This window comes from Haliotis rufescens, unplaced genomic scaffold (genome assembly GCF_023055435.1).
Source record: "Haliotis rufescens isolate VD_foot unplaced genomic scaffold, xgHalRufe1.0.p SCAF_6, whole genome shotgun sequence".
Classification (NCBI taxonomy): Eukaryota; Metazoa; Mollusca; class Gastropoda; order Lepetellida; family Haliotidae; genus Haliotis; species Haliotis rufescens.
In genome coordinates, this window is record NW_025964334.1 from 34,921,559 (window position 1) to 34,993,647 (window position 72,089).

Consider the following 72,089-nt stretch of genomic DNA (forward strand, 5'->3'; position numbering starts at 1 on the left):
GGATGCTAGTCTGTCATACAGGCCGTGATGTAGCCTGTGTCACAATCCTTGAATCAAATTATTTCCTCTTTCGCCCTTACTGTAACACTTTTGTCCTAAATGAAGTCTAGATTATCCACATGGTTAGACTGAAACTTCAATCTCACCGGGGCTCCTATTCAATTTAAATTCAGTTGATTGTTTCTATCAAAATAATATTATTTTCAGGGACCAAGCATTAGTCTTTCCATGAAGGATAGTATCCAAATGATCCATGCAAGTCTATAATTGTTTTGCAAGTCTAGATTTCTTCAAAAAGACTATCCATGTTCTTTTCGATCGTATATCGAAAGACTATTAAGCTTTTTATGAAATCTAGAAAGTCTATGTTAGTATAGCGGCTTGCTAGACATATCACTTTCAAATGCTTATCGAATTTATTTTTCAACATGTCAGTGTAGATCTTTTAATATCCTTTCACGCTAAACACATGTACTGATTAATTAAAGTGGTAATACCATGCAGAAAATAACACTTTTTGTAACAAGAGGTTGGGCTTTATTTATTGTAACAAATACATAACTTTTTCCATTCACATGTCCAAATGTATACTTAATATTTTTTCATATATTAAGGTTCTACTTGTGATCTTTATTCGTGCTTTGTAATCTATTTTTCTACAGGAACCTTTTTTGGTGGACCCCAATCGTTACGTAACTCTAGACAGCAATATTCAAGTCATGATTTCATGACCCGTCTAAGATGTGTCAAACCAATGCAGTAAAATGTCTGAATATTGCTGAACGTTGTATGATCGAAGCAGATTAGAAACACACTTAATCATCTACGATCAGTATATATGTAACGCTTTGAGCATAATTTAGGGCGTAGATTTGGCGCATTATAAATATGCACATTATTTGGGTCAACAAAAGAAATGTTTGGCCGAGACGCTAAAACTGCCTTAACCTGTGTTGCAAAACGAACACATTTCTTGAAAGTTTTTTTAACATAAATAAGTAGAAGAATCTCAGCACTTGTACACAGCAGACTTAATTCAAACTTAACTATTGTTTTTAGTTTCAACAAAATCAGTAAATGTGCAATCGTGTCACTGGATTTCTGGTCCATCACTTCATGCTTCATGATATGTTGAATGACTTTCCTGGTGACACGAATGTCTTGCTACAAACAGGTATGTGATATACTGAAAGCCCTTTCCTTTTGACGCGACCTTGTTGCTACATATATGATTCACTGAAAGCCCTTTACTGTTGACACGACCTTGTTGCTACATATATGATATACTGAAATGCCCTTACTGTTGACACGACCTTATAGCTTCATATATGATATACTGAAATGCCCTTACTTTTGACACGACCTTATTGCTACATATATGATATACTGAAATGCCCTTTACTTTTGATACGACCTTGTTGCTACATATATGATATACTGAAATGCCCTTTACTGTTGACACGACCATGTTGCTACATATATGATTCACTGAATGTCCTTCATTGTTGACACGACCTTGTCACATATATGATTCACTGAATGTCTTTTTTTGTTGACACGACCTTATTGTCACATATATGATTCACTGAATGTCTTTTTTTTGTTGACACGAAGTTATTGCTACATATACGATATACTGAAATGCCCTTTACTTTTGATACGACCTTTTTGCTACATATATGATATACTGAAATTTCCTTTACTGTTGACACGACCTTATTGTCGGCAAAACAGTTGAATGCGAACCATACAGGAGCCATAGGGACACTTATCTATCCTTGTGATGATCTACAGCAGATGCAGTACACAACAATCTACATGACACCTATCTGACCTTGTGGTAATCTACAACAGATGCAGTACACAACAATCTACATGACACCTATCTAGCCTTGTGGTGATCTACAACAGATGCAGTACACGACAGTCTACATGGCACCTATCTTGCCTTGTGATTATCTACAACAGATGCAGTACACAACAGTCTACATGACACCTTTCTAGCCTTGTGGTAATCTACAACAGATGCAGTACACAACAGTCTACATGGCACCTATCTTGCCTTGTGGTAATCTACAACTGATGCAGTACAAGACAGTCTACATGATACCTATCTAGCCTTGTGGTGATCTACAACAGATGCAGTACACAGCGGTCTACATGACACCTATCAAGCCTTGTTGTGTTCTACTACAGATGCGGTACACACCGGTCTACATGGCACCTATCTAGCCTTGTGGTAATCTACAACGGATGGAGTACACAACAGGCAACATGGCACCTATCTAGCCTTGTGATATTGATGATGATTAATACATGTTGTATGTATAATTGTAACAATGATTTTAAAAATTCATGAAATTATAGACGTAGATTTGCATGCCATCCAAGCATGTCACAACAAATTAATACCGGTTCAGTCCTATGATGCTTTCAGTGAGGTTTTTGTAATGATATACCTGACAGATGTCCGCGGCAAGCTAGTACATAATGACTTTCGCCAGTTAATGACGCATAGTGGTAACGAAATTCACACATATTAATGTAATAAAAATGGCTAGGCATGTAACATATGGCAATTATTTGACATATTAGGTTTCAGACTTTTATGTCAAACAACCTATTATATTCCCAACTGTATCAAGCAAATTATTTATTTGCTGTGCATCATCAAACATACTATCAATTTTTACTACTAACACAAGAAATGTTGACGTTTGTGTATATTCAACAAAACAAATCATTCATTTCTTCACCATTGCCAACAGACTATTCATTTGGGGCATGTGTCTGAACAGTCTATTCATTTAAATAGTCTTGTCCCCGTCCAACAGAATTGATGCTGCTTTACTGCTGTGTTTCACTAATGTTGTCGGGGGCACGGGTGGCCCAGTCGTCTAAGGCGCCGCGATTCGCTGTGCAGGGTTGCGTCCCTTGGGCACGCCAGAAACCTATGATTGTGGGTTCGAATCCCGGTTCGCCCCGATTATGTTTCTAGGTTTGTCAGCACCATACCCGTGCTCGTGGGTTTCACCGAAGTGGTAAACGTCTGAGACCTGCATCACTTCGGGCTTTCCTCCCGCCGCGATATAACTGGAATAATGTTAAAAGCGGCGTTAAACCCAACTCACTCACTCACTAATGTTGTCATTCATGATCACTATAATTTCAACGATGTCAAATTAAATGTACAAAGAACGCATCTCCTATTCCAGATGAAGAATACTCACAGTGATACCATAACTATTAAAGTTCTAGCAAATAAAGTCCATCTGAAATTCAATATGCACAGTCTTACGATTAATTTGTGTAATTTCATTCTGATTTCTTGGTTGTCCATTACCAAGCCGCACGTTGGTTTCACCAAAATGGTCTAAAACTGCATTCCCTTCGGCCGCAGGCTTTCCTTCCACATGAAGCTTACATATTGGTCAAAAACCCAATTCAATCTTACACTCATTTAGTTCTAGGTTCAATGCCATCGGTATATCTGTCATTACTTGTACTTCTTCTATGCAACTGTTAGTAGCAAAATGTACACAGAGTGGTGTTTTGGCGTATGGGTTGATTTGAAATCATGAAAAAAATTTCTTGAATTAAATGGTGTTTCAAAGAGCGCCATACGACCTCAGTAAAGCTTTAACAAAAAGGGTTATGGCAGACATGTGGAGGACATTTCCAAATTTGACGCATCAATGACCAAAATGATGTCCGATGCAATTCCCTATTTTGACTTGTACCATACGTTCCCGTGTTTATTTTTCAGGTAAACAATTGACTTGCCTTTGCATGTGTTTGTGACGGTGCCACTGGTGGGGCAGGAAACGCTCACCTTTTCGCGAACACCTGGTAGCATTACTATTTGGTAGTGATTCATAAACACATGCTCATGATATAGTCGGAATCGTACAATCGACAATCGACTCGAGATTCCTATTGGATATGAAAAGGGTTTTGTCGTTTTATTTAAAAACTGAAGCAGGATCCTGAACCTCTTTCGTGATCAACGTTGGAGTTGTCACTTCCTGCTGTGATTCTAACGCTTGTAAACATGGGTGTACACATCTATCAGGTAAGGTAAAATAGATTGAGTCATCCTGCTTTACAGTCATCAATCATAAACTGTCAAAATAACATACATATGGATGTGTTGTAAGATACAAGGAACCTTAGAAGACCCCAATGATTCAAGTTTAACATTTATGTTAGGATTATATTATCATGCATCGTGGATATTTCAATGATCTAAGTTGAACATCAGCGTCAGTAAAACAAACATTGTAAGGAACTGTCGATATTTCAATGATCTGAACATTAGTTTATTGGAAAACAAATATTTGAAAGCACTGTGGATATTCCCATGATCTATGTTAAACATTAGTTTTATGGGAAAATACATATTGTAAGTCACTGTGGATATCCCATGATCTATGTTAAACATCAGTTACAGAGGAAAATGAATATTGTAAGGCACTGTGGATATCTCATGATCTATGTTAGTCATCAGTTACAGAGGAAAACAAATATTGTAAGGCACTGTGGATATCCCACGATCTATGTTAAACATCAGTTACAGAGGAAAACGAATATTGTAAGGCACTGTGGATATCTCATGATCTATGTTAAACATCAGTTACAGAGGAAAACAAATATTGTAAGGCACTGTGGATATCTCATGATCTATGTTAAACATCAGTTACAGAGGAAAACAAATATTGTAAGGCACTAAGGATATTTCCCAGTTGAACATCAGCGTAAGGAAAATATTTTCATGATCGTTGACCATTAGTGTTAGTGTCACACGTGGAAAGATACCAATTGCAAACAGTCGAAGCTGTTTATCGCCACAGGTGTTAATGTTAAATGCCTATCACGGCTTGATCAGAGTTCTTGACGAGTATGGCGCAGGTTTGAAACATAGTATCAAACGATTTCGAAAACACTTCGCGGGTTAAATAACCACGCAGTTGGAAAGCATCATTTGTGTTCCTTCTGACAAAACCTTGGTGTTACGGGATATGTCAGCTGATGTCATCGCAAGATAGCTACCAAGTGTTCAAGGAGCCGAGATATGTCATGACGTTCAGTGTGTTTTTGATGGGTCAGCATCTTTCTTGGCTCTCTTTACATGGCAGTGACGACAGAATTCTCAGTGACGGGATGCGCCTGAGTGACGCTGCCGTTGCTGGCGTGGTTGTTTTTGGCACGTTGTGTATAGTAGGAGGCGGCGGGGCTGAGAAAGTGTCCAGGTGGGGCCTTGGTCTGACGATGTGCGTTGTTTAAAAAGCCCTCCTTGGAATGCTGCTCAACCTTGAGGCCACGGCCATCGTTCATGACTTGCACTTCCAGGCTGTCGTAGCCGACCGCGTGGTTCTCGCTTTCAAAGCCTCTGTTGAGGAGTCCGGGAACGACTGGAAGAGATGGAAAGTGAAGATAGGTTACTTGAGTATGTGATGAAGCAAATAAATGAGGTTTCAGACGTAGGCAGCAACATGATCGAAGTTCGGAGGAATGTTTTGACGTGAAACGGTGAGAGTACAAACACAAGGGATGGCTGTATAGTTAGTTAAACACATACATTGGCACTACCACAGTCACACATATATTATACACACATACATATGTACACACATAAATACTGTCACTTACACACATAGATATGTGCACACATAAATACTGTCACTTACACATATAGATATGTATACACATAAATACTGTCACTTACACACATAGATATGTGCACACATAAATAATGTCACTTACACATATAGATATGTGCACACATAAATACTGTCACTTACACACATAGATATGTGCACACATAAATACTGTCACTTACACATATAGATATGTACACACATAAATACTGTCACTTCCACACATACATATGTACACACATAAATACTGTCACTTACACATATAGATATGTACACACATAAATACTGTCACTTCCACACATACATATGTACACACATAAATACTGTCACTTCCACACATAGATATGTGCACACATAAATACTGTCACTTACACATATAGATATGTGCACACATAAATACTGTCACTTACACATATAGATATGTGCACACATAAATACTGTCACTTACACATATAGATATGAATTCACATATGAGCACTGTCACTGACACAAACATGTATACGTTACAGTAAAATGTGTACAATCCGCCAATGTGTAAAATGTGATTCACTCAAGCAATCTACAAAATGCCTGTCATTTTACAAATGGACTGAAACATAAGTCGATATATATTAAAAATTGACTAAAAATTGAGAATATCGTTTTCAGTCACTGGGTGTTGAAATTCATCATCAAAATGTTTGGGATTCGTTATCATAATAAAATAAATGAACAGATGTTTCAGGCCATTTGTAAAATAACTGAAACAGTTTGACATTGCCTCAGCGGACATGGTCAGTCATTTAACACATGGACTGTAACATGTATACAGTTGTGGAGGGGACAATATAAGCATCTTATTGTTTGGTTAAGACACATGTAACATATGCTGCAGATATCTTTTCATTGCTTTTGTGACAAATACGTTCAAAGATGAGTTCTGCATGGACATCAACTTAAATAAGTCATACATATTGATATATACATGTACAAGTCATGCTCTTTTCTTCTCAACATTATGTTTCAAAATTATAATCATTTAAATGCCACATTAATATGTATTAGTATTCCGTTCTTGTTATTCTCATCCCAACTCTGCAAACAGAAGCTGCTATTTAACAGCATACACGACGAAATGTTTGCACGAAATATGATAAAATCGAAATTTTCTTTCGGTATTTTGTTCCAAAACAATAAGCTGCTGAATCGAATAAATATGTTCTGAACGACCACGATTCTATTTTGTCTATTTTTATCTTAATCCGATATGTACTTGTCGTCTAAATTGAAAACTCTATTCTAAAGTGTCAGTTAAATTCATTACACAAATTCAAAAACGATACTGGAAGTAACATCAGTGTCAAGAATAAATTATACATTAACGTTCATAACCAACGTCCCCTCGATCGCGATCCGGTCGCGACAAGCGTGCGATCCCATGGCGGCTGGTCATAGCTATGATCGCGGTCGGACTGCGAACGGAACACGACAAAGGGGATGTTAGTTTAGAAGAACATAGATTTACTGAGATACTGGTACTTGTCAGTAAGAAACTTGAAATATATGGAGTGTAGGTATGTATCGCGGATACACACATAGGATAGGTGCAGTAGAAAAGCGACATGTAATTACTTGTGAGTCGCGCAGGATACACACAGCAACGAGAACACATTAACAAGCTTTTATTCAAAACACTGGAGATTCGAAAACGATTGCCAGCCAATGTGTACAAAACAGGGAATACATGTACACAGAGAACACAGCATGATACACATAACATAGGTACAATAAGATTTTAGTCTAAGTAATAAATACTTTGATGCATACGTTAAGGTATGTGTATACAAACAATCACATTTCGCCATTTTTCAGTTCCCACAGTGGCAATCACCCGTGTATCGTCACAACCATTAGGCCACATACAGAGTACTGTTTCTCGTCACTTATAAAAATATGTAAAATGAGTAGGTAGGTCGAATTTAAATTATGTTGTATTGACCCAAATCCATAACACAACACCCCAACCCATAAAACAGTAAGCTCCTAAATCGCAAAAATCCCGGACGACATTGGCGGACGTTATTGTGGATTTCGTAAAAAATGCAACCTCGGAATGTAAAATAAAAGCCTAAAAAGAAGAAAAGGAACCGAATTTAGTAAGCGTCCCCCCTCTCCAAACAACAACACAGAAACACAAAACTAAATAAAACACACACAATAACCTCTTTAAAGTAGGGTAGATATGTGTTGGTTAGTGATGCGGGCTTTGAAGTGTTTGTGTCTCTACTGACTGATATCTGTCTGTCCCAATAGGTTCAGTATTGCTGTAAAAGGTATTTAAAAGCAATTATCTTGATGACTAGCAGAGTTATATGTACATGTGAATTTCGTAGCAATATCTCTATGCTACAGTAGTCTTAATTTGCACAATGTTTCTCTAGCACAATCCACTCTCGATTTCTCCACCTTGGATGCATCCAGAGGTATAAACGTGCACGGGAATACGCAGCAATGCTCCGCTCTATCCATGTCTAAAGATGAGGGATGTTCATTGACTCTTAAAGTTGCATCAAACAATATAAGTCGTGACAGTCATGGAAGTTCCACCGGAAACGCTCCTTGGCATTGACGGTCCTGCGCAGATGCAATGTACACGTAATTTCGAAGTGAAGCCATTTAAGTCAAAATTGAACCTGAAGAGAAATATGTCTGAATAGAGTAAAATGTCACAACTTTAACACTTCCGAACATGTTCATTAACTACTAGGTCAGGTCTGAATTTCAATTTGCTTCATATGAAGATATTCGTTCATTGTGACATTTTAATGTGCGGCCATGCAGTGTAAGTGTAGAACATTGGACAGAAGGAAAAACAGTTTGAAGCCAAGTGTACACTGAAGCATTGTGAAAAGAGACAGCTATTGTTTAGTACAACAACCGAATAACATGGTTTGGAATGAAAGGGCAGACACAATGTTAGTGTAGGGGGATAAGTAGTCAACGCTTGATTTAGATATATTGACAAGTTAGTGTCTGAATTCCTATAATTGGGCCGGGTTGCAAGCCAAGAATCGCTTAGTTGAAGCAAATAAATCGCTCATCCCGGGGTCTGCAGCAGCTCGAAGCGCCTGCGTACGCTTCCAAAATGGCGGCGCAACTACCGCTTGGTTGCCTTGCCCTAATGAAGAACGTAATAGAAGAGGCTCGATGACGAACTGATGAAACTTATGACTACTTTGAAGATGTGGATCAGACTGAGAATGACGGGGTATTAGCTCCCTTTGCTCATTTCCCAGTTGATCCAGTCAAAAATTTCTTGTGCCGATGTCAAGCTCAGCCGCCATTTTTGTTTGAGAACGAAGCGACCTTAGTCAGCGATTAGTATCATTGCAAGGGGCTGAAAGTTGTAAGGCAAATCGCTGTACTTCGCTTGCAAGCGATTGGCGTTTGCAACGCACCACTGATCTTAAAACGTTTAAGTTGCGTCCCTTAGGCGTGTCAGGATCCAATAACCATATGTTCGAATCCGAGAGTAAACCTGGTTTTGATCCTTGGTTTGTCAGCACCATAATCGTGGTGTTTTACCAAAGAGTAAACGTAAAAAATTGCCTCACTTCAGGCTTCCATCACATATTATGAAGCGCCATGACATAACTAAATCTGAAATATTGTACAAAATGCCGTTAAAATCACTACTCACTTTGAAGCAACTACAAGCTGCAAACATGTTTAAATCTGAGTATAGGGGTTAACGAAGATTTATAGGAATATTATCTGAAAAATAAATATAGGAATGACATAAATATTATATAATTTTTGCGTTTTGATGTGTGAGCAAGCACATACACGTGCACAAATGTGTGCATGATGATTATAGCGTCATTTCCTACCTTGCTTTTCGGTCCCACCTTCCGCTACAAACAAATCATTATGGACGCATCAACCATATACCCCAGCATGCAATATACCAAAACTAAACTCTAAGTGCAAAAAAAGCAGGACGGTAAGAACTGAATACACTGAAACCCCGTTAATCCGTCCTCGAAAAATAGTCCAGATCAACAAATGTAAAAAAAATACAATATTCATTAAAAAAAGTTACCCAAACCAAAAATAACAATACCCGTGAAGATTCCGGGGTACATATAGGTCTTCAGCAACCCATGCTTGCCGTAAAAGGTGACTGTGCTTGTCGTAAAAGGCGACTAATTATAACGGGATCGGGTGGTCAGGCTCGCTGACTTGGTTGATGCATGTCATCGATCCCAATTGTGTGGATCGATGCTCATATCAATCACTGGATTGTCTGGTCCAGACTCGATTATTTTACAGACCGCCGTCATATAGCTGGAATATTGCTGAGTGCGGCGTTAAACAACAAACCAAACAACCAACCAACCAAAAATAACAATAGCCTGATTAACAAATGAAAACAAATAGCGAGCTATGTAATGCTTGTTTGTAACGCAAAACCGACAAAACTAACATCAGGAAAAAGTGTTGTTATACTTTGTATCGCTCAAAATAAACAGACATATCGCCAGATATAATGCATGCATATCGGGTATGGTACAAATTTGTACCACATATTTAGGTTGTCGTCTATTGGCTGAAACATTAAGCTCGCAGTAGAACCAGAGCCCACTTGTACAAAACGATCTTAGTGCTACGACTATTGTAAGGCTATGTTAAAGTATGGGAGTTACGATCATCTTAGCCCTAAGATCGCTTTGCGCAAGTGGGCCCAGATTTTGAAGTTAATTTGTTTTGTATGTACATTGATGTTCCGAAAAGATGCGGAATGTGGAGTTAACTGGGTTCGGATTAACGAGGTTTCATTGTAAATACTAGTACCCAAGATGCACAAAACATTAAATGAAACTAACATAGAAACATTCGATTCTCGAGTAAAATATCATGCAAGCCATTTTGGATGTAATGATAGAATTTTAACAATCATAGACATTAGAAACATGTCATACAATGGACCCCATAGGACACTAACCAAACGGGAGTACAAATCATATAAACATATCACAAAGAATAATATACCTTCAGAGTATACTTATGAAAAAGTTGAATTAAAAATGTCATTGATGATACATATATTATATTCCTTAACTTTATTCTATCTACGGATTGGTATCGGGAAAATTAGGAAATTAGAAGAATGACTTTAGTATCATTACCCATAATATTGATACATAGACATTCAAGGGAAACTACAATCATCTCAAAGTAATATTTGTATCCAACCATAAATACATGCACAGGTATGATTCAATTTATATAATACTTTGTCCAGAAGACAAAATATCAGAGTAGCTGCATCTTTTGTCATATAAGTACAAGTGCGTTAATACAATTCAATCTGCGATCTTTACCATATACATAAACATAAATTATATAAATATACATGTACATAAATTCGGTGCACACATAACTGGTCTTTAATAGACATTAAGTTGGAAGAACACCATGAAACGTCGTTACAAAAACAAAGAAGTTCTTATTCCTAAACATATCGGATTTAGTGATTCAATGAGTCTAAGCATTTATCTAGATACTACAGGGAAGGGCGACGAGCAAACAGGCAAGGAGGTTCTATCTAGGCCTAGTTGGTGTACAGAGTGTGTTTGAGGATACATACCTTGCTGGATCTCTGACAGTCTTCCGTCCTCCAACACCTGCAGGATGTGTTCCACCCAGCCATGACCGTAAGATTCCATGGGGTAAGCCGGCTCGCCGTGCTTGGGGATGTCCAGACCTGCAACACAACCGGGGCAACTTGCAACATTTGCAATAGTGTGTAGACACAGCTTGTAACATATGTAAGAATATGTAGGCACAACTTGTAACATGTGAAGGAGAGTGTAGGTACAACTTGTAACAGGTGTAAGAATATGTAGGCACAACTTGTAACATGTGAAGGAGAGCGTAGGTACAACTTGTAACAGGTGTAAGAGAGTGTAGGTACAACTTGTAGCATATGTAAGAGAGTGTAGGTACAACTTGTAACAGGTGTAAGAGAGTGTAGGTACAACTTGTAGCATATGTAAGAGAGTGTAGGTACAACTTGTAACAGGTGTAAGAGAGTGTAGGTACAACTTGTAGCATATGTAAGAGAGTGTAGGTACAACTTGTAACAGGTGTAAGAGAGTGTAGGTACGACTAGTAGCATATGTAAGAGAGTGAAGGTACAACTTGTAGCATATGTAAGAGAGTGTAGGTACAACTTGTAAGATATGCAAGAGAGTTTATGTATAACTTGTAAGATATGTAAGGGAGTGTAGGTACAACTTGTAACATATGTGAGAGAGTGTAGGTACAACTTGTAACATATGTGAGAGAGTGTAGGTACAACTTGTAACATATGTAAGACTATGTAGGCACAACTTGTAACATGTGAAAGAGGGTGTAGGTACAACGTGTAGCATATGTAAGAGAGTGTAGGTACAACTTGTAAGATGTGCAAGAGAGTGTATGTATAACTTGTAAGATAAGCAAGAGAGTGTAGGTACAACGTGTAGCATATGCAAGAGAGTGTAGATACAACTTGTAACATATGTAAGAGAGTGTAGGTACTACGTGTAGTTTATTTAAGAGAGTGTAGGTACAACGTGTAGCATATGTAAGAGAGTGTAGGTACAACTTGTAACATATGTAAGAGAGTGTAGGTACAACTTGTAAGATATGTAAGGGAGTGTAGGTACAACTTGTAACATATGTGAGAGAGCGTAGGTACAACTTGTAACATATGTAAGAGAGCGTAGGTACAACTTGTAACATATGTAAGAATATGTAGGCACAACTTGTAACATGTGAAAGAGGGTGTAGGTACAACGTGTAGCATATGTAAGAGAGTGAAGGTAAAATTTGTAAGATATGTAAGAGAGTGTATGTATAACTTGTAAGATAAGCAAGAGAGTGTAGGTACAACGTGTAGCATATGTAAGAGAGTGTAGGTACAACTTGTAACAGGTGTAAGAGAGTGTAGGTACAACTTGTAACATATGTAAGAGAGTGTAGGTACAACTTGTAGTTTATGTTAGACAGTGTAGGTACAACGTATAGCATATGTAAGAGAGTGTAGGTACAACTTGTAACATATGTAAGAGAGTGTAGGTACAACGTGTAGCATATGTAAGAGAGTGTAGGTACAACGTGTAGCATATGTAAGAGAGTGTAGGTGCAACGTGTAGCATATTGAAGAGAGTGTAGGTACAACGTGTAGCATATGTAAGAGAGTGTAGGTACAACATGTAGCATATGTAAGAGAGTGTAGGTGCAACGTGTAGCATATGTAAGAGAGTGTAGGTATACTTGTAACATATGTAAGAGAGTGTAGGTATAACTTGTAGCATATGTAAGAGAGTGTAGACACAACTTGTAAGATATGTAAGAGAGTGTAGGTCCAACTTGTAACATGTGTAAGAGAATGTGTAGGTACAATTTGTAAGCTATCTAAGAGTATGTAGGCTTTTTTACATTTGTAAGAGAATGTAGGTAAACTTGTAATACTTGTAAGCGTGTGTATGTTCAATTTGTAACATATGTTATAGTGCATAGGCTCAGCTTGTAACATATGTAACATTATGTAGGCATAACTTCTAACATTTAAAATAGTATATATAAAATGACCCACAGAACAAATATATATTACCAGTGTGCTCTGGTTATCGTTTACTCGACCTGACACGACACCATACGAGTGAGTGAGTGAGTGAGTGAGTGAGTGAGTGAGTGAGTGAGTGAGTGAGTGAGTGAGTGAGTGAGTGAGTGAGTGAGTGAGTGAGTGAGTGAGTGAGTGAGTGAGTGAGTGAGTGAGTGAGTGAGTGAGTGAGTGAGTGAGTGAGTGAGTGAGTGAGTGAGTGAGTGAGTGAGTGAGTGAGTGAGTGAGTGAGTGAGTGAGTGAGTGAGTGAGTGAGTGAGTGAGTGAGTGAGTGAGTGAGTGAGTGAGTGAGTGAGTGAGTGAGTGAGTGAGTGAGTGAGTGAGTGAGTGAGTGAGTGAGTGAGTGAGTGAGTGAGTGAGTGAGTGAGTGAGTGAGTGAGTGAGTGAGTGAGTGAGTGAGTGAGTGAGTGAGTGAGTGAGTGAGTGAGTGAGTGAGTGAGTGAGTGAGTGAGTGAGTGAGTGAGTGAGTGAGTGAGTGCGTGCGTGCGTGCGTGCGTGCGTGCGTGCGTGCGTGCGTGCGTGCGTGCGTGCGTGCGTGCGTGCGTGCGTGCGTGCGTGCGTGCGTGAGTGAGTGAGTGAGTGAGTGAGTGAGTGAGTGAGTGAGTGAGAGAGTGGGGTTTTGTCCATCACTTTTATCACGCTATGATAGGATTATGTCGGAAAAAAATGATGCAGGTCTTATACGTTTCCACAAGTGAAACCAACGAGCACGGGCATGATACTGACAAACGGAACCAGTGCGAAATCTGGGTTTTAAACCCATGGTAATAGGATTCTGGCATATCTAAGGGACACAACTTAACACAGTGAATTGCGTCGCCTTAGACCACTGTCCTCTATGTCCAATTGCACCTACCTTTCCTCTCCAGATCCTCGGGAACTCGGAGGATGCCTATTAGTCGGAGACATCCGAACATAAGTAGACACAGGGCTGCTGACCACCCAGCTATAGACACCACGCCCGTCAACTGCCATGCAAGACGCTGAAACAACAGTTGATGAGGATGAGGATCTTCTGGAATTGCAGTCAATTTCCAGTTTAATAGTTTCGAATAAAATGGGACATCTGACAAAGAACTGAGACGTTCCACAACACCCCGTATGTTTTATATCAACAGAGTTTGTTTGTATGTTTTTTAGAACACACTGAACCACTTCAAGTACAGTAACTTTGTGTTTAGGGATTACCTGATGAGGTAGGTTGAAACGATAGAACTTTAACATGTTTAAAAAACTATATTCTTAAAGTCAGCAAAGTAAAACGTTACTAAAGGTAGGGTCGCACAAACTAACGGCATCTGTATGCCTGTAAAACATCAGTTCAGCCTGAAAACTTCAAAATATTCTTTAATTCAATCATTTTCCAGTGTAAAAGAAACTTTCAGGTTGCATGCTTACAGCTGAAGTCAAAATTCAAATTGCTGCAAACACAATTACCGACGACACACACATATACTTATAGTAACTGATGACCATTATTCAACCTTAGCTGCAACTACATTCCTCATCTGCAACAAAGCATAACACATAGTTCCTATGCATACTACTTTCGGTTTCCCCATGGCAACAAAGCATAACACATAGTACCTATGCATACTACTTTCGGTTTCTCCATGGCAACAAAGCATAACACATAGTTCCTATGCATACTACTTTCGGTTTCCCCATGGCAACACAGCATACACATAGTTCCTATGCATACTACTTTCGGTTTCCCCATGGCAACAAAGCATAACGCATAGTTCCTATGCATACTACTTTCGGTTTCCCCATGGCAACACAGCATACACATAGTTCCTATGCATACTACTTTCGGTTTCCCCATGGCAACACAGCATAACACAGTTCCTATGCATACTACTTTCGGTTTCCCCATGGCAACAGTGTATAACAGACTGCCATATATGCACAAGAAGTAATTTTCCTTTGCAGCAACAAGACCATTTCCTTGTCAGCAACAAGACCAAACAAATCTGCTGTGCACGCAGAATATTTTTGTCATGTGGCACTATGTATTCCACAGCGACTGTATATGTACACAGTGTAAGTTTCAATATCTGCAACTAAGTATAACCCAGCTCATGCCACATGCCCCTCTTTGACTCTGTGTGACTCTCGTTAACTCTGTGAACGCTGTATGACTCTCTATATGACTCTGTATGAGACTCTTTAACGTCTATGACTCTCGATGATACCCCATGACTTTCTTTTATGCTCTCTACATGTCAATATGACTTTCGATGACGCTCTGTGACCCTCTATGATTCTCTTTGAAACCCCTATACTCTCTATGACGTTCTGTACTCCCTTGTGACACAATGACTCTCTTTAAATCCCTATACTCTCTATGACGCTCTGTACTCCCTTGTGACACAATGACTCTCTTTGAAACCCCTATACTCTCTATGACGCTCTGTACTCCCTTGTGACACAATAACTCTCTTTGAAACCCCTATACTCTCTATGACGCTCTGTACTCCCTTGTGACACAATGACTCTCTTTGAAACCCCTATACTCTCTATGACGCTCTGTACTCCCTTGTGACACAATGACTCTCTTTGAAACCCCTATACTCTCTATGACGCTCTGTAATCCCTTGTGACACAATAACTCTCTTTGACACCCCTATACTCTCTATGACGCTCTGTACTCCCTTGTGACACAATGACTCTCTTTAAATCCCTATACTCTCTATGACGCTCTGTAATCCCTTGTGACACAATAGCTCTCTTTGACACCCCTATACTCTCTATGACGCTCTGTACTCCCTTGTGACACAATGACTCTCTTTGAAACCCCTATACTCTCTATGACGCTCTGTAATCCCTTGTGACACAATAACTCTCTTTGACACCCCTATACTCTCTATGACGCTCTGTACTCCCTTGTGACACAATGACTCTCTTTGAAACCCCTATACTCTCTATGACGCTCTGTAATCCCTTGTGACACAATAACTCTCCTTGAAACCCCTATACTCTCTATGACGCTCTGTACTCCCTTGTGACACAATGACTCTCTTTGAAACCCCTATACTCTCTATGACGCTCTGTAATCCCTTGTGACACAATAACTCTCTTTGACACCCCTATACTCTCCATGACGCTCTGTACTCCCTTGTGACACAATGACTCTCTTTAAATCCCTATACTCTCTATGACGCTCTGTACTCCCTTGTGACACAATGACTCTCTTTGAAACCCCTATACTCTCTATGACGCTCTGTAATCCCTTGTGACACAATAACTCTCTTTGAAACCCCTATACTCTCTATGACGCTCTGTACTCCCTTGTGACACAATAACTCTCTTTGAAACCCCTATACTCTCTATGACGCTCTGTACTCCCTTGTGACACAATAACTCTCTTTGAAACCCCTATACTCTCTATGACGCTCTGTACTCCCTTGTGACACAATGACTCTCTTTGAAACCCCTATACTCTCTATGACGCTCTGTACTCCCTTGTGACACAATGACTCTCTTTGAAACCCCTATACTCTCTATGACGCTCTGTAATCCCTTGTGACACAATAACTCTCTTTGACACCCCTATACTCTCTTTGACGCTCTGTACTCCCTTGTGACACAATGACTCTCTTTAAATCCCTATACTCTCTATGACGCTCTGTAATCCCTTGTGACACAATAGCTCTCTTTGAAACCCCTATACTCTCTATGACGCTCTGTACTCCCTTGTGACACAATGACTCTCTTTGAAACCCCTATACTCTCTATGACGCTCTGTAATCCCTTGTGACACAATAACTCTCTTTGACACCCCTATACTCTCTATGACGCTCTGTACTCCCTTGTGACACAATAACTCTCTTTGAAACCCCTATACTCTCTATGACGCTCTGTACTCCCTTGTGACACAATAACTCTCCTTGAAACCCCTATACTCTCTATGACGCTCTGTACTCCCTTGTGACACAATGACTCTCCTTGAAACCCCTATACTCTCTATGACGCTCTGTACTCCCTTGTGACACAATAACTCTCTTTGACACCCCTATACTCTCCATGACGCTCTGTACTCCCTTGTGACACAATGACTCTCTTTAAATCCCTATACTCTCTATGACGCTCTGTACTCCCTTGTGACACAATGACTCTCTTTGAAACCCCTATACTCTCTATGACGCTCTGTACTCCCTTGTGACACAATGACTCTCTTTGAAACCCCTATACTCTCTATGACGCTCTGTACTCCCTTGTGACACAATAACTCTCTTTGAAACCCCTATACTCTCTATGACGCTCTGTACTCCCTTGTGACACAATAACTCTCTTTGAAACCCCTATACTCTCTATGACGCTCTGTACTCCCTTGTGACACAATAACTCTCTTTGAAACCCCTATACTCTCTATGACGCTCTGTACTCCCTTGTGACACAATGACTCTCTTTGAAACCCCTATACTCTCTATGACGCTCTGTACTCCCTTGTGACACAATGACTCTCTTTGAAACCCCTATACTCTCTATGACGCTCTGTACTCCCTTGTGACACAATGACTCTCTTTGAAACCCCTATACTCTCTATGACGCTCTGTACTCCCTTGTGACACAATAACTCTCTTTGAAACCCCTATACTCTCTATGACGCTCTGTACTCCCTTGTGACACAATGACTCTCTTTGAAACCCCTATACTCTCTATGACGCTCTGTACTCCCTTGTGACACAATGACTCTCTTTGAAACCCCTATACTCTCTATGACGCTCTGTACTCCCTTGTGACACAATGACTCTCTTTGACACCCCTTTACTCTCTATGACAGCTAATACGCACAAGTACGTTTCCTCATCTGCAGCAATGAATACCACAGCTAATATGCACAAGTAAGTTTCCTCATCTGCAGCAATGTATACCACAGCTAATATGCACAAGTACGTTTCCTCATCTGCAGCAATGTACACAACAGCTAATATACACAAGTACGTTTCCTCATCTGCAGCAATGTACACAACAGCTAATATACACAAGTACGTTTCCCCATCTGCAGCAATGTATACCACAGCTAATATACACAAGTACGTTTCCCCATCTGCAGCAATGTATACCACAGCTAATATGCACAAGCACGTTTCCTCATCTGCAGCAATGTATACCACAGCTAATATACACAAGTACGTTTCCTCATCTGCAGCAATGTATACCACAGCTAATATACACAAGTACGTTTCCACATCTGCAGCAATGTATACCACAGCTAATATGCACAAGCACGTTTCCTCATCTGCAGCAATGTATACCACAGCTAATATGCACAAGTACGTTTCCTCATCTGCAGCAATGTATACCACAGCTAATATACACAAGTACGTTTCCTCATCTGCAGCAATGTATACCACAGGTAGTATGCACAAGCACGTTTCCTCATCTGCAGCAATGTACACCACAGGTAGTATGCACAAGCACGTTTCCTCATCTGCAGCAATGTATACCACAGCTAATATACACAAGTACGTTTCCTCATCTGCAGCAATGTATACCACAGGTAGTATGCACAAGCACGTTTCCTCATCTGCAGCAATGTATACCACAGCTAATATACACAAGTACGTTTCCTCATCTGCAGCAATGTATACCACAGCTAATATACACAAGTACGTTTCCTCATCTGCAGCAATGTATACCACAGCTAATATGCACAAGTACGTTTCCTCATCTGCAGCAATGTATACCACAGCTAATATACACAAGTACGTTTCCTCATCTGCAGCAATGTATACCACAGCTAATATACACAAGTACGTTTCCTCATCTGCAGCAATGTATACCACAGCTAATATACACAAGTACGTTTCCTCATCTGCAGCAATGTATACCACAGGTAGTATGGACAAGTAAGTTTCCTAATCCGCAACAATGCATACCACAGCCAGTATGCACGGGTGAGTTGCCTTTATCCGCAACAATGTATTACATAGCTGAACCTTTGAAGTTTAAACATATGTATTATTTTCAGTATTGAAGTCACTCCAACCATACACCTTCTTACAATAATAATGTATATAATTCAAATGCCTCAGTGCAGACTGAGAGGAATCTGAAACAATTTAGCAACATGATGTATGTTTGCAACTGTCCTTCACACAATAATTTTCTGTCATGTTGTGTTTTGCGAAGAGAAACCTTTTAAATGTTTCATTTTTAGGATTTCAACATACTTTGGTGTCAATATTTATGACATAAGTCATCTAGGTGCATCACTGTGCTTTAAATAACTTGGATTTTCGAATTAGTTTTAGCAATAGTGATCTGAACCACGTGATAATGATATATCTGGTCGTTAATGATCTGACAAGGTATAGTTTGTTCAGATTCCCCGACACAGGATTTCACACTTCAAAACGTTTCAGGGCGCTGAAGGGAAACCTTAACTCAAAAGTGCACACGGATTTCAGTTCGGGCGAGCCAAACATATGAAAATGATCCAACTTACCAATCCTGATTGCGTATCCCATGCAAACAGGATCCCGTCATTTTTCTTCAAGAAGGAGACAGCGATAACGCCCCAAAGACCACCTCCAAAATGAACTGTGAACGGGCAAAGGTAGAAACCTATTATTTAAGAACGACTAAAGAGACGTAAATATAATAATTTATAGAATACTCGTTTCTAATAAGGCACTGAATAAAGTCTTACTTAGTGCGTGGTGAGAAACATACAGACTATGACGTTGTTACGGCTTTCTATGAAGCTCTGTGACTGAATGATGCCCTCTGATCATCTATGACTCTATGATACCACAAGACTCTATGACGCTCTGTGACTCTCTATGACACCATGGCGCTCTATGACTCTCCATGACGCTATGTGACGCTCCATGGCGCTCAGTGACCATCTATGACTCTCTGTGAGACTGTGACCCTCTCTGACTCTCTACGATACTCAAAGACTCTCTTTGACGCTCTGTACTCTCTATGACACTCTTTGACTCTCCTTGATGCTCTGTTAAGATTTATAATTGTATATTAATGATTATGAGACCCTACCACGCTGTATGACTATTCATGATTTGTTTTTACTCCCTTTGATTCAAAGTGACATCTTTGTGACGTTGCATGACTGTGCGTGACACTCAACGACTGAATGTGATGCTGAGCGTCGAAGCTTTATGATTGTGTGACAGAGCTACGATGTTTTCTCACCCGCTGTAGCGTCGAGCGGGTCATCTACCTTCAGCTTCAGCATGATGGTTGACCACACCTTAAAGGAGATGGCGGCAAAGAAGCCTACAACCGCGGCTCCCCAGGGGTAGTACACGTTGCATCCGGCACATGCTGCTACCTGCATAATAATAATAATAATAATAATAATAATAATAATAATAATAATAACTTTGATGTTTGATGTTGATTGTTCCATTCCACGGCTGATGTTGTAGGGAAAGATTCAAAACCAACAGATTAAGTTTTCATCTGGAAACACGAGGTAGGTTATTTCACAGGATCCGACATTACGGGATGGTTGATTGTATGAGCAGTACAATGTGGACAAAAACAGCATGTGATTGATCTCGCACCAATATGCAATTCATTGAATCAATACAATGTACGTTTCTGCTCATAGCTACTAACCTCTTTACAGAAAAATCACTTCTCCCCGAGTGCAGCAGTAGTTTCGCAAAAGCTTCGCGCTAATACCAATGTGCAGTTGTTGAGCTACAGCGGTGTGTTAACGTAAATACCGCGGTGTATTCGTACAGTTACCGCGCGTTGTATGCAGAATAACCGCAGTATGTTTGCGCAATTACCACGCCGTATAAATTTAGTATCTTTACTGGTAATAGTTGTGAACATTAGAGTCCCAGTACAGAGGCCACAAGACACTGATTTCATCTTAGCCCTGGTTGCATACTATTGTATATCATACTACTGTTGTGTAGACACTTACCATTCCGGTGAGAGCACCGTTCAGAGTGTTGAGGAGACTCCAGTGACGATTGCCGAAGTATCCGGTTTTGTTTATGAAGAGGGTGACGAAGGCGGACATTGAGCCAGAAATGATGGTGTTCACGACGGATAGACTGACGCTGGAGCCGCTGCCTTCACCGGAGATGGTGAGAGCTGATCCTCCATTGAAAGCGAGGAACCCAAACAGCAGGATGAAGCCACCGAGAGCTGCGAACTGACACCATATAAGACTTCTTTACATAATCGCAACACGTTTAATATCACTCTGATTGTTTCAGTGATGGAGTTTAAGTATGTTCAAGGAATAAGGCAGCGGGACTGCAACAATAGTTTTGACAGACAGTCTAACTCCGTTGTCTCGAACTCGGATGTATCGAGTTCCCGGTTGTCTGGAATTCAATTCATAGTCACAAGAGATACAAAAACGTTTGAAACTTGCCCTGATATGTCGAATTCAAAATTGTAAAAAAAAACACAACCCAGCACAAGTAAGAATGTGTAACAAGTATGAGTGCAATCATGCAATCGGGATAAGTCATGCAAAGGGTCTAATAACACGGGATAAGTCATGCATAGGGTCTAATAACACGAGATAAGTCATGCATGGCCTCTAAGAACACGGGCATTGTCATGCACAGGGTCTAATAACACGGGATACGTCATGCATGGCCTCTAAGAACACGGGATAGGTAATACACAGGGTCTAAGAAAACGGGATAGGTAATGCATAGGGTCTTATAACACGGGATACGTCATGCATGGCCTCTAAGAACTTGGGATACGTCATGCACAGGGTCTAATAACACGGGATACGTCATGCATAGGGTCTAATAACACGGGATACGTCATGCATGGCCTCTAAGAACACGGGATAGGTAATGTACAGGGTCTAATAATACGGGATACGTCATGCATAGGGTCTAATAACACGGGATACGTCATGCATGGCCTCTAAGAACACGGGATAGGTAATGTACAGGGTCTAATAATACGGGATAAGTCATGCATAGGCTCCAAGAAAACGGGATAGGTAATGTACAGGGTCTAATAACACGGGATACATCACGCATGAGGTCGTATAACACGGAATGCACAACGCATATCTTATTATAAGACGGGATGCATCATGCACAGGGCTTTAAGCATGACATAGTGTCAGTAGAAAAAAAGGAAACTTACCGGCACGGAGTGACCTCTCAGGTCTACTGGACCACGGGTATCCGGATGGAATCGTCCCAATCTGGGTCCAAGCAATAAAGCGCCACAGAAAGCAGCTACCCCGCCGAGGATGTGAACGGCTCCGCTACCAGCAAAGTCCTGCGCATAATAAAACACAAATAAAAAAACGCGTAATGTAATCAAACGGTTAAAAAATATGTAACAAAGCAGAATATGATTATCATACTGACAAGATCACGTCGCCGTGGTCATGTCTACAACGTCATGTCTACAAGGTTTTGTCTACAAGGTCATGTTACGAGGTCATGTTTACAAGGTCATTTCTACGAGGTTATGTCTACAAGGTCATTTCTACAAGATCATTTCTATGAGGTCATGTCTACAAGGTCATGTTACGAGGTCATGTTTACAAGGTCATTTCTACAAGGTCATGTCTACGAGGTCATGTCTACAAGGTCATTTCTATGAGGTTATGTCTACAAGGTCATGTCTTCAAGGTCTCAAATACAGGGTCATGCATACAAAGTCACGGCAACCCAATGATACTTTCCATCCTTGTGACGTCGATCTAATGACAACAATGCATGTGTTGTGATCTGCGTACGTACCTCGTATCCTATCGTGTAGGTTTCATTGCCCGTGCCGTACACGGAACCGACCACAAGCCACCCATCCGCAGCCCACACCCACCGGGTCACAACGGGGTATATCACAGCTGAAAATAAATGTTAGCAGGTCAGGGTTGGTAACAATATTTAATTTAAAAAAAATGTCTTTTCCACCGTCGACAGGACATGAACCATTTGTTTTAAATTACCCCTAACTGAGTGTGTGATTCAGTTTATTGCCACTGTTATCAGTATTTCAGTTACATCACGAGTGAGTGAGTGAGTTGAATTTAACGCCGCTTTGAACAATATTCCAGTTATATCGCGGCGTGTCAGCTTAATGTGGGAGGAAAGCCCGAAGTGATGCAGGTCTCAGACGTTTACAACTTCGGTGAAACCCACGAGCACGGGTATGGTGCTGACAAACCTAGAAACATAATCGGGGCGAACCGGGGTTCGAACCCACAATCATAGGTTTCTGGTGTGCCCAAGGGACGCAACTCTGCACAGCGAATCGCGGCGCCTCAGACGACTGGGCCACCCGTGCCCCCTAGTTACATCACGAAGTGCCAGCTTGATATGAGAGGAAAGCAGATGCAGAACTTAGAAAAAATACAACTTAGGTGGAAGCCACTGTTATGGAGCTCACACACCTAGGATCGTGATCAAGATGAATTTGGGATTCGAACCCACCAAGATAGAAATGCTGATAGAAATTAAGCGACACACCTCAGCACAGCGAATTGCAGCAGGTTTGACAATGACTATCGATATGACTTTAACTTTGGGAACTCACATGTGAGAAGAAAACTGTACACGAAATAGGCCACGAACTCGCACCTCTCGGCCATGGCGCCGGACACAATGGTGGCTGCGGTTGCGGCAAAGACATACTGGAAGAAAAAGGTGGCGAAATCCGTGTCCGGCAGGTCGTGGGAGGCCCAAAAAGAGTAGCCGATGAAACTGTTTCCTTTTCCGTATGCAAGTGGGTAGCCAATCACCCAGTACGCGATACCCGCAACAACTGAAACATGGATGGTGTTGTATTTATACATATTTAAACATATATTACGAACCAGATTCAGAATTATTGGGATTTGATCGTCCAATTAATCTGCCAGACAACTGCTGCATGACTCACGGGTGTTATCTATACCTTATTTTGTTGCCTTTCATACACATGGGACATCATGACTCATAGCATTGCAAAATATTACGGTGTAGGTGCAATCTCATTCAAATCAGATCTTAGTTCTCGCTCCGCTAAACAAAGATCTGAGGACATCCCATTAGGGGTCACCTTTTACTTTACTTTATTAAGATGTCGTGTTAGAGGAAGTGACGACATGACTATTTGCTGGTTCTCCAAATTAGGATATTTTACCTCAGGCAGTGTCTGACATGGAGTAATTAGTGTGAGAGTTGGGTTTATCAATCCAAAACCTGCTCCCACAGGAGATATGGCTTGGGTGAGCTCAAGCGATATCTGCATTGTAGATGTCGCTGGAATGAAATTGCATCACAATGCTATGCAGACCATTGTGACGTGTTTGGTTACCATGACGTCACAATCAAATGACATCATTCATGGCTCTGCTACTGAAGCTGTTAGCAGTATTTTCTACTCTAAAGAGACTACTTATTCCTGTCTACAAACTGAAAAAGTTGGAAGAATGATGTTAAATAATAAATAAAATCTCACCCTCGTATCTTTTGATATAAATGTTTCACAGCCTTATCTTAGTTAACTTCAATGTTGCATATCCTTATCTTAGATAACTTCACTGTTGCACAGCCTTATTTAAATTAACTTCAGTGTTGCACAGCCTTATCTTAGTTAACTTCAGTGTTGCACAGCCTTATCTTAGTTAACTTCAGTGTTGCATATCCTTATCTTAGTTAACTTCACTGTTGCATATCCTTATCTTAGTTAACTTCAGTGTTGCACAGCCTTATCTTAGTTAACTTCAGTGTTGCAAATCCTTATTTAAATTAACTTCAGTGTTGCATATCCTTATCTTAGATAACTTCACTGTTGCACAGCCTTATTTAAATTAACTTCAGTGTTGCACAGCCTTATCTTAGTTAACTTCAGTGTTGCACAGCCTTATCTTAGTTAACTTCAGTGTTGCATATCCTTATCTTAGTTAACTTCACTGTTGCATATCCTTATCTTAGTTAACTTCAGTGTTGCATATCCTTATCTTAGTTAACTTCAGTGTTGCACAGCCTTATCTTAGTTAACTTCAGTGTTGCAAATCCTTATTTTAGTTAACTTCAGTGTTGCAAAGCCTTATCTTAGTTAACTTCAGTGTTGCAAAGCCTTATCTTAGTTAACTTCAGTGTTGCACAGCCTTATCTTAGTTAACTTCAATGCTGCACAGCCTTATCTTAGTTAACTTCAATGCTGCACAGCCTTATCTTAGTTAACTTCAATGCTGCACAGCCTTATCTTAGTTAACTTCAGTGTTGCACATCCTTATCTTAGTTAATTTCAGTGTTGCACAGCCTTATCTTAGTTAATTTCAGTGTTGCACATCCTTATCTTAGTTAACTTCAGTGTTGCACATCCTTATCTTAGTTAATTTCAATGTTGCACATCCTTATCTTAGTTAACGTCAGTGTTGTACAACCGTATCTAAGTTAACGTCTTTGTTGTACAACCTTCAGTGTTGCACATCCTTATCTTAGTTAACTTCAATGCTGCACAGCCTTATCTTAGTTAATTGCAGTGTTGCACAGCCTTATCTTAGTTAATTTCAGTGTTGCACAGCCTTATCTTAGTTAATTTCAGTGTTGCATATCGTTTTCTTAGTTAACGTCAATGCTGCACAGCCTTATCTTAGTTAAATTCAATGCTGCACAGCCTTATCTTAGTTAACTTCAATGCTGCACAGCCTTATCTTAGTTAACTTCAGTGTTGCACATCCTTATCTTAGTTAATTTCAGTGTTGCACAGCCTTATCTTAGTTAATTTCAGTGTTGCACATCCTTATCTTAGTTAACTTCAGTGTTGCACATCCTTATCTTAGTTAATTTCAGTGTTGCACATCCTTATCTTAGTTAACGTCAGTGTTGTACAACCGTATCTAAGTTAACGTCTTTGTTGTACAACCTCATGTTAGTTAACGATTTATTTCTGAAACAGCGACATTAACACACCGCTGTATATGACTGACCAACTGTCATTGCAACACATTTGTTGCAAATATTTACTGTTGTTGTTGTTGTTGTGAATAAACAATTGAAAAAATGACCCCTGATGAACATATATATTCTTCATGCTGATGAAAAAGCGCCGCCAACAAATCTTGAGTGGATCAGTCAGATTATCATCTCGTGAAGTTAGGTCGAATATTCGACAGGTGTTGTACAGGTGGTCGTAAAAGCAGAGGAGATTAATCACATTGTTTAACTAGGGTGGTAGACTGGTCGTATTGCTGCGATAAGTATTTGCATTAGGCTTGTGGTTAGCCAAGTAACATTCTCGGGAATAGGTTGTAAGCCAAGTACAGTGAATATAAAGCTTTTTTTATACGTTGTATACGTGGTTGTAACAATGAGTGGGCTGTATACGTGGTTATAACAGTGTGTGGGTTGTATACATACTTCTAAGAGTGAGTGGGTTGTATACGTGGTTGTAACAGTGAGTGGGTTGTATACATGGTTGTAAGAGTGAGTCGGCTGTATACATGCAGGTTGTAACAGTGAGTCGGCTGTAAACGTGGTTGTAACAGTGAGTGGGCTGTATACATGGTTGTAACAGTGAGTGGGCTGTATACATTGTTGTAAGAGTGAGTGGGTTGTATACATGTTTGTAACAGTCAGTGGGTTGTATACATGGTTGTAACAGTGTGTGGGTTGTATATGTGGTTGTAACAGTGTGTGGGTTGTATACATGGTTGTAACAGTGAGTTGGCTGTATACATGGTTGTAAGAGTGAGTGGGCTGTATACATGGTTGTAAGAGTGAGTGGGTTGTATACATGGTTGTAAGAGTGAGTGGGCTGTATACATGGTTGTAAGAGTGAGTGGGCTGTATACATGGTTGTAACAGTGAGTGGGTTGTATACATGGTTGTAACAGTGAGTGGGCTGTATACATGGTTGTAACAGTGAGTGGGCTGTAAATGTGGTTGTAACAGTGAGTGGGCTGTATACATGGTTGTAAGAGTGAGTCGGCTGTATATGTGGTTGAAAGAGTGAGTCGGCTGTATGCATGCATGGTTGTAACAGTGAGTGGGCTGTAAACGTGGTTGTAACAGTGAGTGGGCTGTATACATGGTTGTAACAGTGAGTGGGCTGTATACATGGTTGTAAGAGTGAGTGGGTTGTATACATGTTTGTAACAGTCAGTGGGTTGTATACATGGTTGTAACAGTGTGTGGGTTGTATACGTGGTTGTAACAGTGTGTGGGTTGTATACATGGTTGTAACAGTGAGTTGGCTGTATACATGGTTGTAACAGTGAGTGGGCTGTATACATGGTTGTAACAGTGAGTGGGTTGTATACATGGTTGTAAGAGTGAGTGGGCTGCATACATGGTTGTAAGAGTGAGTGGGCTGTATACATGGTTGTAACAGTGAGTGGGTTGTATACATGGTTGTAACAGTGAGTGGGCTGTATACATCGTTGTAACAGTGAGTGGGCTGTATACATGGTTGTAAGAGTGAGTCGGCTGTATACATGGTTGTAAGAGTGAGTGGGCTGTATACATGGTTGTAACAGTGAGTGGGCTGTATACATGGTTGTAACAGTGAGTGGGTTGTATACATGGTTGTAAGAGAGAGTGGGCTGTATACATGGTTATAAGAGTGAATGGGCTGTATACATGGTTGTAAGAGCTAGTGGGCTGTATACATGGTTGTAAGAGTGAATGGGCTGTATACATGGTTGTAAGAGTGAGTGGGTTGTATACATGGTTGTAAGAGTGAGTCGGCTGTATACATGGTTGTAAGAGTGAATGGGCTGTATACATGGTTGTAAGAGTGAGTGGGCTGTATACATGAATGTAAGAGTGAGTGGGCTGTATACATGGTTGTAAGAGTGAGTGAGCTGTATACATGGTTGTAACAGTGAGTGGGTTGTATACATGGTTGTAACAGTGAGTGGGCTGTATACATGTTGTAACAGTGAGTGGGTTGTATACATGGTTGTAAGAGAGAGTGGGCTGTATACATGGTTGTAAGAGTGAGTCGGCTGTATGCATGCATGGTTGTAACAGTGAGTGGGCTGATAACGTGGTTGTAACAGTGAGTGGGCTGTATACATGGTTGTAAGAGTGAGTGGGTTGTATACATGTTTGTAACAGTCAGTTGGTTGTATACATGGTTGTAACAGTGTGTGGGTTGTATACATGGTTGTAACAGTGAGTTGGCTGTATATATGGTTGTAACAGTGAGTGGGCTGTATACATGGTTGTAACAGTGAGTGGACTGTATACATGGTTGTAAGAGTGAGTGGGTTGTATACATGGTTGTAACAGTGAGTGGGCTGTATACCTGGATGTAAAACTGAGTTGGTTGTATACATGGTTGTAAGAGTGAGTGGGCTGTATACATGGTTGTAAGAGTGAGTGGGCTGTATACATGGTTGTAAGAGTGAGTGGGTTGTATACATGGTTGTAACAGTGAGTGGGCTGTATACATGGTTGTGACAGTGAGTGGGCTGTAAATGTGGTTGTAACAGTGAGTGGGTTGTATACATGGTTGTAAGAGAGAGTGGGCTGTATACATGGTTGTAAGAGTGAGTGGGCTGTATACATGGTTATAACAGTGAGTGGGCTGTATATGTGGTTGAAACAGTGGCTGGGCTGTATACATGGTTGTAACAGTGAGTGGGTTGCATACATGATTATAACAGTGAGTGGGTTGTATACATGATTGTAACAGTGAGTGGGTTGTGTAAATGGTTGTTACAGTGAGTAGGCTGCATACATGGTTGTAACAGTGAGTGGGTTGTATACATGATTGTAACAGTGAGTGGGTTGTGTAAATGGTTGTAACAGTGAGTAGGCTGTATACATGGTTGTAACAGGTAGGTTGCATTTATGGTTAAAGGGAATGTTTCGCTACACATGCTAGTGTGCTCTGGAATATGCTTATTTTGATGTAACTCACATGAGTCCATGAGATTCTTGATGAGGATGTTAGTAGAGTTTTTGCTGCGTACGGCACCGGCTTCCAAAAAGGCGAAGCCCCCTTGCATCACTGAAATATAAATCATTACCATTAAAAACGAAACGTTGGAAATGCAAACAAAATATTCTGGAGAATATAAGATTAATTATTTTAATTTTAAATTCAGTATAAATGCATTTGGGTTGTGTGGGGCAAAGTGGGGTTAAACATATTTTCATTTCTTAAGTACGTTACAAATAAAAAAATGTATTCTTTATTATAATGTACTGTGTCACCTCTGTAATTTGGCCATGTCCTCTGTAATTAGGGTACAAATATTAATTTTTTAACACTTTTCGAAAATAAAAATGAAGTATTGGGGGAGAAGTCTCTCTTTTTGGGCGGGTAGATCATGAAAAAACATATTTTTATAACAACCTCATCTAAGATAAACATGTCGTCGGTACACGATACATGCCATAATAGGACCATGTCTGTGTCTCATATTTACACAGCAAATGATCACTGCGTACAACATCTTGTTGGATCATTAATGACCAAAGAGGAGTGACACGCCACGCATACATCAACCGCAGTATCTACAGATCGCATCTACAGAGGCAACACAAGCTGTTTCAGTGAGCCAGTTTTTTTATGAGCTAGCATTACCTACATCTACCAGAACATCTGCAACGTATTCATGTACCAGTTTTATCCAACGATGTATTTGCCAAATAATATTCATCCACTTGTTGAGCCGGTGTAGTGGGCTCAAACGACTCCTCCTAAATTTTGCTCTAGAGTCATATGGGCCTAGGCTCAAATGACTGCCCTAGCCAGGCTCAAAACACTCCCTCTAGGCTCATCTAACTCCCCTACTGGGCCCAAATGACTCCCCTTGTTTTGAAACAAAATAATTACAGAAAAGATCAAACCTATCTTGGGTGTGGGGTGGGGTGTGGGGTCGGCAGTCGTCTAAGGCGCCGCGATTCGCCCCGATTATGTTTCTAGGTTTGTCAGCACCATACCCGTGCTCGTGGGTTTCACCGAAGTGGTAAACGTCGGAGACCTGCATCACTTCGGGCTTTCCCCCCACATTAAGCTGACACGCCGCGATATAACTTGAATACTGTTAAACGCGGCGTTAAACCCAACTCACTCACTAGTATACAGAGACACCTTACTATACCCAGACACGCTATATACTCAAACATCTTAGTATGCCCAAAGACCTTAGTCTGACCCTGTATACTCAGACACCTTAGTATGTCCAAACACGTCGTATACTCATATACCCTATTATAACCAACCATCTTATTATATCAAGACATATTTCAAAATGATCTATACAAAGTGGGTGAGTGAGTCACACAGGTTTCATCAGTATTTTAAGTGAATTTCGAAGTGATAAAGGCTTTAGATATTTACCCACTAGTGTTGGCACGGTCCCTGACCGGGGTTTCCGGTGCCTACAACGATTGGCCACATGTGCCCAAATTGATTTATTGAACATACGAACAGACCCAAGCCTTACCCAACAAAAACACTGGAGTTGATTGAGATAAACATACAACTTTAACACGGAATAGGTCGATATTGTTTATATGTACATTATATTGAAACCATTGAATGCATGTTTATTCAGGGGGTGAGTGAGTAAGGTTTTACGCCGCTTTTAGCAATATTCCAGCAATATCACGGCGGGGGACACAAGAAATGGGCTTCAAAAATTGTACCCATGTCGGGAATCGAACCCGGGTCTTCGGCGTAACGAGCGAACGCTTTAACCACTAGGCTACCCGACCGCCCCTGTTTATTCAGGATATTAGTTAAGTGGTTAAATTTATGTATGTTCTGAGAAAATATTACAAGGAAACTGTTTACATATTCATGAACTACTTTAGGGGAGAGTGTATGAAAGGAATGCATTTAGTGATTCATGTGCATTAGGTAGGGAGTGTCTGGCATCTTTCATGTATTTCGGAGATACCAGAGGTTGTTTTGAATGATACAATTGTTGTACGAGACATGGTTGTAGTGCAAAACATGATGATGAAGCGATACATGACTGCCATGTGAGATAACACTATAGTGCCAGACATGATCACAGCGCGAGTCATTGTTGTAGCACGAGACATGGTTGTAGTGCAAAACATGATGATGAAGCGATACATGACTGCCATGTGAGATAACACTATAGTGCCAGACATGATCACAGCGCGAGTCATTGTTGTAGCACGAGACATGGTTGTAGTGCAAAACATGATGATGAAGCGATACATGACTGCCATGTGAGATAACACTATAGTGCCAGACATGATCACAGCGCGAGTCATTGTTGTTGTACGAGACATGGTTGTAGTGCAAAACATGATGATGAAGCGATACATGACTGCCATGTGAGATAACACTATAGTGCCAGACATGATCACAGCGCGTGTCATTGTTGTAGCACGAGACATGGTTGTAGTGCAAAACATGATGATGAAGCGATACATGACTGCCATGTGAGATAACACTATAGTGCCAGACATGATCACAGCGCGTGTCATTGTTGTAGCACGAGACATGGTTGTAGTGCAAAACATGATGATGAAGCGATACATGACTGCCATGTGAGATAACACTATAGTGCCAGACATGATCACAGCGCGAGTCATTGTTGTAGCACGAGACATGGTTGTAGTGCAAAACATGATGATGAAGCGATACATGACTGCCATGTGAGATAACACTATAGTGCCAGACATGATCACAGCGCGAGTCATTGTTGTAGCACGAGACATGGTTGTAGTGCAAAACATGATGATGAAGCGATACATGACTGCCATGTGAGATAACACTATAGTGCCAGACATGATCACAGCGCGAGTCATTGTTGTAGCACGAGACATGGTTGTAGTGCAAAACATGATGATGAAGCGATACATGACTGCCATGTGAGATAAAACTATAGTGCCAGACATGATCACAGCGCGAGTCATTGTTGTAGCACGAGACATGGTTGTAGTGCAAAACATGATGATGAAGCGATACATGACTGCCATGTGAGATAACACTATAATGCCAGACATGATCACAGCGCGAGTCATTGTTGTAGCACGAGACATGGTTGTAGTGCAAATCATGATGATGAAGCGATACATGACTGCCATGTGAGATAACACTATAGTGCCAGACATGATCACAGCGCGAGTCATTGTTGTAGCACGAGACATGGTTGTAGTGCAAAACATGATGATGAAGCGATACATGACTGCCATGTGAGATAACACTATAATGCCAGACATGATCACAGCGCGAGTCATTGTTGTAGCACGAGACATGGTTGTAGTGCAAAACATGATGATGAAGCGATACATGACTGCCATGTGAGATAACACTATAGTGCCAGACATGATCACAGCGCGAGTCATTGTTGTAGCACGAGACATGGTTGTAGTGCAAAACATGATGATGAAGCGATACATGACTGCCATGTGAGATAACACTATAATGCCAGACATGATCACAGCGCGAGTCATTGTTGTAGCACGAGACATGGTTGTAGTGCAAAACATGATGATGAAGCGATACATGACTGCCATGTGAGATAACACTATAATGCCAGACATGATCACAGCGCGTGTCATTGTTGTAGCACGAGACATGGTTGTAGTGCAAAACATGATGATGAAGCGATACATGACTGCCATGTGAGATAACACTATAGTGCCAGACATGATCACAGCGCGTGTCATTGTTGTAGCACGAGACATGGTTGTAGTGCAAAACATGATGATGAAGCGATACATGACTGCCATGTGAGATAACACTATAGTGCCAGACATGATCACAGCGCGTGTCATTGTTGTAGCACGAGACATGGTTGTAGTGCAAAACATGATGATGAAGCGATACATGACTGCCATGTGAGATAACACTATAGTGCCAGACATGATCACAGCGCGTGTCATTGTTGTAGCACGAGACATGGTTGTAGTGCAAAACATGATGATGAAGCGATACATGACTGCCATGTGAGATAACACTATAGTGCCAGACATGATCACAGCGCGAGTCATTGTTGTAGCACGAGACATGGTTGTAGTGCAAAACATGATGATGAAGCGATACATGACTGCCATGTGAGATAACACTATAATGCCAGACATGATCACAGCGCGAGTCATTGTTGTAGCACGAGACATGGTTGTAGTGCAAAACATGATGATGAAGCGATACATGACTGCCATGTGAGATAACACTATAGTGCCAGACATGATCACAGCGCGAGTCATTGTTGTAGCACGAGACATGGTTGTAGTGCAAAACATGATGATGAAGCGATACATGACTGCCATGTGAGATAACACTATAATGCCAGACATGATCACAGCGCGAGTCATTGTTGTAGCACGAGACATGGTTGTAGTGCAAAACATGATGATGAAGCGATACATGACTGCCATGTGAGATAACACTATAGTGCCAGACATGATCACAGCGCGAGTCATTGTTGTAGCACGAGACATGGTTGTAGTGCAAAACATGATGATGAAGCGATACATGACTGCCATGTGAGATAACACTATAATGCCAGACATGATCACAGCGCGAGTCATTGTTGTAGCACAAGACATGGTTGTAGTGCAAAACATGATGATGAAGCGATACATGACTGCCATGTGAGATAACACTATAATGCCAGACATGATCACAGCGCGTGTCATTGTTGTAGCACGAGACATGGTTGTAGTGCAAAACATGATGATGAAGCGATACATGACTGCCATGTGAGATAACACTATAATGCCAGACATGATCACAGCGCGTGTCATTGTTGTAGCACGAGACATGGTTGTAGTGCAAAACATGATGATGAAGCGATACATGACTGCCATGTGAGATAACACTATAATGCCAGACATGATCACAGCGCGTGTCATTGTTGTAGCACGAGACATGGTTGTAGTGCAAAACATGATGATGAAGCGATACATGACTGCCATGTGAGATAACACTATAATGCCAGACATGATCACAGCGCGTGTCATTGTTGTAGCACGAGACATGGTTGTAGTGCAAAACATGATGATGAAGCGATACATGACTGCCATGTGAGATAACACTATAGTGCCAGGCATGATCACAGCGCGTGTCATTGTTGTAGCACGAGACATGGTTGTAGTGCAAAACATGATGATGAAGCGATACATGACTGCCATGTGAGATAACACTATAATGCCAGACATGATCACAGCGCGTGTCATTGTTGTAGCACGAGACATGGTTGTAGTGCAAAACATGATGATGAAGCGATACATGACTGCCATGTGAGATAACACTATAGTGCCAGGCATGATCACAGCGCGTGTCATTGTTGTAGCACGAGACATGGTTGTAGTGCAAAACATGATGATGAAGCGATACATGACTGCCATGTGAGATAACACTATAATGCCAGACATGATCACAGCGCGTGTCATTGTTGTAGCACGAGACATGGTTGTAGTGCAAAACATGATGATGAAGCGATACATGACTGCCATGTGAGATAACACTATAGTGCCAGACATGATCACAGCGCGAGTCATTGTTGTAGCACGAGACATGGTTGTAGTGCAAAACATGATGATGAAGCGATACATGACTGCCATGTGAGATAACACTATAGTGCCAGACATGATCACAGCGCGTGTCATTGTTGTAGCACGAGACATGGTTGTAGTGCAAAACATGATGATGAAGCGATACATGACTGCCATGTGAGATAACACTATAGTGCCAGACATGATCACAGCGCGTGTCATTGTTGTAGCACGAGACATGGTTGTAGTGCAAAACATGATGATGAAGCGATACATGACTGCCATGTGAGATAACACTATAGTGCCAGACATGATCACAGCGCGAGTCATTGTTGTAGCACGAGACATGGTTGTAGTGCAAAACATGATGATGAAGCGATACATGACTGCCATGTGAGATAACACTATAATGCCAGACATGATCACAGCGCGTGTCATTGTTGTAGCACGAGACATGGTTGTAGTGCAAAACATAATGATGAAGCGATACATGACTGCCATGTGAGATAACACTATAATGCCAGACATGATCACAGCGCGAGTCATTGTTGTAGCACGAGACATGGTTGTAGTGCAAAACATGATGATGAAGCGATACATGACTGCCATGTGAGATAACACTATAATGCCAGACATGATCACAGCGCGTGTCATTGTTGTAGCACGAGACATGGTTGTAGTGCAAAACATAATGATGAAGCGATACATGACTGCCATGTGAGATAACACTATAATGCCAGACATGATCACAGCGCGAGTCATTGTTGTAGCACGAGACATGGTTGTAGTGCAAAACATGATGATGAAGCGATACATGACTGCCATGTGAGATAACACTATAATGCCAGACATGATCACAGCGCGTGTCATTGTTGTAGCACGAGACATGGTTGTAGTGCAAAACATAATGATGAAGCGATACATGACTGCCATGTGAGATAACACTATAATGCCAGACATGATCACAGCGCGAGTCATTGTTGTAGCACGAGACATGGTTGTAGTGCAAAACATGATGATGAAGCGATACATGACTGCCATGTGAGATAACACTATAATGCCAGACATGATCACAGCGCGAGTCATTGTTGTAGCACGAGACATGGTTGTAGTGCAAAACATGATGATGAAGCGATACATGACTGCCATGTGAGATAACACTATAATGCCAGACATGATCACAGCGCGAGTCATTGTTGTAGCACGAGACATGGTTGTAGTGCAAAACATGATGATGAAGCGATACATGACTGCCATGTGAGATAACACTATAATGCCAGACATGATCACAGCGCGAGTCATTGTTGTAGCACGAGGCAGGATTGCAATGCAAGACATGATTTTTGAGTGCGAAATATGATTGCAGCACGAGAGATGAGTTGAGAGAGAGACATGACTGTAGCACGAGAGATGATTGTAGCCACAGACATGATTGTAGCACGAGAGATGATTGTAGCCCGAGAGATGATTGTAGCACGAGAGATGAATGTAACGAGAGACGTGATTGTAGCACGAGAGATGAGTGTAGCCACAGACATGATTGTAGCGACAGACGTGATTGTAGCGCGGGAGATGAATGTAGCGACAGACATGATTGTAGCACGAGAGATGAGTGTAGCGACAGACATGATTGTAGCATGAGTGAGTGTGAGTTGGGTTTAATGCCGCTTTTAACAGTATTCAAGTTATATCGCGGCTTGTCAGCTTAATGTGGGAGGAAACCCTCAAGTGATGCAGGTCTCAGACGTTTACCACTTCGGTGAAACCCACGAGCACGGGAATGGTGCTGACAAACCTAGAAACATAATCGGGGCGAACCGGGATTCGAACCCACAATCATAGGTTTCTGGCGTGCCCAAGTGACGCAACTATGCACAGCGAATCGCGGCGCCTTAGACGACTGGGCCACCCGTGCCCCCGACTGTAGCATGAGAGATGATTGTAGCGACAGACATGATTGTAGCACGAGAGATGATTGTAGCGACAGACATGATTGTAGCACGAGACATGATTGTAGCGACAGACGTGATTGTAGCGCGAGAGATGAATGAAGCGACAGACATGATTGTAGCACGAGAGATGAATGTAGCGACAGACATGATTGTAGCACGAGACATGATTGTAGCGACAGACATGATTGTAGCACGAGACATGATTGTAGCGACAGACATGTTTGTAGCGCGGGAGATGAATGAAGCGACGGACGTGATTGTAGCACGAGAGATGAATGTAGCGACAGACATGATTGTAGCACGAGAGATGACTGTAGCGACAGACGTGATTGTAGCGCGAGAGATGAATGAAGCGACAGACATGATTGTAGCACGAGAGATGAATGTAGCGACAGACGTGATTGTAGCGCGAGAGATGATTGTTACGACAGACGTGATTGTAGCGCGAGAGATGATTGTAGCGACAGACATGATTGTAGCATGAGAGATGATTGTAGCGAGAGACATGATTGTAGCACGAGAGATGATTGTAGCGACAGACATGATTGTAGCATGAGAGATGATTGTAGCGACAGACATGATTGTAGCACGAGAGATGATTGTAGCGACAGACATGATTGTAGCACGAGACATGATTGTAGCGACAGACATGATTGTGGCACGTGAGATGAGTGTAGCGACAGACATGTTTGTAGCACGAGACATGATTGTAGCGACAGACATGATTGTAGCACGAGAGATGACTGTAGCGACAGACATGATTGTAGCACGAGAGATGATTGTAGCGACAGACATGATTGTAGCATGAGAGATGATTGTAGCGACAGACATGATTGTAGCATGAGTGAATGTGGGAGGAAAGCCCGAAGTAATGCAGGTCTCAGACGTTTACCACTTCGGTGAAACCCATTGTAACCCACGTAAAACTTTATATAACAACTCAGTTTGAAACATGTTTTACAGTTCTTGGGGTCATTCTATTGTGTTGTGGCAAAACCGTTCGAAATACTTAAATGGTCGACCCATGGGCGCGATTAGTCAATCCGAAAAGTGTTTTATTCGATCACGGTGATTTCAATGCTTCTAGAATGTTTTGTCGCGGTGTTGCACAGGGGTCAATTTATATCCGGTTGCTTAAAATAGAGAAGGTGCAACTTGTAATGCGGCGCGGTGAATGTCGAGAAGTGGTTTATGGGTCGTTGTAACCTGTCTAGGCCAATGACACCATATTCATCAAGTCGACTTTTCGTCGCTCATTTGAGATACGTGTATGGTGGAGATACTAGTAGGTTCGAAATACGGGTATGATCGAGATACGAGTTGATCGAGATTAAGTATGACCGAGATACGGGTATGGTGGATATAAGTGTATATTCGACACATGAGCATGATCGAAATACGGGTATGATCGAGTTGATCGGGACTGACTATAATCGAGACACGAGTATGAAGGATATACGTGTATGATCGACAATCCAGTATGATCGATATACGGGTGTGATTGAGATACGCGTATGAATGACAAATGAGTAGGTTCGAGATACGAATGGCATGGAAATACGAGAATGGTCGAGATACGTATATGATCGAGATACGAGTATGCATGCTCCAATGATTTTCTGATTCAGATACACCCATTCTAAAAAACCAATATTGATGCTTAAAATTTGAACTTGTCACTATTCCGTATGAGTTAGTAAGTGAGTGAGTTGGGTTTATATCGCCGTTTTTAACAGTATTACCACGGCATGTCAGCTTAATGTGGGAGGAAAGCCTCAAGTGATGCAGGTCTCAGACGTTTACAACTTCGGTGAAACCAACGAGCACGGGTATGGCGCTGACAAACCTTGAAACATAATCGGGGTGAACCGGGGTTCGAACCCACAATCATAGGTTTCTGGCGTGCCCAAGGGACACAACTCTGCACAGCGAATCGCGGCGCCTTAGACAATTGAGCGACCCGTGCCTCCCATTCCGTGTGAGCTAACGAAGGTATTTTAGAATACATTTGTGGAAGGAAATATAGAAATATTATTCTAATTAAGGATAATATTTAAATTAATTAAGGATTATGTTGCTTAAACAAATGGCAAATAAATGAATAATATACTTGGTAAAAAAAACATGAATTTATTATATAAAATTCTAAAACCTAACACCAACTTTCTCGTATCATCAGTGTGTAAGTATTGCTTGATTCAAAGCAAAGTGTTGATCCTATTGTATGTAACATATCTACAAAGGCATCTTGAGCAAAACACGACGACTTTGTCTTGTGCTATTTCTGATCCTGTTTATCTTCTCGAATTCTATCTGAGCGATTATTTTGCTTGGGGGAAATCTAACACACGCTATCACTTGTAATAGCAGGGTATAAGCCAATCTGCTTTTTGATATGAGAAACACGTTCTGCTTCGATAATTCATGAGTTCAAGGTTACGAATGAACAGGACATTGGCGTGTAAATAATGTACGGTTTAACTGTTTTCGTGGAGGTCTTATACAACTGTACTCGTTGATCTCGAGAACCATTATCTCTTTAACAATTTCAAAAACATCATCCTATCGAGCCATAAGTGGAGAAATACACCGCGATGGTATCTCACTGGCTACGATGGGGATAGCTAGACTACAAAGCTGTGTTGAAGTTGTTCGACAAGAATTAATGGTTATAATGCTTATGAGGAGTCTCTGTGTTATAAGGGTAGACACTTGTGTCTCTACAATGCCTGGGCCAACACATGCACGCCTCAGAGTTACAGGGAAAGACGCCTATCTCGACACAATACCTGCACCTACACATACACATATCTGTGTCATAGAGGTAGACACCTATCTCGACACAATACCTGCACCTACACATACACGTCTGTGTATTATAGGGGTAGACACCTATCTCGACACAATACCTGCATCTACACATACACGTCTGTGTATTATAGGGGTAGACACCTATCTCGACACAATACCTGCACTTACACATACACGTCTGTGTATTATAGGGGTAGACACCTACCTCGACACAATACCTGCACTTACACATACACGTCTGTGTATTATAGGGGTACACACCTATCTCGACACAATACCTGCATCTACACATACACGTCTGTGTATTATAGGGGTAGACACCTATCTCGACACAATACCTGCACTTACACATACACGTCTCTGTGTTATAGGGGTAGACACCTATCTCGACACAATACCTGCACTTACACATACACGTCTCTGTGTTATAGGGGTAGACACCTATCTCGACACAATACCTGCATCTACACATACACGTCTGTGTATTATAGGGGTAGACACCTATCTCGACACAATACCTGCACTTACACATACACGTCTCTGTGTTATAGGGGTAGACACCTATCTCGACACAATACCTGCACCTACACATACACGTCTGTGTATTATAAAGGTAGACACCTATCTCGACACAATACCTGCACCTACACATACACGTCTGTGTATAATAGAGGTAGACACCTATCTCGACACAATACCTGCACCTACACATACATGTCTCTGTGTTATGGGGGTAGAAACCTATCTCGACACAATACCTGCACCTACACATACACGTCTCTGTATTATAGGGGTACACACCTATCTCGACACAATACCTGCACCTACACATACACGTCTCTGTGTCATAGAGGTAGACACCTATCTCGACACAATACCTGCACCTACACATACACGTCTCTGTGTTAAAGGGGTAGACACCTATCTCGACACAATACCTGCACCTACACATACACGCCTCTGTTTTATAGGGGTACACACCTATCTCGACACAATACCTGCACCTACACATACACGTCTCTGTGTTATAGGGGTAGACACCTATCTCGACACAATACCTGCACCTACACATACACGCCTCTGTATTATAGGGGTACACACCTATCTCGACACAATACCTGCACCTACACATACACGTCTCTGTGTTATAGGGGTAGACACCTATCTCGACACAATACCTGCACCTACACATACACGTCTCTGTATTATAGGGGTACACACCTATCTCGACACAATACCTGCACCTACACATACACGCCTCTGTATTATAGGGGTACACACCTATCTCGACACAATACCTGCACCTACACATACACGCCTCTGTATTATAGGGGTACACACCTATCTCGACACAATACCTGCACCTACACATACACGTCTCTGTGTTATAGGGGTACACACCTATCTCGACACAATACCTGCACCTACACATACACGTCTCTGTGTTATAGGGGTAGACACCTATCTCGACACAATACCTGCACCTACACATACACGCCTCTGTATTATAGGGGTACACACCTATCTCGACACAATACCTGCACCTACACATACATGTCTCTGTGTTATAGGGGTAGACACCTATCTCGACACAATACCTGCACCTACACATACACGTCTCTGTGTTATAGGGGTAGACACCTATCTCGACACAATACCTGCACCTACACATACACGCCTCTGTATTATAGGGGTACACACCTATCTCGACACAATACCTGCACCTACACATACACGTCTCTGTGTTATAGGGGTAGACACCTATCTCGACACAATACCTGCACCTACACATACACGTCTCTGTGTTATATGGGTAGACACCTATCTCGACACAATACCTGCACCTACACATACACGCCTCTGTATTATAGGGGTACACACCTATCTCGACACAATACCTGCACCTACACATACACGACTCTGTGTTATAGGGGTAGACACCTACCTCGACACAATACCTGCACTTACACATACACATCTCTGTGTTATGGGTAGACACCTATCTCGACACAATACCTGCACCTACACATACACGCCTCTGTGTTATGGGGTAGACACCTATCTCGACACAATGCCTGCACCTACACATACACATCTCTGTGTTATAGGGGTAGCCATCTATCTCGACACAATACCTGCACCTACACATACACAAGTCACATGAGGATTAAATTATATTCCTAGAGACATTAAATAGATAATAAAACCCAATCTCAATTTTAATAATGAGGTCTTACTTTATCGGATTTGCACAAAATGGTAATGGTAAGAATGAAAAAAAGGCCATCAACGACTGTGTCTCCTATGACCGCAGTCAGAACTGTGATATGATGACACAGGACGCAGTCAGAACTGTGATATGCTGACTAAAGTGTCACAAGGCGCTGTCAGGATTGTGATATGCTGACTAAAGAGTCTCCCACAGGACGCAGTCAGAACTGTGATATACTGACTAAAGAGTCTCCCACAGGACGCAGACAGAGCTGTGATATGCTGACTAAAGAGTCTCCCACAGGACGCAGACAGAACTGTGATATGCTGACTAAAGTGTCTCCCACAGGACGCAGACAGAACTGTGATATGCTGACTAAAGAGTCTCCCACAGTACGCAGACAGAACTGTGATATGCTGACTAAAGAGTCTCCCACAGGACGCAGACAGAACTGTGATATGCTGACTAAAGAGTCTCCCACAGTACGCAGACAGAACTGTGATATGCTGACTAAAGAGTCTCCCACAGGACGCAGACAGAACTGTGATATGCTGACTAAAGAGTCTCCCACAGGACGCAGACAGAACTATGATATACTGACTTAAGTGTCTCCCACAGGACGCAGTCAGAACTGTGATATGCTGACTAAAGAGTCTCCCACAGGACGCGGTCAGAACTGTGATAAGCTGACTAAAGTGTCACAAGGCGCTGTCAGGATTGTGATATGCTGACTAAAGTGTCTCCCACAGGACGCAGACAGAACTGTGATATGCTGACTAAAGAGTCTCCCACAGGACGCAGATAGAACTGTGATATGCTGACTAAAGAGTCTCCCACAGGACGCAGACAGAACTGTGATATGCTGACTAAAGTGTCTCCCACAGGACGCAGACAGAACTGTGATACACTGACTAAAGTGACTCCCACAGGACGCAGTCAGAACTGTGATATGCTGACTAAAATCTCTCCCACGGGACGCAGTCAGAACTGTGATATGCTGACTAAAGTGTCTCCTACTTCGATGTAATGGCAACAGATTATGACCACAGACCACAGTCATATACTGCTGTGCAGCTGAAAATAGGACATTGTTCATGAGCTCACTCAAGGTATTGGCATGGACAAACCATGCGTTTTGAATAAACGACCTCCACCTTGTAATAAATGCTCAGCGTTTTCTCCGGGCTGGGTCGAGACGGTCTCTTGTTTCTGTCAGGTGAGTAACACGATGCACGGTGGGTCTGTCCACGTCCCGATCACGGTATTGTGACAAGCACGTCTACCATAGTCCACGAGCGTCTACCTCGGGATCCCATCACAACACTGAAGTCGCTGTTAATTATTTGTGTGTGACTAGGTGTGTCATAGTGTCGTAAAACCCACTTTTGTAAGATGTGCGTCTGCCTCGGGGTCCCATCACACCACTGAAGTAGGTGTTAATTATGTGTGTGTTTGTGTGTGTGTGCGTGCGTGCGTGCGTGTGTGCGTGTAGGTGTGTAGGTGTGTCATAGTGTCGTAAAACCCACTTTTGTAAGATGTGCGTCTGCCTCGGGATCCCGTCACACCACTGAAGTCGCTGTTAATTATTTGTGAGTGTGAGTGTGAGTGTGAGTGTGAGTGTGAGTGTGTGTGTGTGTGTGTGTGTGTGTGTGTGTGTGTGTGTGTGTGTGTGTGTGTGTGTGTCTAGGTGTCATTGTGTCGTAAAACCTACTTTTGTAAGATGTGCGTCTACCTCGGGATCCTATCACGCCACTGAAGTCGCTGTTTATTATTTGTGTGTGGCGATTTGTGTCATAGTGTCGTAAGACGCAGACACACACTCGCTGATCGTGTGTATTATACCTTTTCTCACACATGTGTCTTGTATATTGTGTAAAATATGTAGCGGAACACTGAGTTATGGAAGATACTTGCTGTCAACACGTGATACTTTGGGTCATTATGTTTGACTGGGATTCTGTCTATCTAGACTTGTAGGCTGTGAAGTTTCACGACTGTCCGATAAATAGTATTACCAAGTGATAACCATAACTAATTAATATCGTCATTTCATCCGTTAGTGTCCACACAGTTACAGCAGTGGTTAAACCCCAACCCTTAATGAAAACAAAATACGTTAAGTGTCTTTCAGCAACTCTTTGTGCATTCTTAAACAAAAAGGGTTAATGTGACTTGCTTTACATAAAGAGTATTTATTTTACATTAACGGGTGCAACAGTGCTGCAAACAAACAGGGAAACCGGTTTACCATTAGCTTGGTATCACCAGCTGCCGTTCTGTAATGTCAGAACGGAGAGTTCTCAAATATACACAATAAAACACCTAACTTAGTCATCAAACGAGATGGATTTCGAATGAAAACAAATCGAAATGTTAGTGATGAATGTCACCTTTACTGTTTTTTAAGCCCATTGATACTATCGGCAGTATCAATGGGCTTAAAAAATAGTAAAGGTAAAGTAATACTATCGGCAGTATCAATGGGCTTAAAAAATAGTAAAGGTAAAGTAATACTATCGGCAGTATCAATGGGCTTAAAAAATAGTAAAGGTAAAGTAATACTATCGGCAGTATCAATGGGCTTAAAAAATAGTAAAGGTAAAGTAATACTATCGGCAGTATCAATGGGCTTAAAAAATAGTAAAGGTAAAGTAATACTATCGGCAGTATCAATGCACTAATGTTTTTGAATTATCGTATTGACCGCTGACCATGAGCAATTACGATCCATCAACGGTCTTTAAACTCCTCGTGCATCCTATTTACCCATGGTCAGATGTCAGATATTAAAATAATGATAGATGACCCCTGTGGGTCTAGAAGTTAAATAATGCCGATGCGACGTTTTACACCACCCACCCCTACTTTAAACCCCTACAGTGTACAACTAAAAATCTCAATGCACTTCGCAGGCCATATCTTTATGTCGGTTCTTTTCAGAAAGCCAACAGAACGAGCCAAACATTCATGCACTGTTGTGTCCATTGCGTTTCCCCATGCTGGGGGATGCTTGTCTTTCGTGTTTGAAACGTAAGTGATCAACTAATGGCCGAATTCTCTTGCTCAAATGGACATCGTTGTCATCAGTCGAATGAGTCCTCATTCACCCCCGCCCCAGGGTATCTGGGTCATCATGACAAGAACCCTGACATGCGCGCTGCATGCATGAGAGCCTCGTTTTCCCGTGGGACATGCGTGCACGTTGAAGCTTTGAATATGGAGGTCAAGTGATTGGCTTCAATGTGCATCTAGGCATCTATGAGTTAAGCCCAGTTTGTCCTTCTCGGGTTCAGTTACAACTCAAATACAGGGCGCATGGGTAATTGAACAAGGATGTACTTTGTAATGTTTGCAAAACATGTAGCTATTGTGACCTTGCATTCATGCATACATCGTGTGCATATAAGTACGTAGGCGAAAGTAAGGGAGTGTTTGATACATTTTACGCGTAGACAACTGCTGCTACTACTATTACTGTTGCTACTACTACTACTACTACTACTACTACTACTAGTCTACTACTACGACTACGGCTACGGCTACGGCGACTACGACTACTACGACTACGACTACGATTACGGCTACGGCTACTGCTACTACTACTACTACTACTATTACTACTGCTGCTGCTACTACTACTACTACGACTGCGACTGCGACTACTACTACCACTACTACTACTACTGCTACTACTACTACATATTTGCAGTTGTCTTTCCCTGAACGTATTTTTGATTTATGAACAAAACTAGACTGAACACGTCCCGTTTTAATTCTGGAAACCCATTTGTCCAGAAATTCTCCATGCTGTGCCCAGTCCATGGCCAGTCCATGCTGTGGCGAAGAGTGGTCCATGGGCAAGAATATTTTCCTTTGATCAAAACTCATGTTTTTCTTTGGCAAATACATAAATGTTTGTCTACAAGCATCGTGACATATTCAACTCATTTTTACTTAATTCAACTAATTTGTGGCGTTAATAAAATATTTTTCTTTGCTCAAAACTCATGTTTATCTTTGGCAAATACACAAATGTTTTACAAAGTTTTACAAATTTCACCTTGTGTACGTATTGTAACGAACTTTACTGAACCCGGCCAAACCTTAAGTTTCAAAACATATTTATAGTTTATCATACGCATTCATGCGAGTGTACTCCAATTCATTGGCGTTATTTTCTACAACATTAAAGTTTAGTTAGTTTCTTTTTCATTTCCCATTTTATGTCTCGTTGTTACATATAACTCTGTTCGTTACATTGTTTGTGATGACTTACAAAGACGAGGCCACCGAGCGGAAGAACCCGGCCTACCGCATCTTTGGTCTGGTGTATTGCAGTAAAATGTTAACGGCCTGCGCTTGTAAGTGGATTTTGCGTTCCATATACGTTCCATTAATCACACTGGGAAATTAAGTGACACTTAAGTGACTATGCAATATACAGGTACACGTGCGCGTATTTTAATGGAAAAGAGTGAGTTGGGTTTAACGCCGCTTTTAACAGTATTCCAGTTATATCGCGGCGTGACAGCTTAATGTGGGAGGAAAGCCCGAAGTGATGCAGGTCTCAGACGTTTACCACTTCGGTGAAACCCACGAGCACGGGTATGGTGCTGACAAACCTAGAAACATAATCGGGGCGAACCGGGATTCGAACCCACAATCATAGGTTTCTGGCGTGCCCAAGGGACGCAACTCTGCACAGCGAATCACGGCGCCTTAGACGACTGGGCCCCCCGTGCCCTCTTAATGGAAAAGAACCCGCTGTGCCCAGTCCATGGCCAGTCAATGCTGTGGCGAAGAGTGGCCCATGGGCGAGAATATTATCACATGCAGTATACAGTATTTCAAGTATAATATACAGCATACCACATGCAGTAATATACAGTGGGCCGCGAGCAGTGCGCGCTGGGCAACTGCATGTGATGATATTTTCCTTTGCTCAAAACTCATGTTTTTCTTTGACAAATATATAATGTTCGTCTACAAGTATCGTGACACATGGTTAAAATCAGTTTAACTTAATTCAACTAATTTGTGGCGTTATTATAATATTTTCCTTTGCTCAAAACTCATGTTTTTCTTTGGTAAATACATAAATACATATATTTGGTAAATATATATAATATATATTATACACATCATTTGGTCATAGTGAAGAAATAGTGTACAACTTCATTGATATTAAGAGTGAGTTAGTGAGTTCGGTTTAACGCCGCTTTTAACAGTATTCCAGTTATATCGCGGCGTGTCAGCTTAATGTGGGAGGAAAGCCCGAAGTGATGCAGGTCTCAGACGTTTACCACTTCGGTGAAACCCACGAGCACGGGTATGGTGCTGACAATCCTAGAAACATAATCGGGGCGAACCGGGATTCGATACATTGATAGGTTTTTGGCGTGCCCAAGGGACGCAACTCTGCACAGCGAATCGCGGCGCCTTAGACGACTGGGCCCCCCCGTGCCCCCTGCAATTAAGATGGACTTTTATCTCTGGCTTCTTCTCGGCTGTCTGACACTGACCGATAGGGCTCACCAGCTGCCGTGAGTCGATTTGCTCGCTAACGCAACTGAGCGTGACAAGAGACTGGGCTACCGTCTGTAAGGAGAGCGTAAATAAACTTCGAGGCAATATCTGTTTTACGCGTTTTTGAACACTGATTGACTATGATGTATGAAGATTTCGAAAAAGGGCGCATGTCAATGAATTGCTTCAGCCTAAACAAACAGGCAAAAAGAACGGTAGAAGCTCATCGGATGTTCTTATTTGGAAATACCCCTGATGGTTATAGCTTAATAATAATAAAACGTATCCCTGAAATGAAAGCATTTTCGGTTTTCGGATTGCGCGGATAATACGATTGCTACTCTCTTGTTGTCATCCATGTTTCCTCGTATAACCCTACGCCTGTGTATTTGTTGTCATTCACTTGAACCTCAGTTTATGAATTTATTACAGGTATGATTCGTGGTAGCTCCACTCAGATTACCAGACAAAGGTTCCCATTTGGCGTTTCTTATGTCTGGGGTAAATAATTAATCTGTATCCCGGTTTGAAGTTGGGTGAAATGTATGTTATGTAACATGCACGTGGCAGCCCAGCAAGAGGAGTGATCAGTTCATATACTTTTGTGTATCAAAGGATCAGCAGAAAATACGTTGATTGAATAATCACTGTTATTTTGCACAGTGGATTTGTCAAAAGTAAGTGTTTACATGTGTAGGTTTACTAAAGCAGGCACTGTCGGCACTGTCAGCACTGATAACCGCACTTATAATTATTACCCAGTCAGTGATAGTAAACATAAGTTTGCGTGGGAATTAAGTGATGTCCAATCTACTGGTGACAATGTTCATACTGAAAGTGTACAAGAAAATGATGGCATGATAATGTTGATGTTTTTAATGAATGTATAGATGATAATAGTGAAATTGTTGATAATGATTACATATCAGTTATAATAGAAGAAGAATATGAATATGTCCTGTGGATAAATATATCAAAGACACTATGTGACACCAAACAAGATTTTCTTTTAGGAACAGTATATATCCCTCCAGAAAATTCAAATTACTTTACAATTGAGACATTTAATGAAATTGAAAAGACTTTTCTCTCTTTGAGTGAGTATGTTATCCTAATGGGTGACTTCAATGCAAGAACTAAACAGCTTTGTGATTATACCATATTCAATAAACAAGTACCCATAGAATTTGATATTGATATAAATGATATGGGTAATGAGCTTGAGCCTGATATGTTATTAGATAAACTTAATATATCACAGGTCAGGGCTAATCAAGATAATGCAAGGGTTAATAATTCAGGTAATAAAATAATAGAGATATGTAAAAATCTTAACTTAATGGTAGACTGGGACAGGATAAAAATGTAGGTAAAGCAACATGTAAAGATGATAGTGTAGTTGACTATGTTATTGCCTCCCAAATGTGCTTACATCTGTTTACTGACTTAGCCATTTTAGACTTCTCACCCCTGTATTCAGATGTGCACTGCCCAGTGTCTTTTTCATTAGCCACTACTGTACTCCAAGATCAAACGGTAGGTATCCAGTGTGAAGTAAACACAGTACAAAATACTCATCCTGGACCAAAACGTTAAAATGTAGATAGAACTAACAGGTTTCCACAAAGTTTGAATGCTTCTACAAAGTTTGAATCTCACTCGGAAAGCACATGTAGCTAGACAAGGCCAAGCTGACCCACATCTGATTAATGACATAACTGAAGAGGCCAGGCACGTGCTGATAGACGTTGCACGCGCTGCTTTCGGGGCCCGGGGGCAGGGCGTCGGTGAGAAATATAAGATGAACAACCCATGGTTTGGAAAGGAATGTATGAATGCTAGAAAAAAAGATTCAATGCAAAAAGCCGCTTGAAAAGATTTAATTGTATATAAAATAACGACTGTTAAAATATGAATATAAGGCTTATAAGAAATGTATGGATAAGCATATAAAACAATATAAAGATAACTTAGGTAAAATATTAAGAGAAAAACACAAACACTCTCCAAAAGATTTTTGGAAAATGTCAAATAGAGATGAAAAGGATGATAATATTTGTCCTGAAATTGAAGTATTTTACCAGTTTTTTAAATCGCAGAATGAGACAACTTCAGAAGACCCGGAAATGGAGGAATGTACTATGGATACTCAATATGACTGTGAAACTTTAAATTGAGATATCACATCTGATGAAGTCATGCTAGCAGTAAGAGAACTAAAGAGAAAGAAAGCATCCGGTATTGATTTTATAGAAAATGATTATTTTATTGATTTTATTGATTTATTAACACCTTTGTTATATGAACTATTTAACCTGATATTAGAAAAGGGTATACTTCCAGAATCTTGGTTAGTGGGAATAATTAAACCGATTTACAAGAAAAAAGGTGACCCACTTGATCCTAAATCATATAGGCCTATCACTATCCTTAGTTGTTCTGGAAAACTTTTCACCAGAATTTTAAACAACCGTTTGACTAAATTCTTAGATAAAAATAATATTCTAACACCTGCTCGAGCAAAATTCAGGAAATCTTTCTCAACTGCTGAAATTATGTCGCAGGTTAAGTTTTACTGATATGTTAATTATGTCACCAACTTGTTTCCATATCTAATATTGGCTTGAACAGGCCACCTTAACTGTGGTCTGTCAGGTACATCCTGGGCCCTGGCACATGCAGTCCCTGCAAATGATGTAGAGGCAGATCACATGACTGTCCTCTATAAAGACTGCATGTGTTAGGAACCCAGCACACACCATGACGGACCACCAAGCCGTAATGCATGTCATTTTGTTATAATTACAGGTATGGTGAATGGGTTGCGTGAATGCTCTTTTAATCTTTTTTTTATCTAAATTGAAATAGGTTCATTCTTGTGTGAATTATATTAGTCCAGATAACTGTTTAATTATTAAAATGATTATCAATAATATAGTAGATGACTGTTTTATTATTGAAATGAATATCAATAATATAGTAGTTAAAAACAACTACATGGTCAGCATGTGTTAGGACCCAAGACACACCATGCCGGACCACCAAGCCATATAGCATGTCATTTTGTTATAATTACAGGACTCTTCATCATCAATAAAACATCAGCCCAGAACACGAACTTTGTTGTTCCTGTGACAATTATATTTGTAATTTATATGCTTATGCAAATATTAAGAACTAATAAACAAAAACTATACTGCGCTTTCATAGACTTTACTAAAGCTTTTGACACTGTTTGGCGGGTGGGATTATGGAGGAAAATGCAGACTATTGGCATCAAAGGTAGATTTCTTAGTTAGTTCAAAATATGTATAAAAATATTAAATGTGATGATGAAATGTCTGGTTACTTTCCTTGTAATACAGGTGTTAGACAGGGAGAAACTTATCCCCTCTATTATTCTCAATTTTCAAAAATGACGTGGAAACCTTTTTGCTTTCATCTGGGTGTGGAGGGGTTAATCTCAACTATGATGAAGATAAAGACTTAATTGTATGGATCCAATTTATAATGTTATTATATGCAGATGATGCTGTATTATTTGATGAATCACCAAAAGGTTTACAGAAAGCCTTAGACTCTTTTAATGAATATTGTGAAGAGTGGAAATTACATGATTGTAAATATAAATAAAACAAAAATTGTGATTTTCGGTGGTGGCCCATCGAAAAATTCGAAACTTAAATTTCACTATTCTGATAAAACCCTAGATATTGTCGACACTTATACGTATTTAGGAATTGTACTTCACGGGAATAGAAGACTAGTATCAAGTCTTAAGTCCCTTAGTGATAGTGCATCGAAAGCTGTGTTTTGTCTGATAAAAAAATCAAGAAATTTAAATTTATCTTTGGACTGTGTATTATCAGCTTTTGATACGATGGTATTACCAATATTAACTTATGGCTCAGAAATCTGGGGCTTTGAAAATAAAGAAATTATAGAAAGAATACACCTTAAATTCCTCAGTCTTATCACAGGATTAAAAGTTCTACTCCTCTTTATATGATATATGGCGAATTAGGTAGGCTACCATTAAGAATAACAATTTGTAAACGAATGATATCTTTCTAACACATATTAACATATCAACCTGGTGTGTAAACTTTCACAGCTGTTATATCAATATTTGTCACTTAAGAGGAACAGGACTATTGCATCAACAAATCCCTGGGTTAGATGTGTTATGAATATATTAGACACTATTGGATTTTCTTATGTAGTTAAGAATCCGTCAATTTGCACAACAGAGTGGCTAGTGTCAGAAGTGGAGCAAATACTAGTACTTAAAGATCACTTTTTTCAGAAATGGAGAAGTGACGTTAATTCTAGTTCTAAAGGATTATATTATAAACATTTAAAGGATACTCCGGTTCTCGATAAATATCTTCTATTGCCAAAACGAATATCAATTCCATTACTACGATTTCGAACCTGTAATCATCACTTACCTAATGAGACTGGCCGATGGAAAAATATTCCAAAGGAAAATAGAGCCTGTAAACCATGTAATTCCCCATCTATTACTGATGAATTGCACTACTTATTCATATGTATTTTTTTAAAAGAGAGAGGCAAACATTTCTATCATCATATTATACTAAATGGCCAACTATTATAAAATTGGTGAAACTCTTATCAACAACAAACACACAGGATCTAAAGAATGTATCGAGATTTCTTGTAAAAATATCCATTAGTATTAAAAAGGCTAGGTAATCACATGTTGTTATTAACTGCCATCTTGTCTGCTATCTGAATATATATAATTATTTATTGTAATATGCTCTTGTACCACCTTTTGTGGTTTTTGAGAATAAACTGATTCTTTACTAAAGCAGAGGGAATACCCCCATATCTGAGCGTGAAGTGCCGATGTAAAACAACATACTTTGTTCAAAGGATTAGCCGATAAAACGGTGATTGATTGTTCATTGTTATCTGTAACTCTGTTTTTTTAAAGAACCGTGCACATTATGAAAATTGTTGTCACGTAGGCTTTCTCAGCTGATCTTTGAGACTTAACACCTATGTGAAACACCTGAAACAATCTAAGTGATCAGTTAAGAAACGAACACGGGTTATAATATCCCGAAAAGCTATGTATATATTTTAAAATATTTGATTGTTACAGAGACACGTGACATCGAATAAGTTTATTTGTACAGCTGCATTCGTGTGGGATATTGTTCCTTTGTGTGGATATTCACGGATACATTCCTCGAACAAGGTAGCTGTCTATACACAAGGCCGTAAACTTTTTTTGACAGGGCTGGCAAATATTTGTACAAGTAGCACTTGTCCCCAACCTGTATTTTCATGATTCAAATAAGACTGTTTTCTATATAAAAAAAAAATCCAGGGGGAGAGGGGGGGAACTGCCAAAATATAAAATATACACACGATTAAAAATAAGTCATGCTCAGGTGAAATATTTACTTTGTGTTGCAAGTCAAAATAGTGTAAACGAAAATCACACAATACCAAGCAAGTGACTTATCATAACTTCCTCACCATTATAATGCAAATACCTACATTTCATTATTTTCAAGACTAAACTGTATTTCATTTTGTTGATCAGTGTGACTATACGCCTTTAGACGATCAATAAAAGCGACAAATGCGCTTACGAATGGCGCAGCACAGATCGCGAACTAGTCTAGATTTCTGCTAAGTATTTATTCCTGCTCTTTCTTCTGCAGGACATATCATGGATGGTGACATTTGAAGGGTATCACGTTTCACACCCTTGTGCCACACATAGGGTATGTGTAACCATTTTACTTAATATGTATTGTAAGCCATTTCTATCATATCATCTAATAATACTTAGTTGTAAGTAATGACAGAAATGATTGTATTGCTTTGATGATGATATGATATATATTATGTTTTAATATGCATATACTATATTATCTATTGTTTCTTATTACAGGGTGTCTATCGTGATTATTCACCAAATAAACATAAGCCTCACACCCTGTAGCCGTCTTGTTGTCATCTGTATATATATTTAATGGATAAAGCCAAGAATATCCGGTTACATCAACCGGGTACTCACGGGGAGAAAGCAATAACAAAGGCAACCAGCAGTCCCAGGGAATTGCTTTAGATCAGTGCCCATTTGATGAGCTGTATGATTATAAACCGAAACGTCGCTTTACAGTATAATAAAGATTATCCATTAACCTCTTCCTGCATTGCCATCTGTTAGCTTCATAAAAATGCCTATGAAACATTTCAAAGAGATTATATGCAGTGGTAGGACTCTTAACTCGGTACACAACAATCCATTTCATTACAGGTGGGTTGTGATTGAATAGAATCTCTAACCCACTACTATCACTAACCCATTACGTATCACTATCTTCCACGCAGTACAGTTGTTGAAAACTCTGCCGTCCCGACATTCAATGTAACAACACATTACTCTTCTCACATGTCTCTTAATGAAAGCATATTCGTACTCCTTTTCACCCCAATGTGAATTCTGAATGCAATGTCACCACGAGGTAAAGTTTGTGAGGCGTGCTCACTGCGTGTACACGAGATGCACGCGACGCCCTTAGCCACGTGACAGGTTAAAACACAGTCATGCCCACATCGCTTTACCACTCGTGATATACACGTTATACATCTATGTAGCTTTAGACTATACGATAAAGCGTGGGCGTGGTGCTGAAACAAGGGCGCGCACATTTTAATGCACATGTGCAATAGAATGCACAGCATTATGACTGGTCATATATCATATATCGGGGGCGGAGAAATGACACCACGAAAAAGTGGGTTGATTTCGGGAAAGTTCATCACAAATTATAAATTTGAACATCAATATTTCGGGACTGGTCATTTAACACCGTGGATTAGCAAAATATCATCCAGATTTCTTTTGAAATAAACACATGAATAAATCCATATTCAATAAATTATCTCTGAAATGAAGACTGGCGCTGTCATATTATAATATATAATAAATAAAATTGAGGTAAAATAAAAATGTACTTACAATATACGATCATGCCCATGACAATGAGAAAGAATTGATCCAGGTTTTGTTTTAAGTTGTCAAGATCATTATTTGATTTTTCTAAACCTTTTTTTAAGTTGACAAATTCCTCCCACGTAATGTTTGAAGTCATGGTGACCTATTTCACAGAAGCGATCCACCTGTCTTCCTTGCTCCACGAATAATGCAAGAATGGGATAAAATTTTCATTTTATGTTGGTGTTGAAGCATTGACATACCCCTATTTGCTGATTGGACAACTGTCGCTTCGCATCACCGGCTGTCATTGCGCATATTTACTGCGCAGCTTTCAACACAGTTCGCCTGTCAGCTGAGAAATTACCTGTCGTTATCTATAACTGAAATAGGAGTGCTTGAATTCATGAAATTTAGATTAACAGTTGTTGTTATAATTATAGCGTTGGCGTAGCGTTACTAAATATTAACCTTTTTGTGCTGTCATGCTTGCAACACAATTTCAATATCACATCTGAATTAATTATACAAAAACATATTTACCATTTAATCATCAACGTAGACAACACCTTTGCTGTTTTTTTTCTATCACATTAAAATTTGACTGCTTATTAATAACATGCTCCAGATTGAACCATTGAAATAAGCGTGACAGGTTTGTCCCGGAAATCACCCATGTGTGGGTAGGGCAGTGTTTCACAGGTAGGAAATAGCTGTTGTACTACTGTGTTCATTGAGGGCATTCACGCTTCGTTGGTTTGTTGTTTAACACCGCACTCAGCAATATTCCTTCACGCTTCGTTGGGGTTCGGCTGTACTTTTGTATACATGACAGATGCAATACGTTTATTGAGGGACTTTGCGAGAAAAATCCATACACGTTTTGTGCAACAAATTGTCCTATATTTCGAAATCCTGAACGTAAGAGGCTAATTTGAAAAAAAGATCCCACAAAATTTCTTTTACATTTAAAAAAAATAAAATTTTGAAGTCCTGAAAACGAGACAATGATTTGATTGAAGTTTTGATATTCTGAACTTTACAATGAAATATCCTTTATTTCGAACTCGTGTATATCTTGAAGTCAGTCATCGATACTGAATCCGTCAACATGACCCGTACGTGTTGCGGCATGCGGAAGTCTTGCCGTGATCTCTACAGCATAGTGTTACAGGCCATATGTACACGCCTTCTTGGTTAAACACTGTTTCTATCCAGAGATGGGATACGCCCGAGACACGGGTATCTGTGAGCTGTGTGAGTGACTGCCGGTGTCAGAGAGTGGAGTTCCCCCCCTAGCCTAATTTCCCCCCGGAAAAAGGGCTATATAGCCAAATTTCCACCGGAAAAGGGGCTATATAGCCAAATTTCCACCGGAAAACTGGCTATATAGCCATACTTCCCACGGAAAGCACACTATATAGAGATATTTCCCACCCGGAAAATACACTATAAAGCCAATTTTCCGCTTTGGAGTCAGATTTCCCCCATAATTAAATATATGTCTATTATCAAAAGTACCTAGATGTACAGTTGGCTGATGGAGTAATTTACAAGAGAAACCATGATTAAAATCTTGTGTTTTAAATAGAGGATGGTTCATTTCGACAGTGAGATATGGGTTATATATTATTATATATTTATTTAGTAGGGTATGTGTTGTTTTTTAATTTTTATTTTGTTGTGTATTTGAGGCTGCAGGCTATGCGTGCGACAACACTTTTAGGACCTGTACTAATGTCAGCCCTTAGGTTAAATAACTAAAATAACTACAGCGGCTAGCAAAATCTCAGGATGCAAATTCAACAGTCTGGACTCTCTTTACAATCAACGTGTTTTACAGATGGCAAATAGAATTTTAGACCAACCAAATCACTTTTTATACCCTTGTTATGACGTTTTACCATCTGGAAGAAGATATCGTGTACCTTGTTTTAAATCAAATAGAGCCAAATATTCATTTGTTCCCGTTAGTATTTTATTTTTAAATGATGAACCAAGTCAACCTGTCTCTTAATCATTGTTTAATTCTTATGTGCTAGTGTTAATTCATATTTTATCTTCTTTAATAGTGCATATTTTGTTGCTTTATGTTATGCATGTATGTTCTGTGTGTATGTTTGTATGCATGGAGTGTTATGTAAGTTTGCATGGAGTGCTATGTATGAGTGTAGATATGTGTTGGTCTGTAATTGTATTGTTCGTAATGAGTGTATGTATACTCTTTTCACTTCAAATATAATCCAAATTCCCCTCGGGGTAATAAAGCTTTATTCTAAATAACACTAACGGGGTTCGAACCTGGGAACTCTTGCTCTTCAGCATGATAAAGGCGACAGTGAAATTTTCAGCACCATTAAAACCATAACATTGGTGAACATAATAACTATGTAAAAAGAATTTTATTCATTCTACTGAATACTAATGGAGTTGGAGTTCAAGCTGGTCTATTGCGCCAGAAACACAGGACAAAACTTTGTCCAGAAATTCTAAAGTGTTGATTCCAACACACCCTTAAACACTGCATTGTTGAAAATCACTGACGTGAAGTATTTACTAGTATCCAGCAACAGTTCACAAATAAGTTCTCTGGCATGAATAACAAGTGGCAAGTCGGAATCCTCTATGTTTTCAACACTAAACTTGTTATACAGGATTCCTAAAAGCTTGGTTTCAATTGAGACACGTTTAACTCCAATTTCTCTGTCAAATATGGCATGCAAGAAGTTCGCTTTGCCATTGCTGTTTGATCAGTGTTTGTTAAACGGTGCAGTAGGTTATGTTTTTTAATAATGCATTGAAAAATCTGAGGGATATAGGGGAAATTCTGCTATATAGCCATACTTCCCCCTTGTGTTAAGGGGGGAAATCTGACTCTAAAGCGGAAATATGGCTATGTAGTCATTTTTCCCAGGGGGAAATTTAGCTATATAGCCCTTTTTTCCGGGAGGAATTTAGGCTAGGGGGGAAATCCCACTCTCTGACACCGGATGTATTGTTTCCGTCTGTTTGACCTGAAACTAGGATGTGAACAAAACGATGAAATTTGATACGATACCCTTTCCAGTAAGATCGTAAGGATACCGGCAGAAAGAAATGTAGAAACTACTATTACTACTACTACTACTACTAGTACTACTACTACTACTACGGTCCATGCAGGTAGCAAAAGTACTGTAAGTCCCCATGGTCCCCAGTATGGTGACCTCACTTTAGTTGCTGGTGATATATAGCCCAATTTTATCTATTGTAATGTTATGAATTGTCATATTTTATGGTTATGTACTAGTTTTAAACATATATCTGTGATAATCTAGTTGTTTTATTGTCCTTCGTCGACAGAATTTTATACAGTTTACATATATATTATTATATAAGTTATAATAAGTTAAATTTTGTCTCGTCACGATATGGCTGCAATATTGCCTATGTGACGTTATATATTAACTTAGAAAACTTAGACCCTTGCCGTATGGTGTTGTCTTCAAAGTTTTAGATAGTAAAGTGATGTCAATTTTATTGAATGGCGCTGTAATATGGGGACTAGAAATTGACTCCTCAGATTTTAAGCTTAGCAGAGGTATTGAAGGCGTTTATGTCCAGGCATGCATATATTTTGTAAAAAAAAGATTTCGTTGAGGATGAGTATCATTTCTTGTTTGTATGCACGGTGTATGACGAATTGTGTGAACAGTAAATTCCAAGAAAGTTCTATAATGTATTTCCCACATTACAGTTAATTCAATGTCTTGATGTCAAGTGATAATGTACAATTATAAGAAGAAGAAGAAGAAAATTATTATATTTTCGTGTCACACACTGTACAGCAGTGACAATAAAAATACACAAATAGTGTGTACAGTGTCCGGCCATTATGGCCTACGAGACACGCAGGACGTCACATACATATGAGTAAAAATGAGAAATATCACAGTACATACATATACATAAAAATGAGTTTTCACCAGTTATCACCGGTTATCACAAGTTATCAGAACATTCTGATACTAAGATACATGGAACTAGGCTGGTAGAGACGAAAGACACAGTTGTCTTCGCTCATACATGTGGTGAAGAAGCGCGACTAGGGGTCTGACCACCTTATTGTTCCGCATAAAGAACACGGTCTGATCGGCAGCGGACATCTGTATAAAGTTTGGATTTGATTGAGAAGCTAAATTCCATAAATCATAGCGTAAATCTGTATAGAGAGAACATTCAGCAAAAAAGTGTATTTCATCCTCAACAGCATTGCAATTACAGAATTTACACATACGTTCAATAAGCGGTGTTTTCGGGCGGGTGAATCTTCCCAATTCTATTTCTATAAGTCTATGCAATCAAGGACAAAACTTACAATAATGGCTGCTGTACAACTGCTGTGACATGGGCCGATGGCTTACGCAACCTTGCTGAATGAACATAATAGAATAAACAATGTAAATTAACGCTATATTGTTTCTCGGTTAATTCACTTTCACATTCAAAATCAACCTTCATTTATGTATTCATTGTAATATTCCTATGTGTAATGGAGCGGTATTAACATAAGCGCTTCGCTTGTTTACCAGTCCATTTTCACGCTTTTTTTTAAGCCAAATGCGGTCAATTTGTTTTCACAAGTTGTCAACGGTGAATGACACAGTCTTTGTTCTTGGTAACCTGCCAACAGATCTTTGAAGTACAATCAAAACACTGACTGTCTGCAAGGTGTCCCCCCACTGTGACCACTTTGGTCCTAAAACAATATGGGGAAGACAATGGGGGGATTAGGGATTAAGTGGGGGACCGTATCAGCTAAAGTGTTCTCACCTGTACAGTGGGCACTGCGGTGATAAGTGAAATGCTCTCACAAGTGTTCACTCTTGTTAAATTTGTTCACTACTTTATAATTAGATGAAATTTGCTCCCCTAATTTGATTGAAACTATTTAGTGATGAGTTATTGGTGTTTTGTCTGCAAAAGGATTGTGATAATTCTTTTAACAACACTTGGAACCTGTGCACTCTTTAACTTCTTCGAGAGGCATTTAGAAGTTGGAGTACAAAGTAAGGATAAGGGATAGAGTTATTTTATTAACGTGTCACAAAAGATATATATACATGTTCTTTGGCATATTAAAAAGTAACACCCAGCTTTTAGGTGAGTGAGACACAATAACACATTATATACATAGTAAGAATAAGAATTTATGGATGAACAACTTCTTTATTACAATTTATTACAATTTATTCATCCATAAATTCTTATCCTTACTTACTACTCCAACTTCTAAATGCCTATCAAAGAAATTATATACATAGTATACTATAAAATACACCGACAATAACATTTACATACACTGAATGCTAAATAAAACCTCCACCATCAAATCCGACAGCAAATTAGCCATCTCGGACCATATCAGCAACTGTCCCAATCACATCATCAACTGGGACAACGTCCAAATCCTCGCCAACAACCTCCATGATTTCACTAAAAGAAAACCAACAGAAGCAGTCCGCATTTGCCGCCACAAGCCACCAATCAACAGAGATCAAGGCTATTTCATCCCATCCGCCTGCTATGAACTCATTAAGCAATAATCACTTATCCTGTTTATTGGCTTCATGTCCCTATTGGCTTCCACCTTTGTGTTCTCTGTCCAGCGTGTTGTGACAGCATCATCCATTTGTTGTCAACACCTACCAATGTTATCCCACTCATGCAATTGTTGTTACTCTTAATCCTCCACCTACTATATATATTCTGTACTATGTCCCTCATTCAGTCTTGCTTGACAACGGTATAAGGATTTAAACCGTCGCTTTTCCCAGTATTAAAGAATTTGTTTTCCATAAAAATTGGGTCTATCTTGTCATCCGTCAACTTCTAAGTAATGCCTATCAAACAATGCTATATAAGTGCAATAATCTTGGACGCGACGTTAAACCCAATTTCACCGCTTAAACATCTTTAAAAGTGTACTGGCTAACAGAGGCTGAATTAATTTACATTCTAAAATATAAATAAAAGCGTCATAAACGCTAATATTTTCAAATAACGGGTTTAAAACAATACATTCTCTAAGTAAAATACGAAAAAGCGAAAATCATCTTCGACAGACTTTTGATGAACATATTTAAAACAGTGCAGGCAGATTCTATTTTCTAAAAGGGTTGGTGGAGTTGTAAAACGACCAGTTTCGATAGCAAGGGATAAAGATCCAGATCTAAAACTAGCTAAAATGTGACGGTGGTCCCTGTATTTAATACTTAAAACATAAGGAGCATCGATAATAAAATTGCCTGGAAATTCTTAGTTTATTGCCATTGGCGTTATGTTTATCGATTCAAAACTCTGTTCTCCGTTTTTTTAATATGGGCAACTTTCTTCTGTCGGGACGTTGGAGCAGTTAAAACATTATAAATATTAATATTACAGGCAGTTGTTACAGGCAACAACATTAGTAATCCATGAACTTTTATAAGACTTAGAACAAAGTAAACATTTTCTTAATCAAATTGTTACAAGTACTGTTGTTAATCTTGATGTACGGTCTAAAAACATTTACATGTTATTTAACAAACGGGGAGCAGAGATCCATGTCTCCATCAGTGGCTATATTGGTGGTAAGTTTACTAACACCAAGAAAGAATTTACAGGCTCTATTTTGGATTAGATTAAGTTCCCTATAAACGTTCAGTAACCATATACGAGAGCCATTAAACATTACCGACTCAACAAGACTTTCATACAGTTTCATGAAGACATCATAAGACTAACGACCCCCAACACTAACGAATACTATGAGCCTAATTGCCGAACTGAATTATTTAAAAAAATCATTTGTACCTTCCACAGTCTCCGCCTGAAATGTACTAGATTCTGCTTTGGGAAAAGATTAGATCTGAAAGCTATTATTATGTTAATAGATATGACTTTCGAACCGCCCTGTTTGGTAACGTCAGCCTAGGCAAAGAAATACTGCTGAATATCGTTGACTCTGTAATCATTTCTTCTCTATGAACAAAAGATTTGTCTAAACATGCACTCTTATATAAATCTCACTAACAACTGTTTACCTTTGATGTACCACATGTGACTTAATATCAGGTCTATACTACTGTATAATAATACTACTGCTGCTTGTTTGAATTTTGTTGGGGAGAGATATTTAGATAGGCTCTGTCTGTTTATCAATCCCCTTTCACTGTACCAAGTGGAAATATATATTGTCCCCCCCCCCCCCCCCCCCCCCCCCCTCCCTCCCTCCCACACACACACGCAGAATAAAACTTTGATATTAACGAAGACAAAGCACGCTTGGCAGATTTGTTCAACTCGTTAACAGTTTTCTTCATTTCTAGATGCTCGTCATGCATAGTCCCGGATAACGATATGATTCAACATGGACAGCGTTTGCCCAGCGTAGAGGAATAAAACAGATGATCTCGGCTGTGATACATTTCTAAAATGAATTACATTTGTCTAATTCATATTCACCGACAGTTGCCAACGGGTTGACCATTCATGCAGTACATTAAGCATGGATTGTAATGAACATTCATCAGGGAGCAATTAATGCAATATCATCATACATTAACATGGAGAGCAAAGACTCATCAACAGGTACACCACAGTTGAGATTGTTAATAGCCTCAGCCAGGTAGTTAACATACACAGAAAATAAAGCTGGGGATAATGTACAACCTTGTTTTACACCAAGATTAACAGTAAAACGTACTGTAAGAAATTCTCCTTCAATTCAGTACAATAGACATCCACATACAATGACTGGATAGCATTCAATATCTTTCCTCGAACTCCAATATTTCTCAATTTCAACTACAGAGAATCTCTATTAACGGTATCGAAGGCTTTTTAAAATCAACAAATATAACAAAGGTTGATTATTTTTTTTCTATACTGAATTAAAGAATTTAAAACATAAAGGATCAATACAGTCTCTTTTTTATCTAAAACAATTTTGCACATCTGCAAGGATATTGTTCTTTTCAAGACACTCAGTCTTGAATTGAGTACATCAGCATATACTTTACAGGGAATAGATGTTACCGTGATACCTATAAGATCCTCTTTGTAATAGGATGGATTATACCGCTGTCCCACATAGCTGGTACAGTTCCATTTTCAAAGCAGTATTTAATAATTCTGTGCAACAAATCAACTGAACATACATTTTTTAAAACTTCAGCAGGAATATCATCCACACCTGCAGCCTTTCCATTCTTAAGTCTAAAACAGCCTTTTCAACTTCCTGCACTGAAATAGGTTAATTTAAAATGTAAGTATCGAACATGGGAGACTGATCTATTGTAGGGTTCACATTTAAAATACCATCACCGGGTGCTGTGTTAAGTTGTGACTGATGTGCATTTTTCTATTTTGATAAAACCAGTCACCATCATCACCAGTGACTTCAAAAGGAACTTGGCCATTTATTTCCATCATCAGCTAGTCCGGTTTTTCCAATTTTTTTTCTTAAAGTCTTTTCCATTACTTTGATCAAGTGACGTAGTCAATTTATTTTGCTGATCAAGTGCGAAGTTGCGCTTTATTTTACGGTTAGTGCTGTCAAATGTTTTCCTTTTATCTGTATATAACTTTTTTAGCTTTCCTTTTTTTATTTTTGTTACCTTTAAACCTCTACCATTTCTTTTCATACCCACAAACAGTATTCCAATCGGCTTGCAAACCAGCATTCCTGTATGGTTTATAGAATGTCTTTCTATTTTTAGGTAGATTTTCAAACATATTTAGAAATACAGAAATGTGTGCATAGAAACTTGTAAATCACCCGCTGAGTTGAAAGAAAATGCTAATTTGAGAACCATTATCCGCGAGTTAGCCAAAGACAGGTTGTTGCAGGTCAACTCGGGTGGTTTCATAACAAAAAGGACTTGAAAACACATTCAGCATAGGAAATTCGGGTTGGTGCCTGGAATGTTAACAGTTGGTCCCTTTAAGCTCACGAAAATAGTAATTTTCGTAAAAATACAGCAAATTTATATGATTTTGATATACTATGTATATGTGAAACTTTCTTGCGTGGGAATAATGTACTTCATTTAGATAACTACCAGTGGTTTGTTAACAACAGAAAAAGTATTAGCAAAATAGCTAAGCGCGGCTCTGGCGGGGATGGTGTGTTTGTGCATGATCGATTGCTCAATATGTACAATGTGTCAATCATAGATGAAATGTATGACGATGCGTTGTGGTTGAAACTGACAAGCAAATCTGAGAGGACGTTAGGCGCGTGCAGCACGCTCTGTTTGTGTGTAACTTACCTGCCTCCAGAGAAATCGACACGGTCACATGACCAAGAAGCTTATTTCACACGTCTATGAATATCAAAATGCTTCTGGTCTGATGTTGCTAACTGGCGACTTTCACGCCCGGTGTGTTGTTGTTGCATTAAGTGTTTAAGAGGTCGCCTTCCGTCTAAGCAATTTCGGCTGACCTGTCCCTCTTTGGGACTCCTGTGTGTGAGTTGGGTACACATATCTATTGTGAGTTTGGTATTCACATAATTTCTGTTTTTGTATTGATATGATTTCTATTTTCTTATTTTGATATGATTTCATTTTTATCCTTGGCTGCTCTGTTTATATACGTTCGAGTAGCTGCTCATCTCTCAGAAATAGAGTTAGTTGGGCCTTCGCTATTGCATCTCTTGACTTTAGGAGATCTATGACAGATAGCGGATCTAACTGCAATTCTTGTTTTAACCTAGCCCAGGCTGGGGCATGGTCTTGACATTTAAGTAACACGTGAGCAATGGTTTCAGCCTATGCCCGGTGTGGTTTAAATTATGATTTTATTGAAGGAGTTGACCAAGTTCCTCAAAGAGAAATAATGATGATAATATTTGATGAAACGACCAATTATATATAATGGCAGTATGTTTCTAGGTTTGTCAGCACCATACCCGTGCTCGTGGGTTTCACCGAAGTGGTAAACGTCCGACACCTGCATCACTTCGGGCTTTCCTCCCACATTAAGCTGACACGCCGTGATATAACTGGAATAATGTTAAAAGCGGCGTTAAACCCACCTCACTCACTCATATCTTCGGAAATTTGTATAAAACACAATTTACCAAAAGTCGTTAACATATGATACTGGTGCTCGGGATTACGGGGCTAAAATAAGGACTGGTCGGCTCGGAGTCCGTACACTGTCAGTTTGAGTGGGGTATTCATGTTGAGCTGCGGCACGGTATCTCAGTGGGCTAGCACTATAATATTCGATATTCGTGATACGATTCACTCAATGTGTGCCACTTATATAGTATATTGAACCGTATTCCCTCAATGTGAACAGATATGTAGTGTACTGAACTGTATTCACTCAATGTGTGCCACTTATATAGTATATTGAACCGTATTCCCTCAATGTGAACAGATATGTAGTGTACTGAACTGTATTCAGTATTTACTTACTTACTTTGGAGATTTAACGTGCGCTTTCCGACTGATGCGTATTTCGCACACGGGCCCGGCCAGGCCATTTAATGTGTTTCCGAAAGGGGCGAAAGTGGTCTGTGCAACCCAAGAGGGGGGTTTTAGGGGTTGCTTATATAGAATTTGGGAATTTTGAGATTTGGAATAGATGCCGTTGGGATTGGGGAGGGGAACTAAGGGAGCTGGGTATGGTGGATGTTTGTTTGTTTATGTGATTTTGATTTGGTAGGTTATTGTGTTTTTAGATGCGTTTTATTAGTTCCGTTTTTATTAAGAATACGCCTAAGGCCTTGAAGTTTTCTAGTTTATTTTGTGGGTTTAGTATTGCTTCTAGAGTTAGAGCCTTGTTTAGATTGAGGGTGGTTTGTAATGCGGTTCGATGTGTTAGGTAGTGTGTGCAGTGGATGAGTGCGTGTTCTGGGGTTTCTGGTTGTTTGCAGTGTGGGCAGTTACCTGTAGTGTGTTTTTTAATTTTTTTAGGTGGTTATTTAGGTTGGTGTGTCCTGTTTGGAGTTTAGTGATTACTCTGTCGATTTTTTTGGATGGATGGAGAATTTTTGGTTTGGTTAGTGGTTTGCTGAGCACTTTTTTGATTTGGCTATTTGAGTTTAGATATAGGTTATACCATTTTTTTGTGATTTTTTGCTTGTTTACACTTTTAATTTCTGATTTTGAGATGGGTAAGTTTAAGCTTATTTCTGGTATTTTGAGGGATAGTTTAGCTGCTTTATCGGCGTTTTCATTACCGTATATTCCTACGTGGGCGGGTATCCACAAGAAGGTTATTTGTTTGCCTGCCTTAGTTAGGTCGTTGGAGCTTTTAAGTATTTGATTTATTAATTTAGGTCGGTTTTTGGTATTTTTGTTTTGTAGGGCTTGCAGTCCACTTAGGGAGTCGGTAAGTATTAGGATTTTTTTGTGTTTTTTGGATTCTTGATTATGGAGGGCTGAGGCTAGGCCATGCCCATTAGTTCTGCCGTGAATATTGATTGGTTGTTTGGGAGTCGGAAGGATTGTGTGGTTTTAGTTGGTTCTGTGGTATGGACTCCGAAACCTGTGTGTTCGGAGGTCGGATCTGAGGATCCGTCCGTGTAAATGTGACACCAATTTGGCCAATTTTCGTGTATGTATGCTAGTGTGGTAGTTTTAGCTATGTTTGGGTCGGTTTGTTTATTTATTTGGCTAGCTAGTGTTGTGTCTATTTTGGGTATTTTAAGTTTAGGGGTGAAGATATTTGATTGTTTGCAGTTTTGTTTAAGATTTTTAATTTGGTGTTCATTTAGGTAGTTTGTTATTCTTTGGGATATTGGGGTAAGTAAGGGGTGTTTACGAGCTAGAGCTTGGTTTTGGGGGCTGATGTTTTGGTTTATTAAGTTTTGGATGAGAGGGTTTGATTGGGACGCGGCCCAGAAGTTTAAGCTTAGCTGTTCCCTGCGTAGACTTAGTGGCATTTCTCCTGTTAAGGCCTGAAGTGAGGTGTAGGAGGTGCCATGTTGGGTGCGTGTAATTAGTTTGAGAGCCTGATATTGTATTGAGTCAAGTTTTTTAGATAGAGAGTTGTTTAGGGTGTTGTATATGGCGCAGCCGTAGTCTAGTTTTGATCTAATTAGTGATATGTAGAGAGGGAAGAGGGTATCTTTGGATGCTCCCCAGTTAGAGCCAGTTAGGCATCTTAGGGTGTTTAGGTCTTTACTGCATTTAGTTGTTAGGTTTTGGATGTGAGCATCCCAGGTGAGATGTTCATCGAAAATAAGTCCTAAGAATTTGGTTTGTTTTTGAAATTTGATTGTTTGATTGTTTAGCTGGAGGATTCAGTCAATGTGTGCCACTTATATAGTATACTGAACTGTATTCACTCAATGTGAACATATATGAAGTGTACTGAACTGTATACAGTCAATGTGTGCCACTTATATAGTATATTCAACTGTATTCACTCAATGTGAACATATATATAGTATACTGAACTGTATACAGTCAATGTGTGCCACTTATATAGTATACTGAACTGTATTCACTCAATGTGAACATATATGTAGTGTACTGAACTGTATACAGTCAATGTGTGCCACTTATATAGTATACTGAACTGTATTCACTCAATGTGAACATATATGTAGTGTACTGAACTGTATACAGTCAATGTGTGCCACTTATATAGTATACTGAACTGTATTCACTCAATGTGAACATATATGTAGTGTACTGAACTGTATTCAGTCAATGTGTGCCACTTATATAGTATACTGAACTGTATTCACTCAATGTGAACATATATGTAGTGTACTGAACTGTATACAGTCAATGTGTGCCACTTATATAGTATACTGAACTGTATTCACTCAATGTGAACATATATGTAGTGTACTGAACTGTATACAGTCAATGTGTGCCACTTATATAGTATACTGAACTGTATTCACTCAATGTGTAACACTTATATTGTATACTGAACTGTATACACTCAATTTGTGTCACTAATATAGTATACTGAACTGTATTCACTCAATGTATAACACTTATATTGTATACTGAACTGTATACACTCAATTCGTGCCACGTATATAGTATACTGAACTCTTTTCCTCAATGTGTAACACTTATATAGTATACTGAACTGTATTCACTCAATGTGTAACACTTATATAGTATACTGAACTGTATACACTCAATGCGTGCCACTTATATAGTATACTGAACTGTATTCACTCAATGATAACAGATATGTAGTGTACTAAACTGTATACAGTCAATGTGTGCCACTTATATAGTATACTGAACTGTATTCACTCAATGTGTAACACTTATATTGTATACTGAACTGTATACACTCAATTTGTGTCACTAATATAGTATACTGAAGTGTATTCACTCATTGTGTAACACTTATATAGTATACTGAACTGTTTACACTCAATGTGTAAAAGTTATATAGTAAACTGAACTTTATTTACTCATTGTGTAACACTAGGTGGTATACTGAACTGTATTCACTCAATGTGTAACACTTATATACTAGTATACTGAACTGTATTCACTCAATGTGTAACACTTAAAAAGCTTATATAGTATACTGAACTGTATACACTCAATGTGTAACACTTATATAGTATACTGAACTGTATTCACTCGATTTGTGCCAGTTATATAGTATACTGAACTGTATTCCCTCATTGTGTAAAATACTGAACTTTATTCACTCAATGCGTGCCACTTATATAGTATACTGAACTGTATTCACTCATTGTGTAACACTTATATAGTATACTGAACTGTATTCACTCAATGCGTGCCACTTATATTGTATACTGAACTGTATACACTCAATAATAAGCGGTGTGCTGTGTGCTTTAGATGTACAAACAGTAACACCAGTTTATGCTAAAAGAAGAAACGGACAAAATACATAGAATCTATAAAGAACATTTTTAAAATGCACTAATATTCAGTTCACTGTTGAGTATACAACCAAAGCTCTCTTTGACACATTACCATCTCGTCCTATCGGGTACCCATTCAGTGCTGGGTGTATAGAAAACCAACACGGTCACGCATCCATCTATTCTCCACGACTTGCAACTTCGCCTGATTTGTGACCTTTGTGCACAGCCCTGAATGGAACTTGAATCTTGAAATGGCGATTAAGTTTAGTTAAACGCCGCTGTAAATATCATTCCAGGTGTATCACGGCGTTTCAACCCCAAGTGATGCAGGTCGCAGGCGTTTACCACTTCAGTGAAACCCACGGCAACGGGCATGGTGCTGACAGACCAAGAAACATAATCGGGGCGAACCGGGATTCGAACCCACGATCATAGGTTTCTGCCGTGCCTAATGGACGGGGGTGGGGCTGTGTGTTTTGTTTTTAAAAAAAACGAACTTGAAATTACATTGACTTAGTTCTTGGGGCGACATTTAGGCTTTGCCTTGTATTTACTAATTAATGTTCAGTAATACGTCTTCCGTCAGTTGAATTAATATCTACCTGGTAGAGTGACGTCATTGGCTGTGTCACGTGATGAGGGTGTAAACGAGACGAAGGTGTGTGTCGTGCTTCCCCATCTGATCAAAATGCATATGTCTGGCGACAGCGCACCTCATATATGTCACGTGCCACACACGGAAGGGACAGCTGGATACCTATCTGAACATCTCTCCATAAACATTTCGTCCTTACAACGGTGGATCGAATATCTTGAGTATGACAAAGCGTTATAACCGTGAAACGACAAGAATATCTTGAGTATGACAAAGCGTTATAACCGTGACACGACAAGAATATCTTGAGTATGACAAAAAGTATTAAAACCGTGACACGACAAGAATATCTTCAGTATGACAAAAAGTATTAAAACCGTGACACGACAAGAATATCTTCAGTATGACAAAAGCGTTATAACCATGACACGACAAGAATATCTTCAGTATGACAAAAGCTTTATAACCATGACACGACAAGAATATCTTCAGTATGACAAAAGCGTTATAACCATGACACGACAAGAATATCTTGAGTATGACAAAGCCTTATAACCATGACACGACAAGAATATCTTCAGTATGACAAAAGCGTTATAACCATGACACGACAAGAATATCTTCAGTATGACAAAAGCATTATAACCATGACACGACAAGAATATCTTCAGTATGACAAAAGCGTTATAACCATGACACGCCAAGAATATCTTCAGTATGACAAAAGCCTTATAACCATGACACGACAAGAATATCTTCAGTATGACAAAAGCGTTATAACCATGACACGACAAGAATATATTCAGTATGACAAAAGCCTTATAACCATGACACGACAAGAATATCTTCAGTATGACAAAAGCGTTATAACCATGACACGACAAGAATATCTTCAGTATGACAAAAGCGTTATAACCATGACACGACAAGAATATCTTCAGTATGACAAAAGCGTTATAACCATGACACGACCAGAATATCTTCAGTATGACAAAAGCGTTATAACCATGACACAAGAATATCTTCAGTATGACAAAAGCGTTATAACCATGACACGACCAGAATATCTTCAGTATGACAAAAGCGTTATAACCATGACACAAGAATATCTTCAGTATGACAAAAGCCTTATAACCATGACACGACAAGAATATCTTCAGTATGACAAAAGCGTTATAACCATGACACGACAAGAATATCTTGAGTATGACAAAGCCTTATAACCATGACACGACAAGAATATCTTCAGTATGACAAAAGCCTTATAACCATGACACGACAAGAATATCTTCAGTATGACAAAAGCATTATAACCATGACACGACAAGAATATCTTGAGTATGACAAAAGCGTTATAACCATGACACGACAAGAATATCTTCAGTATGACAAAAGCCTTATAACCATGACACGACAAGAATATCTTCAGTATGACAAAAGCGTTATAACCATGACACACCAAGAATATCTTCAGTATGACAAAAGCGTTATAACCATGACACGACAAGAATATCTTCAGTATGACAAAAGCGTTATAACCATGACACGACAAGAATATCTTCAGTATGACAAAAGCCTTATAACCATGACACGACAAGAATATCTTCAGTATGACAAAAGCATTATAACCATGACACGACAAGAATATCTTCAGTATGACAAAAGCGTTATAACCATGACACGACAAGAATATCTTCAGTATGACAAAAGCGTTATAACCATGACACGACAAGAATATCTTCAGTATGACAAAAGCGTTATAACCATGACACGACAAGAATATCTTCAGTATGACAAAAGCGTTATAACCATGACACGACAAGAATATTTTCAGTATGACAAAAGCGTTATAACCATGACACGCCAAGAATATCTTCAGTATGACAAAAGCGTTATAACCATGACACGACAAGAATATCTTCAGTATGACAAAAGCGTTATAACCATGACACGACAAGAATATCTTCAGTATGACAAAAGCGTTATAACCATGACACGACAAGAATATCTTCAGTATGACAAAAGCGTTATAACCATGACACGCCAAGAATATCTTCAGTATGACAAAAGCGTTATAACCATGACACGACAAGAATATCTTCAGTATGACAAAAGCGTTATAACCATGACACGACAAGAATATCTTCAGTATGACAAAAGCGTTATAACCATGACACGCCAAGAATATCTTCAGTATGACAAAAGCGTTATAACCATGACACGCCAAGAATATCTTCAGTATGACAAAGCGTTATAACCATGACACGCCAAGAATATCTTCAGTATGACAAAAGCGTTATAACCATGACACGACAAGAATATCTTCAGTATGATGAAAGCGTTATAACCATGACACGACAAGAATATCTTCAGTATGACAAAAGCGTTATAACCATGACACGACAAGAATATCTTCAGTATGACAAAAGCGTTATAACCATGACACGACAAGAATATCTTCAGTATGACAAAAGCGTTATAACCATGACACGACAAGAATATTTTCAGTATGACAAAAGCGTTATAACCATGACACGACCAGAATATCTTCAGTATGACAAAAGCGTTATAACCATTACACAAGAATATCTTCAGTATGACAAAAGCGTTATAACCATGACACGACAAGAATATCTTCAGTATGACAAAAGCGTTATAACCATGACACGACAAGAATATCTTCAGTATGACAAAAGCCTTATAACCATGACACGCCAAGAATATCTTCAGTATGACAAAAGCGTTATAACCATGACACGACAAGAATATCTTCAGTATGACAAAAGCGTTATAACCATGACACGCCAATAACATCTTCAGTATGACAAAAGCCTTATAACCATGACACAAGAATATCTTCAGTATGACAAAAGCATTATAACCATGACACAACAAGAATATCTTCAGTATGACAAAAGCGTTATAACCATGACACGACAAGAATATCTTCAGTATGACAAAAGCGTTATAACCATGACACGACCAGAATATCTTCAGTATGACAAAAGCGTTATAACCATGACACGACAAGAATATCTTCAGTATGACAAAAGCATTATAACCATGACACGACAAGAATATCTTCAGTATGACAAAAGCGTTATAACCATGACACGACAAGAATATCTTCAGTATGACAAAAGCGTTATAACCATGACACGACAAGAATATCTTCAGTATGACAAAAGCGTTATAACCATGACACGACAAGAATATTTTCAGTATGACAAAAGCGTTATAACCATGACACGACCAGAATATCTTCAGTATGACAAAAGCGTTATAACCATTACACAAGAATATCTTCAGTATGACAAAAGCGTTATAACCATGACACGACAAGAATATCTTCAGTATGACAAAAGCCTTATAACCATGACACGACAAGAATATCTTCAGTATGACAAAAGCCTTATAACCATGACACGCCAAGAATATCTTCAG

The 72,089-nt window shown here is 39.7% G+C and overlaps 1 protein-coding gene across 2 annotated transcripts; it reads right to left on the reverse strand.

Moving 5' to 3' along the window:
• Positions 1–4,286: 4,286 nt before the first annotated feature.
• Positions 4,287–54,457, reverse strand: LOC124117565 (putative ammonium transporter 1). 2 transcript variants are annotated; one of them, XM_048385781.1, is made up of 12 exons: positions 54,223–54,456; positions 29,143–29,232; positions 23,821–24,048; positions 23,025–23,131; positions 22,417–22,554; positions 21,218–21,451; positions 20,473–20,611; positions 19,763–19,857; positions 14,165–14,291; positions 11,287–11,403; positions 9,527–9,550; positions 4,287–5,411 (listed from the first exon to the last, which is right to left on the reverse strand). In XM_048385781.1, exons 1-12 carry the CDS (start codon positions 54,353–54,355, stop codon positions 5,125–5,127), a joined length of 1,719 nt encoding a protein of 572 aa, XP_048241738.1. In that variant the 5' UTR covers positions 54,356–54,456; the 3' UTR covers positions 4,287–5,124. The 2 variants fall into 2 exon arrangements, with proteins under 2 accessions (XP_048241738.1, XP_048241739.1); XM_048385782.1 differs by lacking the exon at positions 9,527–9,550 and having other exon boundaries at positions 54,223–54,457.
• Between the last annotated feature and the right edge of the window lie 17,632 nt (positions 54,458–72,089).

What these genes read in the sequence shown, in the direction of transcription:
- LOC124117565 (XM_048385781.1), bottom strand. Translation starts at nt 54,355, where the DNA reads ATGACTTCAAACATTACGTGGGAGGAATTTGTCAACTTAAAAAAAGGT. An exon ending in CCTACACGATAGGATACGAG is followed by an intron (nt 22,555 to 23,024) that starts GTACGTACGCAG and finishes TATTATGCGCAG; the next exon opens with GACTTTGCTGGTAGCGGAGC. An exon ending in GGGATACGCAATCAGGATTG is followed by an intron (nt 14,292 to 19,762) that starts GTAAGTTGGATC and finishes CTGTTGTTTCAG; the next exon opens with CGTCTTGCATGGCAGTTGAC.